Source organism: Myotis nattereri, assembly GCF_964212035.1.
Source record: "Myotis nattereri genome assembly, chromosome: 3".
In the NCBI taxonomy this organism is placed as follows: Eukaryota; Metazoa; Chordata; class Mammalia; order Chiroptera; family Vespertilionidae; genus Myotis; species Myotis nattereri.
Window position 1 is genome coordinate 134,271,840 of NC_138077.1, and position 72,089 is coordinate 134,343,928.

The 72,089-nt window shown below is 42.7% G+C and overlaps 1 protein-coding gene across 1 annotated transcript; it reads left to right on the forward strand.

The window, feature by feature from the left end:
• Positions 1-5,230: 5,230 nt before the first annotated feature.
• On the forward strand, positions 5,231-23,551 carry CD83 (CD83 molecule). The gene is made up of 5 exons (XM_081085251.1): positions 5,231-5,318; positions 5,409-5,524; positions 18,323-18,527; positions 21,009-21,115; positions 22,415-23,551. The coding sequence occupies exons 1-5, from the start codon at positions 5,282-5,284 to the stop codon at positions 22,541-22,543; spliced, it is 594 nt and encodes a 197-aa protein (XP_080941377.1). The 5' UTR covers positions 5,231-5,281; the 3' UTR covers positions 22,544-23,551.
• Positions 23,552-72,089: the final 48,538 nt, after the last annotated feature.

Genomic DNA, 72,089 nt, shown 5'->3' on the forward strand with positions numbered 1-72,089 from the left:
CATACAAGTACATGATAAATTGTCGATACCTGATAAGTTGCAGTTGCTCAATAAGCTAAACTAGTACTTGTTATTCGAATCTTTATGCAGTGATACTTGTTCTAATAAGTTGTTTATTTTATTTCTTTTGCGCCCTAAATTCATGAAAGAAATGTCGAATAGAAGTGAGTTATTGGAAAAGCTAAGGAACACAAGTGAAGAGTGCTCCGATATTATTCTTTCACAATGCAGTCATTTTGATTGCTTTTGGGCAATATAGATATATACTAAATTTCAGTCTTTCTAGTGTTAAGAATATGGGGAAAAAATTCCCAAAATATTTTCAGACAAATGAAAACGAGGAGCGTTTACCACTTACAGATCTCTGTTGAAAGAATTAATCAAGAATATGCTTTGGGAGAAACTGACCCTAAAAAGAAGCAGTGAAATGTATTATATTAGGTAGACTTGACCAAATATTTAATTTTGGGATGTCTCCCCAAAATGAAAACACACACTTTGAATAATTATAAAGGCAGTATTTATTAAAATGCATTTCATTTTCAAAATTGAGCTATCAGCTGTTAAAGTGTATATACCTTTTGGGGGGACATCCTGTATATAAAAAAACTAATTGGGAGTAGAAAAACAAGGTGGAATGAAGGCACTGGTCACAAGTATGTAAGAAGGGCAGGAGATGAGCAGAGATCAGGCATTCAGACATCGTGGGGAGAAAGGTGGCAATATTGGTTAACTTTAGACTATTAAATCAATTATGCTTACTAAAAGTTTTGTAAAGGTAATCACTTAAGATGAAAAATTGTATGCATAATTTTCAAACCAGTAGAGAGAACACCATTGAGTATAAACATTTTAGTCAATATTAACTAAATGCAAGAAAGGACAAAAAGAATCAGAAAAATTCAAGTTAAGTATAAAGCAGGAAACAAGATGAACCAAAGAAATTCAAATATAGTAGGAGTCAGAAAAGGGGCAAATTTAAACCCTTAATTAGAAAGACACTGGTCAGTTATATTGGATTAGAAAAATCCAACTACAGCTTTAAAAAAGATGTAGTTAGAATTTAAGGACAAAAACAAAATTGAATGTAAAAGTATAGAAAATAGCCCCAATAAAATGGTGTGGTTATAATCAGAGTGGATAAGGTTGCCTTTGAAGAAAAAAAAGAGTAGGGAATATTAAGGGGAAGAAGGTCACTAAATAAAGACCAAAAGTAGCAATTCTCTGGGATCAGTGAAGATAATTATAACTTGAAGGCACCAAAAACATAGCATCAAGTTATACAAGGCAAAAAGTTGATAATATTTCAAAGGTAAATAGACAATTACATAGTCATAGGGGGGTTTTAACACATCTCTTTCAGTAATTGATAGTTTGAAATGATCCGAAGTTAGTAAAGCTGTAGACCTGAATGACACGATGTGCAAGCTTGGTCAAAGGGACCCATGCGGAGAATGCACATTCTTTCCAAGAACATGACACATTTACCAAAAGATCACATATGAGGCCACAGAGCATTTCTTCAATAGCAGCGAATTATACAGACCACATTTTTGAGAACAGTCAATTGCTAGACAACAGAAGTAACAATGAAAACTAAACCATATATGTGGATTTTTTAAGGGAAAAGCCCTCTAAATAATTTATGACTATAAAAGTGTCTTAATGGAAGGCCTAAGAATAAATTGTTAACATTAATAAGAAAGGTCAGTGAGATTAGATTGCTGGCTATACAAAAGTAAACTTTTATTTACCAGCAATAAGCAACTAGAAAAATTTAGTTTGGAAAATATACAGTATATGTGAAAATAGCAATAAAAATATAAAGGTAGGAGAAATAAATCTACCAAAAGATGTCGAAAATGTTTTTTTTGTGTGTGTGTGTGTGTGTGAAATTTTAAAATTTCTTGAAGGTCTAAGTAAATGGAAAGATACCCAATACTGATGGATTTGTGGAATCAATTTCCAAAATGTTAAATTTCTGCAATTTACACATTGAAAGTGTTCCTAGTAAAATTTAAACGAGGTTTTTGAGATTCACAAACATGTATGAGGTTCAAATATGTATAAGGTAGAGAAAAGAACCAAGAATGCCAGGACAATTTTGAAGAGGACGATCAACCTATGAGGGCTCACTCACTCACCGATGCAAGACTTAATTATAGTTCAATTAAGTAACAATAAAGTGTGATATTAGCGCAGGGAGAGACAAAATAGAGTCTAGAAATAGGCCACATACACATGGAAATTTGTATATAGCAGAGATGCTATTTCAGATCAATGGGGAAGTAAGAACTTTAAACAAACAGCATTGGGAGAATTGGTTATCCATATGGAAGAAATAAGTTAAAGTCCTTACATCAAACCATATTTAAATAGATTAGACTTAACATACGACAAAGCAGGACTTTGAAGTTTTGGACGAAAATTAAGCAGGATGTTTTTATGTTTTCAGGGTAGGGAAATGTTTCTTAAACACAACACCAGAAGCACAAACCATAAATAAAAATGATCAATAAATTTGACTACATCATAATATTAAAAAATCCCTTTATACATTAGAGATATCATAAACAAAGTGAAAAATACAAACCTTAGACATGGAGAAGATATTTGCCACGCACACAATCAAGAGAGGATTTGGCCCAGAATTTATAAACAGCTCCAAAGGAAAAGGCCAAATGGTATGAATGGGCAATCCTCAAAAGGGCACCAATGACCTCAAAACACGAGAAATAACATGTTCCTCTCTCCTGGTAGTCAACGTCATGTAAATTAAACAAAGAGGAACTGATATTTCGCACTCATCATATTGGGAAGAAAATCTGACGATGCCAAACCCTCTGCGGGGAGTGTCAATAGACATGAGTTTGGAGGACAGGATGGTAGTATCTAATAATGCACCCAGATTGCTGGGCCAGCAGATTTTGAACATCCCCAGCTTCATACAACAATAAAAAATCAGAAGAAAGCTTAAATGCCCAGGTATGGGATCTAGCAAGGAACGGTGGTTTTATTAAATATACTAGAGGCCTGGTGCACGGGACTTGTGCACTGGTGGGGTGTGTGACCTGTGGGGATTGGCCTGCTGTGGGAGCACCACTCATCCCGGTTAGCTGAGCAGCTGTGGACCCGCCCTCTGAGCGGCTGCTCCCACTGTGGGAGCGCATTGACCACCAGGGGGCAGCTCCTGCATTGAGCATCTGCCCCCTGGTGGTCAGCGTGCATCATTGCAACTGGTCAACCGGTCGTTCTGGTCATTCCACCATTCGGTCGCTGGGCTTTTATATATATAGATTGCATTCAGATGCATTTGATTCTTTTATTTTCTATACTTATTTTTGTATGCCTAAAAGTATCCTAATTTAAAACATTAGCCTTGTAAGGATTATGGAGAAAAGACTTAACACATAGCTGTTGTGACTGTCAATAGGTATAACTATTTTCAAGGGTAAGTTAAAACTTTACTGTGGTGTCATTCTTTTTAACCACTTGAATGGACAAAGGTGGAAGTTTAGTAACAATTTGTGTTGGCAAGAGTGTTAGGAAACAGACACTCTCATACATAGCAGGTGGGAATTATAGGGTGTCACAAAAAATATATACACACACTTTGAATCATTATAAGTATTTATTAAAATACATTTCATTTTCAAAATTGAGCTGTCAGCAGTTAAAGTGTTTATACATTTTTGGGGGACACTCTGTAGTTGGAGCACACCTCAGTGGAGGTAATTCTGGCATTGTTTAACAAAATTGTAAAGTTCCTTTGACCTAGCATAATTTCCTCTAAGACTCAGGGGTGGGGAACTTCCAGCCCTGGCTCATGAAATCTTTTGGTCTGGCCCTGCCAAGGCATTAGGGGTGAGTTAAATGTTTGACCAAATATAGCAGGCTAATTTTTAACTGGATACTTTTGTATGGCCCTCAAATGATGTTGTAAGTATCCACATGGCCCTTGGCAGAAAGACGGTTCCCACCCCTGGTAGGTACTTATTGAGAAAATAGCCACTATTACAGCCAAGGTTTATTTACACAAAAGTTCATGTTAGTAACCAGAGCATTGTCTGTAATGTTGATAATTAAAGAAGCAACCTAACACTATCTAGACTAGTAACACTAGATTAATAATGTCTAACACCAATCAGTTCTAATTTATGGTACAACTGTAGGATGGAATATTATGGAGCCACCAAAATGATACTGTTTAATGAAACTTCAATGATGTAGAAACACTTGACAAATATTAAGCTAAAATCAAGTAAAATAGTAGGTAGAGTAGACCATTAAAAATATATTTTATTCACCGAAACCGGTTTGGCTCAGTGGATAGAGCGTCGGCCTGTGGACTGAAAGGTCCCAGGTTCGATTCCGGTCAAGGGCATGTACCTGGGTTGCAGGCACATCCCGGGTGGGGGATGTGCAGGAGGCGGCTGATCGATGTTTCTCTCTCATCGATGTTTCTGACTCTCTATCTCTCTCCCTTCCTCTCTGTAAAAAATCAATAAAAATATATTTAAATATATATATATATTTTATTCATTGAAGCAAAGACACCAAATGTTACCAATAGTTACTTCTGGATAGATTATAGGTGATTTCTAACTTCGTCTAGATTTTTTTTTGGGGGGGTTCCCCAAGATTATCTGCATAATTTTTATTTTAATAGTAGTCTCCTTTGTTGGAACAATTTAAAGAGGCTGAATGATACCGACTGATAACCCTCACCAGAAGGCATGGCCAGGAGCTACAGTCTTGCTGCGTTCCTTGGAGTCTGAGTTTTTGAATCTCACAGAATCTGGACTGAGGACCTGGTTCACCTGTGACGTCGCCGCGGACAGGCTGGGGCTTGGGGAGCGACTGGACCTCTCTCAATCTGGTTTCACCTTCGTAAAAAGAACATAGCAGCCTGGACTGGCCCGGCTGCAGGCTTTGCTGTGCGGGTCAGCGGCTGGTGTCACGCCTGCGAGCGCGGTTTGCAAAGCCAAAGCGCGGGGCGTTCCGCGGGGAGAGTTGTCACTGCGGCCCGGCGGCAGCAGCAGCAGCAGCAGCAGCGGCGGCGGCGACGCGAGCTTGGGGGCGCCGGGGGGCGGGGACGCGCGCGGGCCGCGGGCGCCGGGGGCGGGCAAGGGGACGCCCCGGTGGCCGCGGGGCGGGGAGGGCGCGCCTGCTGCTTCCGCCCCCCGCTGGGGATTCCCCTGGGCCGGCGCCGGGGGAAGTTCCCGAGCGCGCGGGTACAAGAGCGCGGCGCCAGCGCGCCACAGGCCGGCATTCCCCAGCCATGTCGCGCAGCCTCCAGCTCCTGCTCCTGAGCTGCGGTAGGGCCCGAGACCTCCTGTCGCCCCCCGTTTCCCCACGACACCCCCTTTCCTCGCTTGCTCACGCCTCCGTCTCTCTCCCTCTTGCAGCCTGCAGCCTGGCGCCAGCAGCGCGGGAAGTGAAGGCGGCTTGTTCCGAGGATGTGGACTTGCCCTGCACCGCCCCCCGGGACCCGCAGGTGCCCTACAGCGTTTCCTGGGCCAAGGTAAGCTCCCAGATGCCCGCAGGAAGGGGTTTGGTCGGCTCAATTGGAGGCTGCCGACCCACCTCCCTGAGGCTGGCGACCTTATGCGGCTGGGGGTCGGGGAGTCTCCCGCAGCTGGACTCCAAGCACCCTGTCTTCCCATACACCTCCCGGCCCTCGCCCCAACTCTGCGCGCACCCAGGTACTCGGCAGACTTAGATTTTGTTCCCGAGGACCTCCGTTCTTTCCTGCCCCTAGAAGTGGCCCTAATGAATGACTCACATTAGACGTACTGTTCAGCGTTCGGGTTGATTTGGAGGCCACCTGTGGTTGGGCCGGGGAGAAAGCAGCCAGGGCCTATTGAGACACTGGGCAAGAGGATTTCTGATTTTTGGTGTTTTGTGACTGTGATGCCCATCGGTGTGGAGGTGGAGGGGGGGGGGGGGGGGAAGGGCGTTTGGAAAGGAAGGACTGAGAGATGGGCGTGGCCTAGGTTGTTTCATAGGTGGTGGTTACCTGTCAGTCATCCCCTTTCCTTGGCTTTCTCCCTTACCCTAGCTTCTCCGCCCTCTGGCCATCCTGAGAGGTCCAGCAAGGAGGGTGTCAGTGAGGGTGTATGAGCAGTGTCCACGCGTGTAAGAACAGGCGTCATTGCCTCTGCTATGAGAGGACTGAGTCGCGTTGAGGCTATTTTTAAAGTTTTCTCTGAACTGGAACATTTTCACATTCTAAGATTGAGGTTCTGGTGGCGTTGCAAAGCCAAGCCGCCGCTGCTGGCCATCACTGGTCCTTGGTTCACCTTCCCTAATGAGATTACTGCCTCTAGGTTAAGCAGAATGAGTACGCTCTCCCAGCCTTATTCTGCAGCTGTCACTCATTGACCTCTTACCTGGGAGCAAATCTCCATGTATTGGCCCTTTCCACCGAAGCAGGGTTCTCTTCTGCCCAGCATAACAGATGCGGTGAGAACCTGAACACACATCTGGCCATTTAACAAGGAGCAGCGGACAGTTACCTCTCTCAGCCTACCCAGGTTGACTGTTCCCTGGAGACAGTGCTGCACAACTGCTTTTGTGTGTTCTGAATGCACCCACTGTTTGCCCTGCTAGGGCGAAGGTAGGTGCCCCGTGAGTCCAGGCTGGCCCTTGGTGAGTTATGTGCAGTGGAAGTGGTGCTGCAGCCTTGGGGCACAGTGTTGTGTATGAAAGTAGGTTTGTTGTTATTCCCACTTCATTTCCACCGTATTCACCATGGGATCGAAGAACACATTTCCAATTTCTAAATTATTCTCATTGTAAAAAACAATACTGTTTAGCTCTGGCCAGGTGGCTCTGATGGTTGGAGTGTCCTCCCGTGCACCAAACTGTTTCTGGCTTAATACCTAGATTTCGGGTTCAATCCCCAGTCAGAGGCTCATATGGGAGGCAACCAATTGATGTTTCACTCTCACTTCAATGTTTCTCTTTCTCTCTCCCCCTTACTCTCTCTCTAAAATCAATAAAAACGTATCCGCAGGTGAGGATTAAAAAAAAGAATACTATTTAAACAAAAATAATGTAAAACCCATATTATTTGAGTGCTCACCATCTGTTAGGCTCTGAGATAACTATTTACCTGTATTAGCTGTTTCAGTCCTTCCAATAGATCTTCTAAGAGATCAGTACCATCACCTCTGCCGTAGAGATGAGGAAACTGAGCCTTAGGGAGTGAAATAACCTGCTCACTGTTACATAACTGGCTAAATGGTGCAGTTGGGATCTCAATCAAGTAGTCTGACTCCACAGCCTGAGTTCTTAAAAGTCTATCTTGTTGTTTCCTCTCTTAAGTACTTAAGGCAACGATTTTCAACCAGTGTGCCACAAGAATTTTTAAAACATGCAATATCTGACTATTTAGTTAGGGGCACAAACCTCTTTTTCTTTAAATATCAAATAAAAAAATGACAACAACAACACAACAATAATCGTCCAGTGTGATTGAATCAAAATTATACCAATATTTTTGTCAGATTGGCAAAAATATATATTTTTTTGGTGTGCTGCAGAATTTTAGTAGTTTATGTGTGCCATGAGATGAAAAAGGTTGAAAACCACTGATTTAAGGTAAAGAAAATGAAAGTGTCGCCAGGCTAGCCAGGTAGGGACTTAGTTTTAAAGAAGAGGGAAACCGTGAAACCACTGTTCTTTCCAGAGAGTAATTAAAAAAAGAAAACAATATTAATATCCCCAGGGCAGTAATGAAAAAGTACTCCTGAAACAAGCAGATGAAATTTCATTCTGTAAAATTCAAACAGTTGTCAAGTTAAATCTTCTTGCACGAGGTCACTTGGAATGATATAGTAAACCATAGCAATTAACCTTTGGCTTCTTGGTTGTCAGCTGATGATGTAACTCTATAATGTATGTGCTTGTTTATTGAACATGACTTTTGCATGATTTACCCTGCAGGTCTCTCAAAACTGTGATAAAAAAAGACAACAGTCTCTTGGCATTCTCTTTTTTTTTCTGTCGTTTCATGGAATAGAGTCTTTGAAAATTCATACCATAGTTATTTATTTATTTTTTAAGAAAGTGAACTGTGATTGAGTAGTGTGGATAGGAGAGCCATGCTATGCCAATGCACTAATCAGATATCTCAAAGTGTTATACATTGTTCCTTCAAGGACTTTTTAATAGATCTCAGCCTATTCTGTAGATATTTGTTATTTTCCAGCCCAGTAATGATACTTTTGCATCAATTGTTCTTGTGCAAGAAAAATGGATAGAGTGTTCTGGAAATAAGGTGAAATACTGAAATACTTCATCTTACAGAGGATTAAGTGACTTGTCATCACCCGCCTCCCCCCCCCCCCCCGCTCCCAAGTTTCTTATAAAACGTTTTAGTCAAGCAGAGAGGTAGCTATAAAGTGAGGAATTTAAATCTGGTGACTATGGCCAGCCTGGCTCACATCACCTTCTCAGCATCACTAGTGTGGTTTATAAAACCTCTTGCATAGTCGTGGGTTGCCTGCTGGAGAAGTAAAGCAGAGAGTGGGTTTTCACTGTCTGCCGATTGAATCACATTCTTGCAGGCCTTCTACATGTCACAATTACAGTTACAATGACTCACAATCCAAAATTCCATTTACCACTCAGTTCTCAGGCACCACAGAGCATCCTGCCACCATCCAGTTGGCACTGATCACTTGTGATTAACAAAAGAACCTGTGTAAACCATGTGTTTCTTATCATGTGCCTTTTATCAAAAGACTCAAAGCAGATGGTGTCCAATCAGTGTTTATAATGTTAGGGCGAATGGGGAAGGAACAGTGTCCATTTCATTCTCTTTATTAAGAAGACTTAATGAGAGGGACCCAGAAAGGGCTTAGTATAGACATGCACAGGGAGGAATAAAAAGTGGAGCCAAGAGTAGGTAGAGATAGCCCAATTCTTGTTAACCCAACTTTACTTTCCTCCTCTCTGGAATCCAGCAGTGGATCCTCCTCGCATCCCTTCCTATATTGTACCTTTTAAGGCAGAATGAGTGATTGAGAAGAAAAAGAAAAGTGAATACAGTACACCCATTAAATTTAGATTTTAAAGTTGTGAATAGATTGTGGTTGTTTGAGGAGGTATTTAGAGAAATTTTGCAAATAGACTTTTCTCCAGCACTCTTCTTCCACAGGCTGTGACCTTGAGCTGGATTCTAGCATAAGAGGCCATAGCACAATCCCATGTCTGCCAGGAGTAAGACCACCCATTAAAGGGCCACATCTGTGCTTCAGACTGAGCACCATGGGTTTGCACTCTCTTTAATGAGGCTGCACTAGGTTTGGAGGGAGAGGATGACACTGGGTGGAATGTTTGGGGATGGTTGATATTTGCTACTACTACTAATGAATGGCTATTAATCAAGAAGATGTAGTACCATCTTTTATCATGCTAGGAGCCCTGACAACCTATGTTGATGCATAACGAAAGAGGATATATAGTTCATCTCTGGGTGACACTGCGGGGGTGAGGACAGATGCGTCACAAGACAAGTGTCTTTTTTAGATGATTTCCAAAGGAAGGGAGAAAGGGGAAGTAAGACTATGGTTTCAGAGAATAGATCAGACTTGACATTTATTATATTTAGAAGAGTCCTAGCTGTTGGAGATCATGGGATATCCTGGAGACTAAGGGGTCTGTGGGAGAGCAGGTTAACGGCTTGGACGAGGCTACTTCACCACTCAGATATTTCTTGTTCTTCATTCATTAAGAAGCTGCCTCCCATGCACATTGCTAAACTCCTATTCAGTGGAATTATATTATCTGTCTCTACCATTTTATGTAATAATGAGCTACATAGCAAGGGGGCACTAAGCAGAGCAGAGTGCCTTCAGAGGGGCTTGCGTTGATGAGTGGTCTGGGTAGATGTACTCTGTACAGCCATAGACCCTGAAGGACCCATGAAGGAGCCAATGCATGCCACTCACTGTACTTCCTTGATTTTAGAATGCCACCCATTGTAAGAGAGATTTAAGAACATGTTTTTAAGAGGAAAAAGAAACATTTGTACATTAAATATAGAAGCACTAAAACACTGAAAAGTGAAAACAATGTGTGGTTTAGCATCATAGAAAAATCATACTGTCCCCATTGGCACCTCTACTACTTGACCTGGTTGAATCATTTTTATGGGTTCCACTTTAGGTCAAACTATGAACGACCTAAAGTTGGTTTTCAGATGTCTGTCATATTTACACCTTCATTATTTAGTAAATATTTCTAAGTCCCAAATATGTGCTAAGTTCTGGGCTTGGCATTGGCCATTCCAAGATCAATACAGATGTTTTGGCAGAGGACTGTCTATTTTTATTTTATGAAATACATTTTTATTAATTTTCAGAGAGGAAGGGAGAGAGATATAGATATACCAATGATGAGAGAGTATGATTGATTGGCTGCCTGCTGCACACCCCACACTGGGGATCGAGCCTGCAACCAGGGCATGTGCCCTGACTGGGAATTGAACTGTGACCTCCTGGTTCATAGGTCGACACTCAACCACTGAGCCATGCCAGCTGGGCAAGAGGACCATCTTGAGCACAGGCATGGACATAGGGATCCACAAGTATTTGGGGGAAGCTATGGGTAACTAGTGATTTAGAGAGGACAGTTGTAAAGCAAAAAGCTGAGAGGAGATGTTAGAAGTAGGCTGGGAACAGATTGTGAAGAACCTCAAATGCCAAACTAAGGGTTTGAACTTTATCCTTTAGATAGCAGGGGTCCATTTAAAGTTTTTAAGCAAAGAAGATGACATAATGAAAAATGTCATATTTCTTGTTGTGAAGGGCAGAATATGATTCATCCTGAAAGATGAATCTCAGAGTGAGGCTTTATTCTTTAATTACAGTGAAACTTCCATCAGGTTAACTCAATAAGACTTGAACACATGCATAGAATATTCCTCCCCTTTCCTCTTGGTCCCCAGTCCTGTCCACGTGGTTCTATGGAAGAGTGGGCAAGGCAGAATGTGACTGCTTGAGACAGAGCAATAGAAGTCTCAGCCAGAGCAGAATACTGGATCACTGAGATTTTTGAATAATGACAAGACAGAGCCATGTTGCTAAAATCTTTTAGCTTGGAAGAGGGTAGAGAGGAAGAAGACAGCTGAGAGTTAAATAGAAAAAAAAAAATACCAAACACTTGTTTTCCATTAAACAAGTGTTGATTAAAAGGGGGAAGCTGAATCACATGAGGACTGTATTGTCTTAGTTCTGTATGTGGTTATGTCACTACACAAAGAAGAGGAAGTTAAAAGAAGGTCTCAATGATGTAAGGGAAGGTTTTATGAAGGGCAGGACTAAAAAGAGATTCACTTACCTAAGAAAAGTGCTCCTCCATCTAAAACTGTTTCCATGATCTCATCCTGGTTACTCCTGTGATGACCCCAAATTTTCTACTCACAATCCTTAGCTCAGACCTGACCTAGGCTAAAGTACTTCCCTAAAATTTACAAAATTCAGCATTGTGGATATTTTAGAGACCCTTTGAGTAGAAAAATAATTTCTTCCTAAAGCAGAGATTGGGACTTTTAGGAAATGTTGCCAGAGAGGAGACTGGAAGTATCAACAGTAAGGCATGACTGAATGAAGAGAACGGAGTGGAAAGCTATCAGAGATCATTTCTATTACCAATGTTATCTAATCTAATAAAAGAAACACATGCAAATTGATCGCACCTCTGCTCTGCCCCAAGCCATGCCCACCAGCCAATCAGAGCGACTATATGCAAATTAACCCAACCAAGATGGCTGCCGGCAGCCATGGAGCTGGAGCAAGCAGGAGGCTTGGTTGCCCTGGTGATGGAGGAAGCCAAGCTTCCTGACTGCCCTAGCTGGCTGTGGCCTCTGCTCAAGGTAACAAAGTTTCAATTATAGAAGATAAATAAATCCCAGATACCTGCTTCCAGCCAGCCTCCACTGGGAGCTTGGATGGCTGGGGACCATGGCCAGCCTGAAAACAGCCATCAGCCCCTCACCCAGGCTGGCCAGGCATCCCAGCGAGGACCCCCATCCTGATCCGGGACACCCTTCAGGGCAAACCAGCTGGCCCCCACCCATGCACCAGGCCTCTATCCTATATAATAAAGGGGTAATATGCAAATTGACCCTAACATCAGAACAACTGGGAATGACTGGTCACTATGACACACACTGACCACCAAGGGGCAGACGCTCAATGCAGGAGCTGCCCCCTGGTGGTCAGTGTGCTCCCACATGGGGAGCTCTGCTCAGCCACAAGCCAGGCTGATGGCTGCCAGTACAGCGGTGGTGGTGGAAGCCTCTCCCGCCTCCTCAGCAGTGCTAAGAATGTCCGACTGCAGCTTAGGCCTGCTCCCCGCTGGCAAGTGGACATCCCCCGAGGGCTCCCGGGCTGCCAGAGGGATGTCGAACTGCCAGCTTAGGCCCAATCCCCCCGGGAGTGGGCCTAAGCCAGCAGGTGGTCATCCCTCGAGGGTTCCCAGACTGCGAGAGGGCACAGGCTGGGCTGAAAGACTCCCCCGAGTGCACAAATTTTTTGTGCACTGGGCCTCTAGTCAATTATAAAGCACTTTATGTGTTTGCTAACTTGATTTTTAAAATAACCCCATGAGATATGAGGTAAGTAAAATGAGGAAATCGCTCAGAGTTGAAGTGATTTACCAAAGATGACCCAGCTAACTGATGGAAAAGCTGGGACTTGACTTCAGGCCTTTTGATTCCAAGGCCAGTGCACTTGTAACATTCTCTTGTATCTAAAATTCACTCATTCATTCAGCAAATACTTTTTGAATATTTCCCATGTGCAGGGACGTATTTAGAATGCTGAATGAAACCTTGGCTATGAAAAGAGAGTAGTAACATTTTTAGGGCTTTCTATATGATTGACACTATGCTGTATGTACACCTCCATCATCACAGGTATCTTTACGCCAATGTTGTGAGGTTTAATTACCACCTAACCCCCCATCTCTGTGAGCAAAAGAAGCCCAAGAGCTGTTCAGTCAGTTGGCCCAGAGCAGGACTTGTGGTGGAGCTGGGGTTTGGTTCCAGGTCCGAAGTCTGTGTTGTTCATTATGTTGCCTCTGCCATAGTCATGACTCTTTTAACCACCATAAATTCAACTCTGTCTGTTAGATCCACTAAATTTCAAAGTGGAAAATCATTTTTCCAATAAAACTACACTTAGAAAAAACGATGTTAATGTGCATACATTCTACCCTCATTATGACATCAACCTCCAAGCCAAACTATTTTGCACGTTATAAAGAGCTGTTTTTATGATGAATGGTGATTATATTGGCACTTTAATTGAGTCAGAAACCAAGGTACATGAATGTTAGCGCACGAGAAATGTGATTTTAAAAAAAGCTGTTCAGTGTGATCAGAATATATTAGATTAATTTAATACTATCTTTAAATACAAGTTATGCTTTTAAATATGTTTAATCAAATTATTGAATTACATTTATATACATACCGTATATACATTGCCCCTCAAATAACCTCTTTCTTGTAGTTAGTTTCCTATCATGTTCTTAATAGATCTCATGAATGATAAATTTGGATTTTAGGTTTGTGGTCAAAATTCTTTCTTTGTGATAAGAATAGAAGTGTTGCCCTCTTATTTCAAATATAGTAATCCAGGAGGTTAGCATATATTTGGATAAAATGATGTAAATTTAAATAAGCACTTTATACAATAGAGATTTTGACTAAAATATTGTTTCATTTTCAGCCATATTCAACTATTTATTTGATTTATTTTATTCTAGTTCAAATTTGTCCATCATTTCTAAAAGAACTTGATTCATATGCCCTTAAAATTAATACTTGTATTTGATTGATTTAGTATTCAGCAAATTAAAGAGTGTTGATTTAATTTAGGGCTCGTGGTTTTCTTAAGGTCAAATTGCAATTTTAGAGAAAGAATATGGTATGTAAATAATTTAGTCAATTTGGAAGCCTTGAGACAAGTCAAAAGTCCGGAGGCTTTCTGAAAGTGAGATCCTGTATTTTTTCCTTTTCTAATTCAGTCAAAAAGGTAGACTGGCCAGCAAAAGAGTTAATGTAGAGAATGAAGATTTTAAAAATATAATTGTGATGAGTGTTTGGAGGAGTTAATTTGCCCAGATCGTGTTGTGGTCTAGAGCACAACAATATCAGCATTGTCCTAGTAAAGGGTGTGTTAAATCATTCCTGTCAATTACGCTCGGCTGTGACTGCATCGGAGGGCTCCTTTTGTAATAAATTACTGTTTCCAATAATGTGTCTGCAGAGAGGCAGTGAAACACGTTTAGATTTGGAATGTTTAAAGAGCCCTTCTTGCCAGTGGTTGAGTTTGAGCCAGCTCGAATGTTTATAAGAACTCATAAAACAAAGCAAAGTTGAGGATGGCCCGTTTGCTGTTACTCTATCATCGTCCGGTTCTTAAACACCGATGCTGCCGCCACCATGAACTCTGCTGACCCCACAGTGTGATGGCTGCTCGGGCACAGGGCTGCAGGCAATGATTTGAACTTTTACATATGGAGTGTCTTTGTACTGCTAGTGGGCACTCCCACTTTCAGCATGCAGCATTAACATCAACACTACAGCTGTGTCTGTGGCTGTAGACAAGGCCCAGGTTCCCCAGATGGAGTCACATGAGAAGGTGTTGACACAAGACACGTCCAAACCTGTAGAGAATTTTTGAGTTTATTTGAGCCAAACTGACGACAGTTGCCGGGAAGCAAAATCTACCAGATTGAGAAAATGCTCCAGAGAAATGCAGTTTTGCAGCTTATTTTATATATTAGAATCAAAGGAGGAGATGTAAGGAGAGTTACATGCAATCCACTGGTGATCGGTCACGGGGGGCGGGAGAAAGCAAAGCATGGAAATCTCTGGGACTGGCTAAAAAGGCAAAATGGAGAAACACGTATTTCTTTTACACTGGTGGGCACCAGTAGTAACTAACATTTGCAGCACATAGAGATGATGTGTGGGGAGCAAGATAACAATGAGGGGTCTGTGGTCTCCTGTTCTGGTGGGGGTTGTGCCCTGAGGGATCTGGAAAAGGAGATTAGTCTGACATTTCAAAGGTATGCTCTATTAGATGCAAAAGCACAACAGACAGGCTCAGTTAAGGTAAAGATTGGCCTTGGTCAAGGAAGCTATAAGCTTAGGACATGACTACCTGCTGGGACTTGCTCTTAGTTAGGAATTTTTATGTTCAGACCACCCTATGTAGTTACTTTCATTCTCTGAGTTTGTAAGGCCCGCCATGCAGGCCTCTCCTGAGCTTGCAAGGTTTGGTATGTGGCCCCTTGTTCACCCACAAAGGCATATCTTACAATAACAAAAAGAAGGGGAATAGGCATTGTCTACAGTCTACACCCACAGCTTGATGCCAGAGGAGGGTTATGAACTATTTCCAGGCACATCGTGTGAATGTACAGGTTCCTTTTGCTGGAGCGAGTTACCAGGCAAAGAGAGCTGTTTGTTACTGTGGCAAGAGTTCCCAGGTGAAGCCAGTAGTGTTCCTTGTTCTCTGGGTTTTTAGGAAGACCCAGGAAGGGGCCATTGGAAGATGACCCCGTGGGAGTTGAGATACTTTGCCGTGATCCCATGGCTGGCTGTGTGGCTCAGGACATCACACTTCTGCAGGTCGCTTTGGGGTTCTTTGTTCTGCCTTTTCCTACTCCTCCTGTTTGTTCTTCTCACCCTGCCTTGGCTTTGCTATTGAAAATAACTAGAGGCCCGCTGGAGGGTTTTGCTAGAAGCCCATGAAAATCTGGCCATCAAGTAAATTACTTTTTGCTCTTGTTACTGGTGATGTTTGAAATGAATTCTCCTCTGCATATGGGCAGAAGGCCACTGCCAGCAGTTCTGATCAGCTGGGCACACAGTACTTGCCTGGGAGGCTCCCAGCAGCCAGCATGGCAGTGGGGTCCTATTTAAGTAAATAAGCACAATAGTTTATTTTCCACCTGCTCCAGGGGGTTGGAAGTTTTGATCTTGACTTTTAGGGCCTTTCTGAGCTGAGGGTGGGGGTCACTGGATGGGAGAGGAGGCTCCAGGAGAGGAGAAAACCAGAGGCAGATCACCTCAAAATGATTGTTGCAGCCAGTGTCTGTCTCTTCAGATGCAGAGATTTCTAGCAAAACAGTTCCAGTGAAATCTGTTAGCAAGTTGAACGGATTTGGAGGTTAAGTTTGAAAAGACATCACCGTGCAAATTGCAGAGACCTAGCTGACTTGATTAGTTCAAACTACAGATGGGGAGTCTCGGAACAGGCGGCCCCTGATGGTCTTGGACACATGTCCCATCTAAAGCTCTGGTGGGAAGGGGCACCTCTTCAGGTGGGGGGTGGAGGGGACAGGTGTGAGCACATGATGAGGCCTTAGTGCAGTGATGGCGAACCTATGACATGCGTGTCAGAGGTGACACGAGAACTCATTTTTTTGGTTGATTTTTCTTTGTTAAATGGCATTTAAATATATAAAATAAACATCAAAAACATAAGTCTTTGTTTTACTATGGTTGCAAATATCAAAAAATTTCTATATGTGACACGGCACCAGAGTTAAGTTAGGGTTTTTCAAAATGCTGACACGTCGAGCTCAAAAGGTTCGCCTTCGCTGCCTTTGTGTGTCGTTTAATTAGTCCTGAAAAGGGAAACATTGAGCTATGTTATATGTGTTTTAGAGTCCGTTGGACGCCTTAACTTTTTCTAAGGTTCCTTGGCCACACCTCCTCTTTTCCCTTTATTTTTGATCACCTAAAGGCCCCAGTCTGTAGATCCTTGATTATTCAGGAAGGAACCTTTCAACACAAGAAGAACCGTCAAGTAATAGGATTTACATTCATAGACTGGGCCTGAGAAAAGCCATTAGTCTTAGCAGCCCCGTGCCAGTGAGTGGAGCAGAGCTCCGTGCAGGAGCGATAAATCTGCCACCAGATGTCTCTGCAGCCCACTCCACAGGAATGCTAACTACACCCGAGGCCGTGGAAGCTGGAACTGGAGCTTTCTTGTGACTTCATAGCATGTTCCCCTAACTTAATAAATTAAGCAGGAACCAACCACTGAGGGTGTGTGTGTGTTTTCTCTCCTTAGGTGCCTTGGCATCACTGGGTGTCCCCCTGACCCCTTGGTTATATATTTCCCTGGACGATTCCCTTCTGAGAAGGAGGAGAGGAGTTGAAGGTGCCCCAGAATGAGGGAGGAAGCAGTGGCAGGTGCAGGCAAAGACAGTGACAGTGAAGCCTGCTAATGCTGTGTCTTACCCTGGGGTGGCTCTGTGGTGCCGTTATACTGCTGGGGACAGGAAAGGAATGCCACTGAACCCAGGCTCCTGCTGGTCTCCAGCCACTCAGCACAGGGCTAGGGGCTGAGCACCGAACACAGTGATTCACCTCCCTGCTTGTTTAAGTCTGTTTTAGAAGCTTTGAAATATTTCATTGGAAGGTGGACGGGCAAGTTAATTAGGCAAATTAAGTATATACCTGGGGAAAAGAGAATTGATGGTGAGTGCAGCGGGTGCCTAATCTTTGAAGTAGGAGATGACGAAGAGACCCCAGGAATTAATCATAAAGATAGTTCAGGGAAAGAAATCCCACCCAATTAGTTTGGCTAAATTTGACATCTACAGGCTGATCTGTCCTGGGTACAGTAATTTAAGCTGTAACTATCCTTTCACGTGTGTCTCGATATGACCAAATGATCTGACACAGAATCTCCGCATGGCACTACTGTCACCTGTCTTCCTACTTTAGTAGAGTAAGTGTGGTACCTCCTGTAATGTCTCAGATGACCACACAGATATGCGGTCTTTTGAGAACAGCCTAAGTCAGATCATTGTCTGGCAATGGTCTTAACAGATTTAGGAATGTTTCCAAATCGAAGGCTGGGATACAAAAATAAGAGTCAGTCGGTGGGTGAGTTGGTAGCTGAAGAACACAAGAGGACATTTAATATAGAACAGCCAGAAACAAAATTTGATTCAAAGTGATTTACCCATTTCATCAGATCATCATTGTCAACACATCATCAGCGTCAATAGCAACACTCTCTCCTTCATGTAGGGTAGAGGATGGGATATGAAGGATCATAAAATACAGTCCTGATGTAATTCCAAAACAAACAGAGCCTTAAAGAATTGTCATCGATTCTCTCCCCCCACCCCCCAAAGGTCACACATCCATACAATAAACTGTTTCCAGACATCTGTGGAGGGTGGGTTTTGTGAAAACAAGAGGCAGCACACTGGTGTGGAGGCTCAGTGCTTGCGGATCTGTCAGTAGAGCATGATTCAATGATTCTTTTTTTAACAGCTTACAGAGAACGGTGAAGAGAGGATAGAGGTGCAGAACCATCACCAGATGGAGCAGGAGGGCCCTTTCGAGGGCCCCAGTGAAGGACTGTATTCCCTGAAGATCCAAAACACTACCACCTGCAGCTCGGGCACATACAGATGCACTCTGGAGGGGCCGGGAGGGCAGAGAAACCAAAGTGGCACAGTGACCTTGAAAGTGACAGGTGAGGTGGTCTGCTGTACTTGTTTTCTTCTTGCAAAATGCCTGTGCACTTTCTGTAGGTGTTAAAATTGACCCTCTCCGCCGGAGCCTAAGTCAGAAGCTTTGGAGCACATCTGTGGCTGAAAGCTAAATTCTACTGCAAGAAGGCCATCACTTGTCCTTTTTTCTGTAAATGAGGACAGATCCACCCAGCCTGACTGGGGAAGATGCCTCATGTAATTAACTTGACTGTCGTTTAGTCATGGAAGAATGCTGTGGAGCAAATAGGAAGTATATAAGTCTGATTTTTGGAAGATAGAGAAATTGTGTGGTCCCAAACACCAGATAACTGTGTACTATTCTGCTCATTTGGGGCCTTGAAACATAGTTGCTTCATGTTTCTACCTTTTTAACATGAGAACAGCACTTCTCTCTCCCTTTATAGAGGTTAACTTTCCCAATATCTCAACTCAGGCCAAAGGAAAAGAGCACAGCAAGAAAATCATGTTGCAGTGACTGACACACATTTTTGCTGCATGAATCAAGTGTCAAGACAAGGATCATCTCCTTCTTGGATTTTTTTTATAACATCTTTATGTAGCTTAAAATATGCTTTGCATTTGACTTCTGCCCAATTCTTGTTAGTGTCTGAGACTTGAAATGACAAACATGTTGTTGTCACATAATCCCTGATTTTTTTTTTACAATAGCTACTTTTTCCCATCCAGTATTTCAAAGGAATCTGACTCAAGATAATATTCTGATTCTCCCAAGAACACAATAAGTGTTTATTGGTCAGTGTTTGATTTGGTTCACTATTACACACACACACACACACACACACACACGCACACACACACACGCATGCACGCACACACACGCACACACCCATCACAGCATAACCCTTGTCTGTCTCTAGCCCTTTACACTGCTTTGTTTGTCTTTGTAGAATTTCCTACACCTGACATGCTTCATTCTCTGCTTTCATCTCTGCTGTCTCTGGCACAAGTAGGCACTCAATGAATATTATGATAGAAACGGGAGAAACCCAGCAGGGAAAAGCAGAGATGAAGTGAAAGCAAAGCTGATTTTCTTTCTTTTCCTCTTCGAAGGCCTGCAAGTTGCTAGGTGGTTAGACTCTAGAGCACTGATGGTGAACCTTTTGAGCTCGGCGTGTCAGCATTTTGAAAAACCCTAACTTAACTCTGGTGCCGTGTCACATATAGAAATTTTTTGATATTTGCAGCCATAGTAAAACAAAGACTTATGTTTTTGATATTTATTTTATATATTTAAATGCCATTTAACAAAGAAAAATCAACCAAAAAATGAGTTCTCATGTCACCTCTGACACGCGTGTCATAGATTTGCCATCACTGCTCTAGAGTCACTTAGATCTGGTTCAGATGTTAGCTATGCTGTTCCTTAGCATGTGATCTTGGATAAATCTCTGATCGATTCTAAGCCTCAGTTCTTTCATCTCTAAAATGGAATAATAATTTCTATGACCGGCTTGCTATGACAGTTTAACGAGATATTGCATTAAAATGCTAAGTACAGTGCCTGGGGTAGACTGTGTGCCCAATACACTGTAGGAAGCATTAGGCCAGTGATTGTAAACCTTGAGTCACAGGTTCCTGTGACAATTCATCCCTAGACTATTGCACTAACTTTTAAGTCCAGTTTTAGGGGTTGACAGTTTTCTTGAGGTTGTCCCTGGGAAGAACCCCCCAATCATCTGCACTCCATCTGCTCCTGCCTGGCCTTCAGGGAGACTCAGTTAGCAACCTTGCTTCCCCAAGCAGCACATAGGATGTCATGTCTGAGTGGGGAGAGGCTGTCTCCGCCATGTCCCCTCCTGGGCTGAATGCCTCACTCGGCCTCCCAGAGGGTTGCGACCACAGCCTTTAACCCCTCTGGGGAGCTTGTTCTGTAGGCCACCCTTACCATCAGTCTTGGTGGAGAAGCTGTAATAATTGTACAAAAGTGTGTCTACTTACCCAGCAACAGTCCTGCAATCCTCCTGATGTCAGGACACCCAGCATTCTACACAACACAATGAAGATAGATAGATCAACAACTGGTGGTTCATCTGATATAAATGCAAATTAAAAGCCAGGAAACCCCAGACATTTGAAATGGAGACTGATGGGCAGCAGGATAAGTCTGGACCTGACTGCTGACTCTGCCATCTGCCGTAGTCCCTCAGCCTCTCTGAGCCTTGATTCCTTCATTTGTAAAATGGGATGCTCAGACCTGTCCCAGAAGATTCAGTGAGATGCTACGTGTCAATCCCACTGCACACAGCTGGATAGAGTGAGAGTGAGCGCTGGCTGCCCCCATCACCACCACTGCTGTCGTTACTGTTGTTCTTCCGATGGCACAGATGTGAGGACAGTAATGGGAGACAGGGACTTAACGAGCAGGAACAAAGCATCTTAGCTTTTTATTATGATAGAAAAGTCCTGTTAAATGGCTTCATATTTCACCTATTTTTTTAAAGGATGCCATAAGGGGCGCAGAGAAGCAACTTTTAAGAAATACAGAGCTGAGATTGTACTGCTGTTGGCTTTGGTGGTTTTCTACTTAACACTCATCATTTTTACTTGTGTAAGTATCTTCTTAAGACATCTGTTATTACTAAAAGATCACCCGGGGCACCAATCTGAATGTTTTGTAGACAGTGTAAGTCATTTAATAACAGAGAGCTAGTCTCTGTGCCTTGAACTGATTGAGCCCCCGGACTGTGAGAATCATTACAACAAGCTCCCAGCTTGTTTTTTGTCCTGTGGCTCTGCACAGAGCGCTGGGATGAGACATGAAGTAAGATATTGAAGGAAATCTGAGAAATGCCTCCTGGTTACAGTGGTGGAAAGGGCAACACCTTCTGCCCCCCAGCCGGGACAGAGGCACGTTCTTGTAGGCCAGTGAGCATCACAGCCACACAGGGAAAGATCAGTGTCGTTCACCTGCCCTCCAACTGTTTCCTCTTAGGGCTTCTCTCCTTATATTTTGTTACTTCCACTCACTTCTTTAGAATTAACCCTGCGAAGCCAGAGCAGTAGGGAACACAGAGAGTGTCCTGTGGTAGGGGGTGGCTGGCCACTTCTTAGGCATCGTTGACATGCCCGTGAGCTATTGGCAGCAGGCTCCAGCTTAGAGACTCTGAGCCTCTTCTGCATAGCTGCTCACCACGGTTGACTGAGGTTGTGGGGGAGCAGGGTCTTCTCTGGGCCTGACCCAGGAGGAAATGATCTTCCCCATCTGCCTCAGTGCCATCAGGAGGGGCTGGCTACGTAGGGACCAGGACAGATCTCACCCAGGAGCTATGCCAGGGCTCCTTTTTTTGGCCGCTGATTGGATCTCTATATTTACTATCTTGCCCCTCTGGTCATGTACTCCTCTCTCTGGTTGTTATTCTAGACATTAGTTAAGCAAAAGACTCTGGTGAGCACCTACTGTATAGAAGGCATGGAGCTAGGCACTGTAGGGGTGTAAGACATAGTTCCTGCTCTCAAAGAGCTTGTAATTTTGTCTTTAAAGTTATTTGCATATAAGATAGTTAGAATTACTGGGCAGTAAATTTTAAAAGTGAGTGACTTTAGTTTTTTTTTTTTTTTTTTTTTGCAAATGCCTGTTTCTATGGGCACTGATTTTTCCATATAGATAACTAACAGTAGAGGCCTGAAATGACCCCAGTCTGTAACCAGTGCATCTCCTGGTTAGAGTTTAGAAGTAGCAGTGAAATAGGCCAAGCCCAGTGTAGAGTGAGTGAGTAGCCAGCGTAATGAGGGCTTTCAAACCAAATGTCCAGGCAGCCCTTAGTGAATGGAGTCTAAACTTGAGTGACAACTGGTGCATTTCTCCAAATATTCACTTCTCACTTATCTCTTTTAATGTGTTTTTCAGAAGTTTGCACGACAACAGAGTATTTTTCCAGATTTTTCTAAACCTGTAATGGAACGAGCATTTCTCCCAGTCACCTCCCCAAACAAGCCTGTGGAGCTAGTGACTCTTCCCAAGACAGAGCTGGTATGAGCAACTTTCTGCAGGATGTTTCTCCTGAAGTCGAAGGCTCCGTGGTGTGCCTGTGTGTCACCCAGGACAAAGAAGAACGCGCCCTACACCGAAGGTGGCAGCCTTCCTGGGAATTCCTTCACCCGACCGAAACATCTGAAAGGGAATCCCACCGCACTTGCTGTGAATAGAATTTTGAAAACCATCACATGACCACATAGCATGGGCCACCGGCTGGGTGCTCTCTTGTGCTGCTTCCTCACAGCTACCTTCTCAGTGCTCTATTCAGCTATCTGGTCAACCTCTTTGAACTTTTTTTCAGTCACATAAAAGCTATGGTGAGATGCAGTGGAAAAGGGTCTTGGGAAATGTGAATCTCCAGAGCTGGCCCTGGGACAGACTCTTGAGGACAGCTGCACATCTGGGAAACATCTCTTTGAATTTGCTATGTTCCTTGTACTAGCCCAGATGTTTTATGTCTGGAAGAAATGGACAGGCCATGCTGTGAGACAGTGGGGAATATTTAGCAAATGGTTTCCTGGTGTGAAGGCTCTGCTATTACTAAGGGGTATTATGTGTACATAGAAATATCAGGTTGATGAACTGTTCCCCAACAGGGCCTTTGCATCTGGGAAAGACATGTGTAAAGAAGCAATAAAAAAGAATGCCACCTTTATTTTTATATCTCTATAATGCTTGTCAAAGAAGGACTTGTATTTTTTCTCCATTTGAAATTTATATCTACAGCTATCATTTCTAACTGACAAGCAGCCTGACTGTAGAGAGTGAGAGGATATCAGCTGGGGTGACAACACTGGGACAGAGACCCGTTTACTGGCTAGTGACCCGGTGGAAATGTTGGACCAATCATGCAATCTGGGTTTAGTCCCAGTTGTCCCCACTACCTGTATCATCTTGGGCAAGATCCTATAGTTTCTACTGTCTCGGTTTATAAGCCAAAAGCTGTTGTATGAGTTGATTGAAATAATGTGTGTGAAAATGCTCTAAAAAGTATAAAGCACTCACTGTACACATTTGAAGTTTCATTGCGTTATTATCCTTATTGCAGTGGTGTTCTGGGCAGGGGAGAATGACTTCTACTTTTTACGTTTTGCATTGTCCCAAACAAAAAACCCTACAAGGGAGGCTTTCCTGTAGTCTTCTGTATAAGGTGCTTTTGGGGAGTGAGGAGGTCAGTTCACGCGCCTGTTCCTGAAGCACCAGCCAGAAGTCCTCCACAAGCCGCTGGGTCGGGCCGCTGGGACGCAGGGAGAAGGAAATTCACAAATGTTACGTAGATGTTTGGGCAAGTGTTGTGTTTTTTCTTGTCAAATTTGGCCCTTTCCCTACTTGTTTTCCAAAGAGACTTTACCCCTTTAGTAGAGTGTGCATTACCTACACTAATGTTAGAGAGTAAAAGGGATGCCAAGTTGATTTAGGGTTTTTGCCTCTTTGTCACAGATTTCATGTTATTAAATGTATCCATGTGAATAGGGAATGTTTTTCCTTTTCTTTTTTCTTAAGATTTTTAAATTGAATTTTAGAGAGAGAGGAAGGGAGAAGGAGAAGAAACATCAATGTGAGAACATAACATCAATTGGCTGCCTCTTGCACGCCCTCTACCAGGGATCAAGCCAGCAACCCAGGCTTATGTCCTGACCTGGAATCAAACAGGTGACCTTTTGGTGCATGTGACCACACTCAACCAACTGAGCCAAAAAATTTATTTTTTTTCTAAGACCTTGGAATGAGTTTGGGATGTCTGTAAATTAGTCTGAGAACCTGAACCGAGGTTGAAATTCTAGAAATGAAAGACTGGCTGAGTCTCTCCTCTGAGAGAGAGGACATTTATGACAGGTAGACCTCTGTTAAATGGCACCCACCCCTGAATCCCAAAGGTGCCCCTGAATCCATCCTAGCATTGTGTTGCCACCTGGTAGTGCATGATCAGCTTGACGACATGCCTGACCATAGGTAGGAGGGAGGGTTTCTACTTCAGAAGGGTATGTAAAGTCATGAGCTCTGTATCTGGGATTCATGGGGCTTCACTCAAGATTCTCAGATAGGTCCATTACTCCCCCAATGGTAAGGACAACTAGTGCAAGTGGCTGTAATAGTTATAAAAGCATCATAGGTGAATCCACTTTGGAAAATGGCTCTTTGTAAAGATGAATGCCCATAAAATGGCAGTAAAAGTTATAGATTCCTTTTCAGTGGAATCTATTTACCAAAAGTGCTGGGGAGACTTGCTGAATGAGTCATGTTGTCTTTGGAGGATTAATTCACAATGAAACTAAATGCTTCACAGCCCTTAGAATTACAGGACCTGGAAAACTAGGGCGGGGCAGCCCTTTATCAGTCTGGACTGACTTATGCTGAAAATTTGATGGAAATGTTGTAGACTCAACATTTCATACCTAATATTTGGTAGGTATGTGTGTGTGGGAGAGAGAGAGAGAGAGAGAGAGAGAGAGAGAGAGAGAGAGAGAGAGAAAGAAAAAGAGAAAGAGAGAGAGAGAGAGAGAGAGAGAGAGAGGTGAGGAGGGCAGAATTTATCAAGGAGACTGAGTGTTTTCCACTGCCTCAATTAAGGCCTATCAAGGTAGTTCATAGGAAGGTAGATAATCATGGACCATATTTTTTGTCTCCACTGCTGGGGAAATCTTTGTTCTCAAGGCTTCCTTTTGTCTATGGAATTAGAAATACAGTTATAATAATTTAACCTGGTGATGTTGCAAGACAGATACATGAATATCAATTTCACAGTCTTCCAAAAGAAGGCCTATGGTTTTTGTTCTCATAATAATTCTTAACCTGGTTCACCACAGAAAATACTGGGCTGCACCTGGGGAACCCACAGAGCCCGATTATTCGCTAGGCTGGCAGAGGAAAAGATGTGACAGCAGCCTGTGGGTAGAGAAAGCACATGAGACTCATGTGTTTGACCCCATGGCACAGCCAGAGCTGGGAATCTCAGAATAATTCTGTCGGATTCTCCAGCTCTTTCCTCATTGGCAACTTTATTTGGCTGTATTATGTAGCTGATTGTTTAGTACTCCATCTTTCCCATGTAAAAGTAGCCAAAGACCTAAGAATCTTAGATGGAAGCTGTTTGCTTAATTCAATAATTGTCCCTCATAATTTTGCAACCATTTGTTTACATAGCCAGGTTTTAGCCAATTGGTTGGTAAGATACAATAAATCAGTTCTTTGGTCAGGGTCTATTATTGCTATTCATTGTCTCCTTGAGATTAGATATTCTCTAAATTTCACCTTTAAATTGCATAAGAAATGACAATTCGACCACCTGTCTTTTTGTTGTGTGTGTGTGCGTGCGTGCATGTGTGTGTGTGTTGAGTGAGTGAAATTAAACATAAGCATATTTGCTGAACATACACCCTGGACAAAAGACTATTGTAGGCACTTTATGTAGAACTCAGAAAACACAAGACAATCATTCCTTTCAAGGAGCTTACAATCTAGTGGAAAGACAAATGAGCTTCGAGTTGTATGTGCAGCTACTTGTTTTACTTAACATTAGGGAAGTATACAAAGAATGGTACAGGAAAATTCATGTGGGGTCCATAGGAACTTGAACTTGAAAGATAAGCAGGATTTTGAATGGTAGTAATGGGAAAAGGTGGTGGTAATGGCAAAGGCACAGTCTTTAAGGCAAAAAGGTAGAGAACACACATGAACAGGAAATGATATGAGAGCTTGGCAGGCACAGGGCACCCACAGTCCAGGCCAAGTAGGGAGGAGGCAATAATGGAAGACAGACAAGTTAGAGAGAATTTGCACAGTGGGACAGTTTTGAAGGGGCCTGGGTTGGAGAGCCATATAATTAGATTCATTTCTAGGACAATAACCAGAAAAACGAAGTGAAAGATGAGATGGAAGGGCTGTAGGGGATAGGAAGCAGGAAGACTATGCAGGAAGCAGATGGAAGCCCAAAGAAGCATAGCATCAGTGGAAGGGAAGAGGAGATGGAAGCATGCTGGCTCTTACACGTTGATCTTTGCAATTTTTAGTGCTGGGTTTTCCTATGCTCTTAGCTGCTGTACATATTTTTTATTTTTTGCTAAGGTCTCCTTTCCTTTTATAAAGATAACAGAATGGAAAGAAAAACTATTTCTTCTATCTTAACCTCGGCATCACAGGCAGAACTTAATCATCTTAGAAGTCCCCATGTGTCACGGCTGCTGTGAAAACATACAGCTCTGGTGCTGCTGCAGTCACAGATATTATGTGGTGAGAGCTGCGGTCACAGACGGCACGTGGTGAGAGCTGGTTTTATCCATCTTTCCTCCCTCTCCTGCCTCAACTTTGCTGTCCCAGCAGAATACTCCTGGCTTCCCCTATAATTTGATATTATATTTGATCAGTGAGGTTGATTTAGGAAACATGGAGGGCATCACCCCAGCTCTGTGGGTTTGTTGTTCTGTGTCTACAGTCACGTAGCTCATGTTTGCTTCTTTCACTGGTTCTGTACCTTTTTATACTTTTGTTCAACTGATCACACGTTAACATAATTGCTCCTTAGATATTTTTAAAAATAAAATCTTCCAGCAGTTGGCTGACTAACAGACTAACAAAGCATTAAGATAAACCAAAAGACACCTTCAGGGAGCCTAACGGGCGGTGCGTGGTGTGAATACGTTTTAGAGGAGAGGAAGATGGTGGCATATAACACTGCTTGTTGCCCCAGAGATTGAGAAATTGTACACGAGCCCCATCCCCTCCTTCAGAGACAAGCCATTTCACTTGCAGATAGCTCTCTTTTCTTTTCCACTTCTGTATTTCACTCTCCCTGTGGGATTCCCGGCAAGGGCACAGTGAGGTAACGAAGAGCTATCAGGGAAGCATCATCCAGGCGGGTGTTTCCATGGTTCCTGAGAAGTTAGGGTGAAGGGAGGTGGCACAGGTTGGGCCTGGAAAGCAAACCTTCTATTCTTTCCTCCTTTTGATGCATCAACACGTACAGCATCCCTCTGGGCAAGGGAGACAGCTCTCACTTAGTGGTTCATTCAGATTCTGCATGAGAAGGAGAGGTTGTTTTATTTTTCATTACAAGAGGGACGATTTCTTCAAATTGACCATTTTCCCCCTCACTCCCTTTCAAAGTAGCCTGTTTACAATCTACTCTTGTAGATTACAGTACTGAGACAAGTGGAGAGAAATTCAGACATTGAAAAGCTTCGAGACATCCCACAGGGTTGGAACGCTTTTTTCAAAGGGAAGGAAATCTGCAAATGTGTATGTACTTGCCTTGGTCCAGAAAGAGCCAGCTGGACAGCCCGTAAGTGGCTCCCGTTCAGCAACAACAAAAGCCATGTCAGAAGCCAGGGGGCAGGAGGCTGGGAGCTAATAATAATTTTGCACTTACACAGCAGTTTTCATCCGTAGACCTCAGAGTGCGTTCTAAACATTAATTAAATTGCCCCACAGCTCTGTGAGACGGCTGTGTATCACTATTTCCAGTGTGCAGGAGGCGGAGGGAGGAGAAATGTTACGATGCATGGGTGTGCACTCAGAGAGAGCAGAGGGCCCTTCTTCCCTGTGACCCAAGGCCATGTTCATAGAAAACCCCAGGACCTGTTATTGAGGCCTGCCCTGCATGTGGAAAAAGGCAGTTTGGGTGAGACTGTGTCCTCCAAAAAGACATGTTGAAGCTCTAATACCCAGTACCTGTGACCTTATTTGCAAATAGATTCTTTGTAGATTCAGTCAAGTTAACATGAGGTCGTAGTGAAATAGAGTGGGCCTATCTCCTATGGCTGGTGCCCTTAAAAGAAAAAAAAAAACATCTGGACACAGACACAGAGAACAGAATGCCACGTGAGGATGGAGGCAGAGATCGGGGTAAGGTGTCTCCAAGCCAAGGAATCGAGAAGGGGCAATGAAAAAAATCTTTGGAGAGAGTGTGGCCCTGCTGACACGTCCATCCTACATAACTCAGTCTGCCATTAGACTGTGGTTTGCGGAGAAGCTGCTTCCTCCTCTGCTTTGCCTCAGGTCAGCCCTGTCCCAAGATGATCCTCGCCTCCTTTTCTAGGGCCCCGAGGGCTGCTGGGAGCGGTCCAGCCGGCAGGGGAGCTGCAGCCTCTCTCCCTGCAGGCTCTGACGTGGGTGCACATCCAGGGAACTGGAGAAGGGGAGCTACACAGGCATCTCAGCTGTCAATGGAATCCTTTCCGCAGCCTGGGGGCCACGCAGTGCAAAGAAAGGAGGTAGAAGTTGCTCCTGCCAGACCAGGCCAACGAAGAATCAGCAACCTAACCTTCTTTGAAAGTGAATTCTGATCTCAGTTAAATGGGAACTCTAATTTACCTTAACAGAAACAATCTTTGCCAAATGGCTCATAGTCTTTTCATTTTTTAATAAATGCAAACAAGTTTTTAGTATAACTTCTTATTTCCCCAGGCTCTACATAACCCAGGGTATATGTAAAGCCTTGATAAAAATAAAAAGTATCTTTAATGTTGAGTTCCTCCACCAAATTCGGCTGGTATCCCGAACACAGGCCCAATTCCTTGTGGGTCCCAGTGACTCACCATTGGCCTTGGCCAGCCATCATGCTTTCCTTTGGGAGGGCCATACCGCAGTTACTCTGCCACCTGCTGGAATGATTTAGCAACTGCATCCTACATTCCTGTGGCTTAGGTCTCCTGAGGCTGACTTGCAATTTGTTGCTATTTCTGTAGCAGCTGCTGGGCCCTTAAAAGCTGGAAAGGCCTCTCTTACCAATAAAAGCTTCCTAAATAAAAAGCTAACTTCTTGAAATTTCTCTCAGTTCCTGGAATGGGGGCATTTTCTACCACCCCAGTGCTGCATTCAGAATCATCTGTTCCTCTACAATCAGCCAAGACCCACAGTAGGGCCCAGGCACTGGACAAAGACTTCTTTGATAGTGCTTTAATTGGGCTCCTTAGCGCCCTCTGCTGACTAGGCCCGACCATGGCTTCCTCTCTGTCCCTGTAGAATCCACTTGAGCGAACAAATTCTAGGGAAAATTTCCCACCCTCAGTACCTGGCCACCCTTGCTACCTTATCCTGGCCTGCCTCAAGCAAGACTTCTGTTGAGTCAGTCTAGCAAGAATCCCTCTTACCGCTCCTCTCTCTGTTAGTAATTTCCATCCACTGACCTTCACTTGCTCCTTCACTACAGTTGACCTTTCTTTGTTGTTGATAATCCTCACCCAAGGATATTTTTTCCATTGATTTTTAGAGAGAGGAGAAGGGAGGGGGAGAGACAGAGAGAGAGAAACATCGGTGTGAGATGTTTCTCTTATATCGATTGGTTGCACGTGCCTTTGACTAGAATCAAACCCGGGATCCTTCAGTCTGCGGGCTGATGCTCTATCCACTGAGCAAACTGGCTAGGGCTATAGTTGACCCTTGAATAGCAGGGTTTGAACTGCACAGATCCACTTATACTCACATTTTTTTTTAATAAATACATTTTTCTCTTCCTTATGATTAATACCATGTTGATTTCTTTAACTTACTTTATTGTAAGAATACAGGATATAATATACAGTATATATAACATACAAAATATTAGTAGTTTAGTTTTGGGGGAGTCAGGAGTTACACATGGATTTTCGACTGCTTGGGAGTTGGCCCTCCTAACCCTTGCATTGTTTAAGGGTCAAATATGTAAATCCCCACTGTTCTTGCGATCTGAGTTGAGCTCAGTCTCTCTCCTACTACAGAACCCCACTGTAGTGGCCCCCACTGAATAAAGTCTATCTTATTATCTTTAGTCTTTAACAAGTGTGATGAATAATTTTTTCTTTAACCCATTTCAGCTGTCACTGTGGCTGCCCTGCCCACACAGGGCATCACCGGTTGGGACAGACATTCTCCCTCATCTTTTTTTTGGGGGGGGGGGGATTTTTATTTATTCATTTATTGTCTAAAGTTTTACATATGTCTCCTTCCCCCCCCCCCTGATTGACCCGCCCCCCCCCCCCCCCCCCCCCGCCCCAGCCATTTCCACCCCAGGCACTAGGACTATATCTCTCTCATCTTTGAGACTCTTAACCCCAGGAAGGCCCAGACCCTTTAGATTTAAAGTCTTTCAATAATCTCTCTATTGAGGTTGGCAGCCATATATTTTAGATTTGGGAGGGGATTTGTAATTTCAAATCATCGCTCTCATTGCCAGCAAATGAGTCCTGAAATTTTTGTTAAAAAGAAGTCTCCATATTTTCTGCTCAGGTAGACCAGAGCTCCCGCCCACCCGCTGGGTGATGTTCACCTTCCCTCAGGGTCCTACACCCTGCCTTTCCAGGGAGATCCCAGACCAAGCATCCGGAGTCTGCTCTCCTTTGTGACCCTCTGCGTAATTTAGCTCAGAGTCACAGCTGACTGGCTGGGAGGTGGCCAGCTAGGCCTGCTTTCCTGGTGTCCCAGGTCCTGGGGAGTAGACAGGAAGGAGCACAGGAGGAGGAGGGGGCGGAAGAGGAGCTCTTTTGTTCTTTCTCCTCACTGCCTCTCTGCCTAACATCATCTCTGCTGGTGGGGAACCCGACGTGTTAATATGACTGCATTTTCTCTCATGAAAATCCAATCTCGTGTCCCCAGTGCCAATGCTTGGTAAAGAGAGGGCCAGACCTACCCTTGACCATGGTAACAGGCAGCAAAGGTGGCCTGGAGACTTTGGGCACATGCACAGACCAATTTAGAGATGGTGAGAAAGAGGACCCATGGGGCATTTCATTGCTGGGACCGGGGGCTGGAGTAGGCACATGAGGAGCACAGGTTTTGTGGCAGGTACTTTACATCTATTTGCTTTTCTCACTTTTTAGACTAGGTAAGCAAACCTCAGAAAGGTTAAACAATGACCCAGGTCCTGTAGCTCATGAGTGGAGCCAGGATTCAGACTTAGGTCTGCAGATCCATTTGACTTCTTTGTCCTGGCTCTTTCCACTCAACACTATTCCTCCCACCAGGGGAATGTGTGTGCTCCTGGGATCAGCTATGCAGTCCTCACACGTCTTCTGTAGAAGGAGTCTGGCTGTCTTTGGTTTACTGCCCCTCTGGGCCTCAGACCTTGCTACCATTCCTGTGGTTTCCAATAAAATGTTCATAATAACCTCCAAGGTGACAGAAATGGCACCCGCCTGCTGACATCTGGAAGGGCTCAGGGCTGCATTGGTGCAGGCTCCAGGCTCAGCCCATACATCCCCTATAAACCTCAGATAGTCCAAATCAGATACCCAGGCAGGGAAGGGCATGAACAAAATGGCAACCTGGCCTGGAGGTTCCCCTGAGACAGTTGTGAGCCATGTCTCTTGGTAAGGCCCATCTGTGCAGCAAGCCCTCGGGGAGCAGTGGCCCAGTCTGACAAGTGACCTTGATTGAATTACAGTCATGTTTTCAGTTCGTTGAGCCAGTCTTGGCCAATTTCTCTAGAGTGTTAGGTGCAAACACAAGTCTGCGACTCCACATTGCACATGCACTTGTCTGCCTCTTCCCCTTCACTATTTAAAGTACTTGTCCTGTGGCTTGTACAACCGACATCTTTCTCTTCCCTGGTGCAAGTGAGAGTCTCCAGGCCTCCCTCCCCCTGCCGCCAAATGTGCAGCGAAGCAGTGAGGACAAGGATCTTGTTCCAAGCCCACTGAACAGTGCTAGCATTTAGTGACCTCTGCACCAGTAATTCCATCCTTAGGGGATTGAAATTGATTTCCCTCCTTTCTGTGTGTGAGCACAACCCGAGGGTACAGCTCTGTTACAAACGCTGTTCTCAGGTGTGTATTTAAAGGTGAGCAGCAGCATTCTTGGGAAGATAAATGAGAAAAGTTGTTTTAAGAATGCCCTCTATAACCTCTACAAATGAACAGGATGTGTGCTTCCATTTCCAAAGAGTAGCTTTCCATTACTCCATGCTGGTGTGTGTGTGTGTGTGTGTGTGTGTGTGTGCACGGTGGGGTGGCGATGGGTGTGTCTGAAGCTGTAAGAGACTGTGTATATCTGTCCAAGTTCATGTCCAAATGGCCAGATCAAGAGCAAGGCAAGCAAAGCGCTTACTTCTGATAGCAAGCTTTAGGAAGATTTCAGAAAAGCCAGCAACCAAGACAAAATGTTGAATGTCATATGTTTTAAAAAATCTAAATTAATGCAAAAAATCCACAATGAGAAAAATATCAACATTTTAAAGACACCATTGACATGACTGTTTTTTCCTCTTGCCTCAGACACCAACATGACTTGATGTGGCACTTCCTAATAAACTTTCTATACTTGTTCAAGATAGATTAGTTACTTTTAAAATATTGCATAAAATATTATTTATTTTGATGCCTGAGTTTTCTGGTGTTCCCTTAAGGTTAGCACACCAGGTAAATGGACACCTCCTGGCCTCAACCCCTGTTTGCATGGCCTGAATCAGTGGCAGGGCTGTTTGGAGAATGGTTCAAGAGTCTACCTGGCATTTCTTTTCAGCCTGAAAATGAATTGTTGAATATTTCTTTAGATGACAACTATTTAAGCCAGAATGGCATTCAGATTTTATCATTTTCTTGGCCATAGCTAACGTTATCTTCAGTACCAAGTGGACGTTAAGTAGAATTGCTTAGTGTCAATTCTGTATATCCTACGGGTGGTGCAAACAATCCATGGGAGGACCCCGTGAGGATCTTGGGAGATGCTCACGTAGAATGTGGGCGCCCAGTCCTTGCTGACGATGTCTGTAGAGCAGCCTCAGTCTCCTTGCCTAAGCTGCCTGGCTGGTTGCACGGACTCAGCTATGAGCCCGGAAGCACTTCTTGCTCACGTGTCATTGTCACTGGTGTGCTCACAGCAGCGGGCTGTGCGGGTGCCATTTCAGTAGCTGCTCTTTGGGAATTTGGCCTGATGGCTTCTGTTGCTTCTGGAAGAGCGAACTATTTCATAATTATAAACTTGACCTCCGCACACACTGGACTGTTTCCTGGCAAATCCATCGAACCTGAAATTAAACAACATTTCCTGGTGAGAGATGGGAAAGTGTTTGAAAATATCATAGCAACCATGTTGCCCAAATTATAATAGTCCTTCACATCCAATATCCCAAATCTTTCATGGGTCTATTAACCAGCAAGGTGAAAAGGGCAACATGGTGAGTTTGGAGGCCAGCCATTTAAAATAAGAGGTCAGCGAGAGGCTGTCTGGCTCTGGTTTTTAGTTGAACGTTTCCAGTGTATTCTTTATGACCTCAAATCTGCTCTTTCTCTTCTTGTGTGTGCTCTTTGAAGAGTTGACATTATCACTTATATCCAACCAAATGTTTCCAATTTTATCTCCTTAACGATTTGACCCCCCTCTGCTGCCAGAGGGATTTTTTTAAAAAATATATATATTTTATTGATTTTTTACAGAGAGAAAGGGAGAGGGATAGAGAGTTAGAAACATCGATGAGAGAGAAACATCGATCAGCTGCCTCCTGCACACTCCCTACTGGGTATGTCCCAGCAACCAAGGTACATGCCTTTGACCGGAATCGAACCTGGGATGCTGAGTCCGCGGGCCAACGCTCTATCCATTGAGCCAAACCGGTTTGGGGTGCCAGAGGGATTTTGTTAGAATGCTGAAGTGATCATGTCACTATACCTTTCCAAATCCTCTGCAAGCCCTTCTAGTCTAGAAGCTGAGGGTGAAGATCCCTAGTTTTTGTTCTTCCCATCTCACCTTGCTCATGGCTCACTGTCCTCCCCACCTGACCACTTGCAGAACTGTCTCAACCCCTGGGCCTTTGCACACACCCTTCCCTCTGTCACACTCCAGGTTCATGTGTTAGGGTAAATGCCTCGTTGCTACCCTTCTTAGTGCTGAGCAGCTGGTGAGGCCAGGTGGCAATGGGGTCTTAGGTCAAGCATCTGAACTTGATTTATTGCCCTGATGTCAGTGGCACGCCACTCCCCTGCCCTCCAACATACCTGGTGGTTTCACTCCCCAAATAAAACCCCTGCATCTTGTGGTAAGTGGAGATGGAGACCAATTGCCAGTATGGACAAGCCCATGAGCAGCCTGGAGATCTTGATGGTTTCCAATCAATTCTCCTGTTCTTAGTCTCTTGCCTCCCTCTGGTCTTCAGTGACACCAGGGCCTCTAATTCCTGAATCTTTCTAGGGTTCTAGAGAGCAGATCGTTATTTATCACTGATACCCCTCTTTTCAGAGGCACTTAAGATATAGCTTTCCCAGATTTGCTAACGTTCTTGGACTGACTTCATTGTACTTATCTGTAAAATGATAAAAATTCCACATCATTTTCAATTCCATTAAAGGAGTTGAATGTGCTAACTCCTCAGGCAACTGCTAAGCCAAGGCTATCTCATGATTAGTGAGGAAACATAGGTCTGGAGAAATGTGTAAGATTTCCCTTTTTATTTTCGTAGTTGACTGTGGTCAGAAGGCAAGCATGCATGCTGACTCAAGGATGAACACACACATTAATATTTCCTTTTAGGTTAGAGTAAAAGGTTGATTAGTATGTATCCATGTTTTTTTAGAACTCCCCATTTTAGTAGACTTTTTGATTAAATGACTGATAATGATAGTGTGGGCCATGTGTTGGATAAGAGAGTTTGTGAAGGGAAGCAACTAGGGGTTGATGCTGGGGAAAAGCTGAAGGACCTAGTTAGAGAGGAGCCAGCTATGTCACCCTCTGGCTGAAGGAGTAAGGGCACTACCTTTGTCCCCTCTGTGACTTGGTGGGTGATGGTGTTAGATTCAGGGACAGATGTTATTGGAGCAATTAAATAGTTCAGAGCCCTTAAAAAAGACCAAGTTTTCATTATGCTTTCCAAGAGTGGGCCATAATTTTTATTTAAGTACACACAAGCCACAGGAATCTGAAATGCGTTACAACTCAATGTATGTAACTGTTGTTTAGTGTATGGGCGATCACCCCGAATTGCTGCTTGGGGAGCCATGTGCGGTCACTGCTGGCAGCAGCTGGTCACCGGGCAGCATTTTCTTGGCAAGTGAGGACAGGACCTTATAGAGCTATGATTTTTGGGGAAGGGAACGAGTAGATGTGCTCAGAGCCTGCCTCTGAGGTGTGCCTTGGGACTCATTTGCACATTCTATGGGGGCTCTGATACCCTAAGGCATGCAGTTGCCTTTGGTTAATTGTTATTACCTTGTGTAAGAACTCCGGGTGAAATTGCCAAGTCTTTCACTAGAGCCAAAAATGGAAAAATCTTTCAAATACTAAATGAAGTTTAGTTTGGCATTCTAATAGGCCATTAGCCTGAAAATGTACACTTGGCCTTGCTGGTAGGTTTGAGGAAAACAACTATGCAGAGTTTATACAGCCTGCCCAACGAGGCCAGCCTCTTGTCCCACAGGCCCCTGAGAGCCTGAGATTTGCCAGGATCTCTGCTGCAGACCAGGTGCTCCTGCCCTGTGTTCTTGCTATAGGGGAAAGGCTGGTCCACCCAGAATCTTACCTGGCATGAGCATTTGGCTCTGTTGGATATTACACTTGGTCTTTTCAAATCTCACTGTTTCCCATAGCTTTGCCAGGTCCGTCTTACTGCCCTCCACCCCTCACCCCGTGACTTGGCCTCACTTCTGTCTCCTACTCCACAGTCTACACAAGGAAGTTCAAATGGACACTGCTGTCCTTTCTCCTGTGACTGACAAGCCTGTCTCCCTTCTTGACAAGCCTGTGACCCTGGAGGATTTGCTTGGTTTTGTTCGATTTGTTGCATGGCTCACATATATGCAATTTACCACAATTTCCAAAGTGGCTAAATTTCATCCCATGTGGAAAGAAATGTACCGATCTTTGGACATTCACAGCTGAGTTTGGAAGCAAACTGATGTCACTGATGATGTGTGGGTTGAGCAGATTTACGTTACAACTGTGTCTGGTAAGCCACACCATCAGGGCCACCAGCTCCTGTCCTTTCCAAACTGCAACCAAAACTTATCTGCATCTTGAAGTGACTCAGATGAGGCTGGTGCCAAAATGAAAACAGAAACCTTCCTTCTCGAGTTGGCTCTGTATGTTGAGGAGGGGGAGGGAGAGCAGGAAGGGTAGCGTGTGAGAGGCTGAGGTCTTGTGAATAGAGCAGACTGGGGCTGACAACTTGAGTAATAAAAAGGGAAGAATTCCAAGGAGACAAAATAGGTTATTCTAAAATTGATTTCAGGGAATTGGTACTAGTTAGCTCAGAGAGGAACTGAAGAAGCTAGATTGGGGCTGGGTACACTGTTAGGGTCAAGTGTGTAGAGTCTGACCCTGGATTGTGATGTGATGGCCATTTACTTTGAGACTCGATTTTGTGCCTCAGTTTCTTCAGTTGTCAGCACCATGAAGACTGAGTCCGTTTCAAAGTGTGGACCGAGGCGTCACTGCATGATCACAAAGACCAGAGTTGTGTCCTGGATGTAGTGAGCTCATCAAGGTAACTGGAGGTCAGAGCTAGAATTGGCCAGTTGTGGGATGAAGGGGATCATTTTTTCATGGACCAGAATGAATAGAGCACGGGAGAGAAATATCAAAGATGATACCTTGGGAAGAAATTCAAATCAAAGCCAGGAAGGCCACCCTAAGGGGCAGAGTATGTTGTGCTTACTGTACCTTTCAAAATGTAGCCCAGAAACCCAGTGAATAGACAACACCTAGAGTAAACCCTAATGTTAACCGTGGACTATGATGATACTGGTAACGGTGTAGGTTCATTGATAGTAACAAATGTACTACTTTGGTAGGGGATTTGGTAATGGGGGAGGCTGTGTGGGTTGAGCAGGAGTCTATGGGAAATCTCTGTACTTTTCCTCAATTTTGCTGCAAAACTAAAACTGCTCTAAAAAAGTAAAACCTTAATGAAAATTAAAAATATACATTTACAGCCCCAGTAAGAGGGTACTACATGTAGATACTGCCTGAGCAATGAGGAATGGGCCATCACACTTGGATCTGGGCATTTAGCCTTTATTAATACAGAGTGCTGGTTTTCTTCTTTTTTGTAATTGTCTTATGCTGGTGGCTCAGACTGGTTAGAGATTATTTGAGGCTCTATGTGAACATATAGCTAGGCCTCTTGTTCCTGATGTTGCAGTTATGTGTTTGACTTTAATAATTCCAAATATAATATTTGTTATTCATCCCCACCAAGTTTAATTATCTTTGATTTGGATTATTATTCCAATTTCCCAAGATCTTCTTGAGACTGAGGTCTGTCTTCTAATATATTATATATTTCCCTCAGCTTTCTGATAAATGCAAACATGTTTGATGTGCTTTTATTGACAAAAATGTTGAAAAGATAAAGTGAGAAACAATTTCTGCAGAATTCCATTAGCATTTTCTTTCCAGCTTAATATCAGTCCATTAACTCAATCTCTGTGTAATTTCAATCACCCAGCTATTGATCATTCAAGCCAATATGCCCAATGTAATCTACTCCTCCTAGTGGCTAATGGCCATGCTGTCCAGTCCATGCCCTTACCTCCCATCCTGTTTACACTACATCCCTTCTAAGGGAAACTCCTTAACCTAACCTCCTGCCTACATAGGTAGCCTGGCTTTATATACTGTCATCATTGCTTGTGCTAGTTCATCCTGACTCAAGATCAGCAATCTTATCTATCACCATTGGCCAGGTCCACTCCCCAAAAAACAACAAAAAAACAACAACCAATCAACCAACAACCCACCCCCCACCCCCACCCCCCCAAAAAAAACTGCACCAATCATGTTCTCTAATTTTGAAATCTGAACTAGCAAAAATGAAAGACTCTGTATAATTTGCAATAGATCTGAATGTAAAAGGATTTCACAAGGTGAGTTGGGGCTGAGGCAAGCCAAAATTTTCCTCCCTCTAAAGAGAGAGAGAATTGATGATGAAGCTTGAAAGGTTTTTTAGATCTTAGATTACTCTGAGAAAATTATGAAGACTATGGACTCTCTCCCTAGAGCAGTGATGGCGAACCTATGACACACGAATTCATTTTTTTTGGTTGATTTTTCTTTGTTAAATGGCATTTAAATATATAAAATAAATATCAAAAATGTAAATCTTTGTTTTACTATGGTTGCAAATATCAAAAAATTTCTATATGTGACATGGCACCAGAGTTAAGTTAGGGTTTTTCAAAATGCTGACACGCTGAGCACAAAAGGTTCGCCATCACTGCCCTAGCGAAATGTACAAATGAACATATACATATGTAACATTTTGCTTGCAGTTTCCGAATATTTATAATCCTTCTGCATCTTGGGGTAGTTAATCCTAGAAAAGAGGTGATAAATCTTGGCTGTACTAAGACAATGAAGAGGGTGTGTAGAGAAAAATAGGGGTGGAGAGAGACAGAGACCCTCACTTACTGAGGTCTCTAGGTCTGGTTCCTGTTCACCTGACCTTTCTAATAAACTCCACTTTTATTAAAAAAAAAAAAATGAGCGAGTCTCTGTTCCTGAAACTAAAGAAGCCTGACTGAAATAGTCATCAGCCACCCAGTCATGGAAGCCATAAACCCTAGAGCCACATCTTTAGTTCCAGACATCATTTTCTAAGGGCTTCATGCTTGATCCATTGTCTTACTGGGCTGATATTACAGAGGCAAACACATCTCTTATCTCCCTTATTTGCTTATAACCTAGTGATTTCTACGCCTCTAGTCCAGATTGTTTTCCAAACTGTAGATCAGGTATCCAACTATCTGCTCAACATCTCTACTTGGTTGTCCTATAAGTTTTATATATGCATGAATATTGCATCTTCAAACTGAATTCATAGTTTTCTTATCACACACACACACAAAAACACACACTCAGAAAGCAAAAATAAAACAAGCATGCAAAATTGCTCTTTTCTAAATATTTTTTGTCTTTTTTTTGTCGACCGTATTCATGCTAAGAAGCCTAGGAAGCATCTCAACACCCTTCTCTCACCTGACCTCACTGACACAACCCCTGTCTTGCTGATTCTGCTCTCTGAAGAGTTTGCATAGCTGTTATGTTTCTTTTGCCTGACCACCAGTCCTTAATCTGCCATCCTCATCCATCACCTGTATGAGGTTTGTTGTAAAATAAAACTCATCTGTCTCCCTGTCTCTAGTCTTGACAGCTCCAATCTACCCTCTAGTCGCAGCCACATAATCAGCCTAAGATACAAATCTAAGACATTCTCGGTTAAAACTCTTCGGTGGTTTCACATAATGTATGAGATTAAGTCCACAGGTCCTACAAGGCAGAGGGGCCTCCATGATGTATCCTGTTTATTGCCTTCTAGCCCGTCTCCTGCCCCTCCCTGCCCATGCTCCAGCCAACTGACCATCTTGCACTTCTGGTCTCGACCCTCCTATGTCCTGCCCTGTCTTCTCCAGCTGGAGGGTTTTCACAGGTTCCTCTTCAGCTAAATTCATTTGGAGGAGGGGGGAGGGTGGTCTGAAAAATACTGTGTATATATATAAAAAATTACTGATGTTTTCACAAAGAAATCGAGACACACCATGTGGTCAAACATCATAGAATTCTATTTAAAGACTAGTGGCCTGTTGCACAAAGATTCGTGCAATAGGCCTTCCTTCCCCTGGCTGCCGGCACTGGTTTTCTTCCGGCACCCGGGACCCAGGACTTTGGTCTGACCACAGCAGCGAGGCTTGGCTTCTCCGTTCTGGCTGCTCTCAGCCCCTCCTTTTTTTTATTTTCAAGCTCCTCCAGCAGAGCCCAGGGTGGACTGGAAGCCTGGGTTGTCCCCAGCGACCCAGGCCCCCAGCCCCTCCTTGAGAGGAGTACAGGGCGGGCGGGAAGCTTGGCTTCCTCTGTTGCCGGGAGCAACCCAAGCCTCCTGCTTGCTCCAGCTCCGTGGCTGTCCCCATCTTCAGTTGTCCTCAGTCTTCACTCTGTGCCTGCGTATGCAAATTAACCACCATGTTTGTTGGGTTAATTTGCATAGTCGCTCTGATTGGCTGGTGGGTGTAGTGGAGTGGCAGAGTGACAAAGTGATGGTTAATTTGCATGTTTCTCTTTTAAGAGTGTAGATATCTAATGTATTGAATATATCTAATGTTACCACCCAAGGTCTTTATTGTTCCACTTTTGACAATCTTGTCAAGGCTCCTTTCTGCCCCAGTGACATTTACCTCTCCAGCCATGCTTGCATCAGCCATTGCCTTCTCTTGTATTTCTGCACATCCACTCTTGTTTGTTTTCTTTCTTTCTTTCTTTCTTTCTTTCTTTCTTTCTTTCTTTCTTTCTTTCTTTCTTTCTTTCTTCCTTTCTTCCTTCCTTCCTTCCTTCCTTCCTTCCTTTCTTTCTTTCTTTCTTTCTTTCTTTCTTTCTTTCTTTCTTTCTTTCATGGAGGTGACTATGGTTCTCATTTAGATTTTCCAACTGGTGCCTTCAGGTTAGCACTCCATTAGCAGGTGCAACAGTTTCCTAAAGCTTGGCCTTCATTAGAAGGCAGGGGAATCAGCAATATGTGAATTGTAACTAATATGTAAATATTAAAGGACATGTAAGTTTTAAAATAACACAGTTTTTCTGGTTACAAAAGTAATCTCTGCTTATCAAGGAAATATTAAAAATTACAAAGAAATATAAAGAGGGCCATAACAACACCACATCGCTAACTACCACAGATGCAACATACTTCTCTTTCTTTGCTCTCTCTTTGGTTTGGCTGGGATCCCCACCAGAAACTAGAAAGAATCTTTCTTAGTACTTCTTGGAAGGCTAAAATCAAGCCTAATTTGCAAAAAATTCTGGAGATAGTTGAATTTTTCTTTTCTGTTAATAAAAGCAAACTGCTACAACCTGGAAACCCATAGATATTCATTGTCTTTAAAATTGATTAATTTACTTAATATTTGAGTAGGGTATACATTCATATGGTTCAGAATTCTAGGAAAGTAAAAACAGTGTGATTTTAAAAAACTTAATGTGATATGTTTTCAAATTCTTTGCCACTCCTGCCATCAAAATATAGAGTCTAATTCTTCTCCCCTTGAATATTAACTGCTCTCAGTGAGCCAATATCCTGGGTATCCATCCAGAGATTTTTATGCATTAAAAAATAAATGTATATATTTTCCCACCTTTTTGCACATTGTTTCATACTTTTCTTTTTTACCAACCAGTAGGAGATTGTTCATTTCTTTTCTAATAATGATTGAATAATATTGCCTTGTCTGGGTCCCTTTTTAATGGGCATTTATGTAGTTTTCAATCTTTTGCTTTTACAATGTTGCAACAAATAATTTTGTACATACATCACTTTGCATATATGTGGGCATGACTGTAGAATAAAGGCCTTGAAATAGAATTGCTGGGTCAAAGGGCAGGAACATTTGTAATTTTAATAAATATTGCCATATTGACCTTCATAACCCTCAATTTATCCCCCTTCAAGTGATAAATGATAAATGTGTTTCCTTTACTTCAAGCCTCACCAACCCAATATATTATTGGACTTTTGGATCTTTGCCAATTGAGTGGTAAGAAAATAGTGTCTCATTGAAGTTTTAATTTGTTTTTTTTCATTGAGTGATGGTGAACATATTTCATATTTTAAGAGCCTTTTTACATCTACTCTTCTATGAACTGTTTATATTTTTTGTCCATTTTTAAATGGTTGATGATTTTTTAAAAAATTAATTTGAACTTACATATTAGGGAAATTAAGCCTTTGTTTGTGATGGAATAAGTTTTTTCCTGATTCGTTGTTTGTCATTTTGACTTTGGTTATAATATTTCTTGCATGAAGAACTTTTATTTTAATTTCCCGTGGTAGAATTTATTCAATTTTTTCTTTGATGGCTTCTGACTCTTATGTCCATTGGATAAGTCTTTTCCATTATAAAGTTACTAATTCCCTTATGCTTTCTTTTACAACTTTTTTTTGTTGTTGTTTACATTTGAAATTTATCCAGGTATAAGGTTGGATCCAACATTATTTTTAAAAGATGGTTTCTGTGTTGATCCAACACTACTGATCAAAAATCCACTTTCTCCTCATTCATTTAAGATGTCATCTATACATGTTTTTTTAAAAATATTTTTAGGCTCTTGGTTTTGTTTCATTGTCTATTCTGAGGCAGTATCACACTTCCTAGTTTTAGGATATGTTTTGATATTTGGTATAAATATTCCCCATTCATTGCTCCTTTTATTCATAATTTTCCAAATAAATATGTTTATTTGTCCATATGAAATTTTGAATCACCGTGTTTGCATTTTTATAAGTGCATATCTGAAGAAAATATCTACAATATCTTTAAAACTTTGATGATATACCGTAGTCACTCTCTTTCCAGGCTCTTATCTTTTCCACTGTCATTTCAAATGATTCTCACATTTTGGTCAGAGGCAATTCTAAGGGACACAACTTCTACTACCTTCTGAAAATAAAATTATTAGCAAGGTAAGTCAAAGAAACCATGCAGTTAGTGTACTCAGTCTTTAGCACATATCTGGAGAACTTCCATCCATCGCTAGTAGGGGGAAGATCTTTAAAAAACATCGGTAATATCCTCTATCTGGCAGGACAGTCTGGAGCATATGCCCAGAGTCTCCATTCACACTCTCCACTGATTTTCCCCTTTAATATGCAAGGATTTCCATACTCATTTATTCATCAGCTATTTGGGGGGGAACTCATTATGTTTCAGGCACTGTTCTAGATCATGGTAATGCAGTAGTGTATAAGACAGATTTTTAAAAATCTCTGCCTTTGTGGATTGTAGAAAATCCTTTATAGAAGCCTGATGGGGACACACACACACACACACACACACACACGCACTACAACTTCTCTTCTGTTGCCACATCCAGTCAAGAGCCCCTGACCAGTGTGTGGACATCTGTGTTCTTGGTTACTCACTGACTGACCACTTCTTCAACAGCAGCGCTCTGACTTTCCTTTAGGGAAACCATTCTTCCCGCTTCTAACAGGAGCACTTCTAACACCTACCTTTTGTGATTGGTTCGGGGATATATAACATAGGAAACCAAAAGAATGAGAGCCCAGGGCAGTTTCTGAAACAGCTGGAGAATGGGAGTTCTTTACGTTGGGTTTACTAATAGAAAGTAAACTCCTTTCTATGGCTGTATCAATCATCCTTCAATGAGAACACAGAAGAAAACACGAGCAAAACATTTTATTTCTATTTTACTGACATTATTTGAGCTTTTTGATCCACCCACATTTAAAACTACAACTACCCTTAAACTTTTTTACCCATTAGCCGCCAATTCTCATCTGAGCCCATGAGATCACATTTATTTTCTATTCTTAGACTTCAACTTCATCACTTATGCCCCGAGAACTTGCCTATGAACGGTGTAACTATAAACGTTGTTTTAAAGCCTTCTCCATTGTTCTTTCCTGAGAGAGACTGGGTACCCACCTTACTGCTGTTGGTTTATTCTCTGTCATATCTGGTTTTCTCCTGACACTGAAACTGAGCCAAGGTTGTGAAAGAGCTGGAAGGACTCTGCCTTAGTGTGGATGTTCCAGGGATAAGTTGGGCAAAACGGTCATAACAAAATGATCTATCTCAGTAGCCATGAGGAAGGGAGAACACAAAATAGTAGCCAAGAAACCAAGCCATGTTGGGAGCTGGAAGTTAGCTGCTCAGTGGGTGAAAGTAGAAGAGCCATCCAGAGGGTGAAATGAAGAACAGGCATAGCAGAAAACAAGTCATATCATTGTTATTTACTTTTTTAAAAAAAGTCCTCACTCTGTGGATGGCCCTGTCCTCAAGTATTCCCCTCAGTTCATTGGGCTTCTCTTATGAGGACTATGTCCAATCTCAAAGGCATGTGGCTTTAGGACTTCTAAATATTTTTAATTTCTAGGATTGATTAAAAATCTTCTCATCAAAATAGTTTAATAATCATTGTTGGGAGAAACTTTAATGTTTCCGGTTATTCAGCTCTACCTAGTCCTGAGCCTTGTTGCACATGTTCACATCTTATGTTCTGCACAAAGGTTTGAGACTGAGTCAGGCTGTTGGCTTTTATGAATGGCAGAGTGAATTCAATTCTACAGTGGAACTCCAGCAATTCTGCCTCTGTAGCAAGAAAGTGTTCTGGTACCTGGGGGCCACAGAGATCCAATGCCAATAACAAGCAATCACACTGTTCAGAAACATGAAATGGAGCAATAAGGACACAAGATTGCATCTTTGTTTATTTTTTAAAAATCTGATTTATCCCAAACATACAGCTCTTGTGAGGCAAGATAGTTATTAAAGTTAGTGGCTGAGATCTGACCTGCTGCAATCTAGCCTTCAGTGTGCTCATAAAATTGGGCTCTGCTCTGAGATGAAAGAATTTTGCCTTCTTCAAAGAGAATACCCAATGCTCCCGCTCCATGTTTAGGAGGAGCTTTATGATCAAGACTCCCAGACCGAGGCTATACACAGTGCTCTTGGTTCTCACCTGAAGTGTTGACATGTGGAAAGAAGTGACTCCCTAAAGACAAGTTTAAAACACTGACCCAGGATATTTGGAAGGAGTCTGTCTCTCAAGGAGTCAGTTGGGAAAGGTGGATGGAGACATGAAGGAGAAGAGGAAGAATTACAAGCAGGGGAACAAGAACTAAAAGCAAGGGCTGTTGGGTGAGGGGCGAAACGAAAGGAAAGGGACATAAAACCTGTAAAAAGAAAAGAGAAGAGGAGAGAAAACTGCTGAAAGTTGTAATACTTTAAGAAAATGACAAAAACAAAAAACAAAGAAAAGCTCACTCCAAACACTAACCAGTAAAAAGGAGCAGGAACAAGAGCCTTTTCTGGTGCCCACTGACGTGTGAATCTTTGCTGTAAGTAATTGTGTAGTTGGTAAGTACAAACTGATTCTAAGGAATGACACCATTCATTTATTTACTGCTTACTTATATTTTTTTAAACATCTGAATTTTCAAAATTGTCTTCTAGTGTGAGTGTGAGTGTCCTGAAATTCATAAAACAAAGTAGAGACATTTTGGTGGCTTTGAAAGTTTCTAACTTGAGACCTTGAAAATGTCTAGTCATCATTAATTGTGCTCTTGATAAATGAACTAGGAAAGTGAGGTCAGTGTCATTTCCAGTGGGGATGAGAATATACCCTGCAATAATATAGCTGGTTTATGGTGTGTTGGTGGTGTTTCTCACAAATATTAATGGACTTGGACAGAATAGACCCACCATATCTTAAAATAGTTTTAGAACTTGAAAACTGTCTGTATCTATGCACAAGACCGGACATAATTTCAATGGTTGCTATTAAACCTGTGTTCCTGTTGAGCCCCTAAATGAACCGTGGACACTTTCTTCCTTTGGACAACCCAACAGGAGAGCTGAGCTCAAGTTGAGTGCCTGCTACTTGCAGGGGAAAGCATTTCCACTCATGCTATGGACTGAACGATGTCCCTTCCCAAATTCATTTGTTGAAGCCCTAACCCCCCAATGTAGCTATATTTGGAAACAGGGACTTGAAGAAGAGGATTAAGGTTAAATGAGGTCATAAGGATGGTTGCCTGATCCAATAGGATTGGTGTCCTTATAAGAAAAGGAAAAGAACCTAGGGCTAGTGCACTGAGAAAAAAAATCATGTGAGGACACAGGGAGAAGGTGGCTGTCTGCAAGCCAAGGAGAGAGGCCTCAGAAGAAACCAATTCTGTCAGGAACTTAGTCTTTGACTTCCAGCCTTCAGAACTGTGAGAAAACAAATTCCTGTTCTTTAAGACCACAGTCAGGGGTTGTTGCATTAGAGCAGTCCTTGCTGACTAATATAACCCATAGCCCCACGTTTATGGCTTTTTTGCCTTTGTTGTAGCCATGAGGGCTTGAGCTGCATCTTAGGCCATGGTCTTAGAGCTTCAGAGCATTAATATGCTGAAAAACATGCCATAGGAAAGAAACCAGAGCCTGGCTCCTGGCTAAAGACCTAACATACTGTAATGCTTAATAGAAGCTTGTGGATTGAATGAAGAAAAAGCCAGTCAGAGTGACATTTTGTAAAGGGCAACTGAAGTGTCTGAAGAAGAAACCACATGCCTGGACCTAAAGGATAATGAAGAGATTCAGGGAGTCCATCTGGGAAAAGAAGCAGCAAAGACAAGACCAGAGAGGCTTCAGCAAGGAAGCCTCTGAATGAGAGAGAGTCTCCCTGAGGGAGGAGCAGAGGTGTGTGAGAAGTAATGAAAAAAGTCAGTAGAAAACTTCAGAGAGTTTTCCCATGGGTGGATGAGCCGGTTAGAGCCCAGAAAGAGAAGAGGACTTGGGGACACAGAATTCAAGTGGCTAGTTTACACAGACTACAGAGAAAAAAATCATTGTCATTGTGAAACTACAGACTTTCTGGGAGAGTTGAGTGTGGCTCCGGGAAGCAAGGATTATACCCACCTTAGCCAGCATAGAGCTTCAACTTGATCTATACAAGATTCTACTAAAAATTGCCATTCTTGCCTGGCCAGTGTGCATCAGCGGTTGAGTTTCGATCTATGAACCAAGATGTCACTGGTTCAATTCCCAGTCAAGGCACATGCCCGGGTTGTGGGCTCAGTCCCCAGTAGGGGAAGTGCAGGAGGCAGCTGATCAGTGATTTTCTCTCATCATTGATCTTTATCTCTCTCTCTCCTCCCTTCTTCTCTCTGAAAAAAAATTGCCATTCTCTGTTCTTTCTTGTGGCCTCCTATTTTCCCAGGGTCCTTTTTGGCAGTGATACTGATAGACAGCCAGAGGGTCAGCCGAAGGCATCAAGTGAAAGAGGGAAGTTGGGCAGCTCAGAGGAGGCAAAACACTGATGCAAACAGTGCATTCCATGGCATTAGAGCTGTCTGCTCCTGGATCCCAGGAATGGAGAGGGCGGGGAACATTCACATCTTAGGTAGACAGAGGCTTCAGTCACTAGAGCTGTTTTCTTTCCTCTTTCTTTCCCTGGCCCACCCTAACTCATTTAATGTAAAATGCCAGCCCAGGAGTTCACATTAATTTTTTTATATATATAAAATGTAACCTATCTTTATCCCCTGAAGAATTCTCCACAATGCTTACCTACCCTTTCACCTTCTATCCTTGCTCGATTCCCTATTTTTTCTTTTTCAGAATGCTTCCGATTGCCCCAGCCATTACGTCTGACCGCCTGTATGCCACTCGAGCCTTCAGGGACAGCCTGCGCTGCTCGGCTACTTGAAGAAGGTCCTGGGTGGAAGGCCACCCAGTTGCCTCCTCTGTGCCAGGTGATATTCCCGCTCTGGAGGCAGTGTCCTCTCACCACCGACATTCTGGGCTGGCTTTGCAAACACTGACTGCTGCAGCCTGGAGATGCCACGTGCCTCATCGCGTGCCCTTCAATGTTGGCCTTCGATGCTCTGCATATTTGACCCATTATCTATAGAAACTTCCCATGCCCTTGGCATTGCCGTTCCATGGCTGGAAGCCATGTCTTGGCATTCCAGAATATTTCAGGACCCAACACATATGAGAAGGTCTAATTCCAGCATTACGAGGAATGATGAAAGAGTGTTATTTTCTGAAATATGGATTTGTAAGAAATAAAAGCCTGTTAACGCAAGAAGTATAGTAAGAAATAAAAGCCTGTTAACGCAAGAAAGATAATCTCAAAATGAAGAAAGAGAGCATGAGAAGGCTTCTTGGAACCAAAGACCTTGCTGTAGTTTTTAAGATCTGAGATAATAACCTCAAAGAAAAATAAAAATTACCACACTAGGGGGAAAACTCTATGAACATAGCAGTTTTAAAATATGCATTTGTTCACACACACACACAAGCATGAAACCTCTTGGGTTCTTCCTCCTACAATTGCTTTCTATTTCACGCTAACACAACAGCTGTAAATGGCTTTGGTAAATCACGCAAGTACATTTCCATTAACATTAGCAAAATGTATGTCAACTGCACTGACAACTGTCAGCCTTGAAAGACCCTAATCTTCTCTTGCACAGAGAACACACATCTGTGTCACACCTACAGTTTCTCATACATCCTGCTGCCATTTGTCTATCTCTTTTCCATTTTCTCCTCTGGACTCAGAAGTCTCCTTGCTCATCAATCAGCTTTAGTGTCAATGAGGTGTATTCTGACTCAGTACAGGCTCCACCTATTGTTCCCTCCCCTGGCTCAGCTGCCTTTTAATCCCAGCGAATGAGGTTTTCCTCGCAGAGCAGCTACATTTGTGTGCTGCAAAGAAAGAAGCTAAATTAGTTTTGAAACTGCACCATACTGCATAACTTATGGGTAATGTTCATTATTTCATAAACAGAATTTTTTTTTTCCCATGGAAACATATACCCATTCATTGGGAATCATCACCTCTGACTTACTGTTTTTCTGAAAAGTCATGTGATGTGGACTGACCTCAAGCTCACTGACTCTTCTGTAGGCACAATGAGCTACTTCTACATTGGATCCAGCTGAGAACTCAACTGAGGCTTCTTTCACTCTTTGTGGTGAAGAGCCAGAGCTTTTTATTTGCAGTAAATCACAGACTGATGCTTTTATAAAACACGAAGTCAATTCTCGAATGCTGTGGCCATGTCAAATTGCACATAAAAGTTTCTAAGTGCTTGTTCTCACTTTCTAGACTTATTGCAGATGGGCGACACTTAGCTTATGGAGCATCTCAGATCTGTGGACACCACTGTGGGAAGCATTCAGCCTTGGCCTATTGGTCACACTATTCCAAGACTCATCCTGCAAAAACTACCGTGTGAGTAGGATGTGCTCTCCTCTGTTTCCTAGATCTGGAGAATTTTAGACTTATGAGGAGGGAAATCATTTAAACTGCTTTTAAAGGAGTAAGTACTGAAAGCATCTGTCTGTGTTGGAACGTGAAGTCACTGTGATCAAAGCATGATATAGTGTTCAGGTGTGAAAGAGAAAACAAACCAGCCTACAAAAGAGCAAACAAATCCACCAAATGGCTCCTCAGAATTGGAAAAGGGAATCACAACCAAAATACAAATGAGTTTGGAAAATGGAAAAAAAATCATTTATTAAAAGTTTGTTCATTCGTTTTCTCATCAGTAACTACTTAAGTACCTACAACAACACATGAAACAGAAAAAGGTGCTGCTATCATTGGAGCTTACATAGAAAGCCCAAAGATTATGTGTTAGATGGTCAAACAAAACAAAAAAGATGCTGCCCTGGCCGGTGTGCTAAATGGTTAGAGCATTGGCCTGCGCCCTGAAGGGTCTCAGGTTTGATTCCTAGTGAAGGGCCCATACCTGGGTTGCAGATACAATCCCTGGCCTGGTTGGGGTGCATGTGGGAGGCAACCAGTTGATGTGTCTACTCACATTGATGTTTCTCCCCACTCTTCTTCTCCCCCTCCCTCCCACCCTCTTTCCCACCCTCCATCCCACTCTCTCTAAAAGCAATGGAAAAAAATGTCCTCTGGTGAGGATAAACCAAAAAAGAAAAAAAAAAGATAAAAAAAAAGAGGTGAGCATTTTAAATGCCCTAATTTTCTTCAGAAAAACCTCCCATATAGCTACCTGGCAGAATGAAAGAAGTCACTTGTTTAAAAAAATGAAAATATTGCTTGATAATAGAGATCCAGAAATGCACAAAACTAATCTTGTTAATTAAAATATGTACTTACTAGGAAAAAAATTAAGGAATCGCATCACTTCAATGGACTCAAAAGCCGATAGTAAAGTTTATACATGTAAAAAAGGAAGTCGGTGACAGAACCATAGGAGCCACTTAATAATCATGTAGCAGAAGGTGGTCTGGGGCCAGAGGGAAACATAGACAGGCTTAATGAGGTCTCTTTTAGGTTTCTATGTTGGAGCAATTAACAATTCCATATTATCTTTTGAAGCTAACTGGTCGGATGTATTTAAAAAATAGTTATAAGATCGCAGGTTGTTCTAGAACAAAATAACTGGCTAAAAAACAAAACCCTTGGGTCTCCAAGTTACCCATCCAAGAGTTTAGATGTAACTGAAATACAAAATTATAAGTTTTGGGCATTGTGTACGATAGGCAGGAATAAATGGCCTCTGGGCACTGACTGATTAGCAGAGAAGAAAAGATTGTCAAAAGACTCCCATCCGTGATCCATAGAAAAATCTCCAAATTATGCCCAAGAAATGCAGTGGGACAGTTTCCTTCCATAGCTGGGGGCAAGGGAGTGGGGAAAGTAACACAGGGAAAAACAGAACACTCAAGGAATCACTGCCTCTCAGGGAGAAGAGTGTTAGAATCCACTGGGGTTTAAAGTTCTATCTTCCTCAAGGTTCACAGAGGATCTGCTAGCACTTGATGAACACAGACTGACCCTGGCTGATCTCTTTTTGAAATCGGGCAGTGAACTCTTCGTTATGCCTGCATCTTAGGGGTGAGCTAGAGTGTAACTCCCCCGGGACAGAGCCTTGCAGGCACTAGGTGCTCAATAACTCTTTGCCGAGTGAAGTGAACAGGACTAGGGAACATGAAGATTCACACCTGAGCCAAAGCAGGGAGGCCCACCGGAATCGGTAAGAACAAGAGGCAGAAGCTTGTCCAGGGAAAGCGGGCGGGCAGGCAGGAAGGAGTAGGCAGGTGCATGGACGTGAGTTGGCAGGACTCAGAGTCCAGGAGGGGAGAGAGTAGGCAAGGATTTCAGCCCTCTCACATAGGACATGCATCTTTTGCCTCGTATCATTCGATCATGTCTGTAGGGATGGGCAGTTTGGGGCTTGCAGTAATGAACCTCCTTGGAGAAGGTTGCGTATCTGCCAGTGAGGTCTGCAGGAGGCAGGGCCAAAAATGTTTGCCTTATACCCATGGAATTAGTAATCCTTGAAGAGGCAGAGCTGAAATATAACACAAAAATAAAACACAAAAATGTGACTACAAAACCAAACCAAGCCATAGTTGAAGGCAGTTTGTTACCACAATGTGTTGTTTAGGGAATGCTAGGGGTACCAGTTGTATCTCAGGGAGGGCCACAAGGTGACAACATTATCTTTTCTATTGAGCATCGCAAAATGATACCCTAAGAGGAATATTACTGGTTTGGGTAGACCACTGAAACAGCCTAAATTATACATGAGTAGCGTTTTTAAATTGCAGATGTAAGTAATCCCTTGTGGAGAAAAAAAATGGTACAGGATGAATAAAATGGTGGTAATGCCAACCAGTCAACAATGAAAGAGAAGCCTACTCTGGGCTGAGCCAGGCCCTGGATCTATGTGAATTGAACAATGATTTACGCTTGCCTTCTATGCCCTATTTACATTTTCATTTTATTTTCACAATAATCCTAATAGTAGATTTTATTATATTCCTACCAAACATAAGAAAACCAACTAGAAAGTGACACAGCTGGGATTAAAACCCAGGCTTGTCTCCCACGGAAGCCACTGCATTTTCCACCCTACTAAACCATCATCTCTAATCACACAGTTGAAAGCCAAAACCAAAGAGTCTTGGAAACAACACAAGAGAAGCAACTAATCATGTATTAGGATCTTTAATGAGATTTACATAAGACTTATCATAAGAAAGCATGAAAGCCAGAAGGCAGTGGGGCAACATATTCAGAGTGCTGAGGGAAAAGAGTTGCCAATTTAGAAATCTATCTGGAAAAATTATTTTTTTAAATGATAAAAAATTTAAGACATCCCCAAAGAAATAAAATGTGAGAGAGTCTATTTCTGCTAGATGTGCCCTACAATAAATGCTGAGAGAGATCTTCAGGATGAAATGAAAGGACACTAGATAGTTATTTAAACACACATGAAGAAATAAGAACACCAGGGAAGATAACTACATAAGTAATTATAAAAGACTAGAGGCTCGGTGCATGAAATTCATGCTTGGGGGGGGGGAGGGTCCCCTCAGCCCAGCCTGCACCCTCTCCAATCCTCCAATCCGGGACTCCTTGGGGGATGTCCGACTGCCAGTTTAGACATCTGGCAGTGGGACATTCCTCTTACAACCCAGGACCACTGGCTCCTAACTGGTCACCTGCCTGCCTGCCTGATCACCCCTAACTGCCCCGCTCACCAGCCTGTTCGTCCCTCACTGACCCCCCCTGCCAGTCTGGTTACCTCCAACTGCCCCCCCCCCCCCGACGGGCCTGGTTGCCCCATGCAGCCTGCTGCTCGGTTATTTGGTCACCCTTCACTAACCCCCCTGCTGACCTGGTCGCCCCACGTAGCCTGTTCAGTCGTTTGTTCGGTTGCTATGGTCGCTTAGGCTTTTATATATATAGATAATATTAATGTAATTTTTTTGCAACTCGTCTTTGTTTTTGTTTTTTTAAATCTGATTTAGATGACAACTACATAAAGCAATGAATAGAAGTTGATAGGGACACAATTTATAAAGATGCAATGTGTTACAATAACAATATAAAGTGAGGGTATAGAGTGGTATAGGAGCAATATTTTAGTATACTATTAAAATTAAGTTGGTATTAATCTGAACTGCATTGTTATAAATTAAGATGTTAATTGTAACTACCTAGCAACTACTACAAAATACAGTTAGGCATCAATTAAAAATGAGGATATGTTTGGAGAAATGCATCATCAGGTGATTTTGTCATTGTGAGAAAATCATAGAGTATACTTACACAACACTAGGTGTAGCCTACTACTGTAATCATATGTGCTATACTTTTTTAGAACTGGTCGTTCAGTAGGTTTGTTTAAACCAGCATCACCACAAACACACAGATAATGAAAAATGCACTGTCCTATGATGTTACAATGGCTACACCACCAGTAGGAGATAGAAAAATTTCAGCTCCATTATAATTTTATAGGACCACTTTCATATATATGAACTACTATTAACTGAAACATCACATGGGATGCAAGCAAATTTGAATATTTAGGTCCTCTGGCTGCAGCTGGAGAATGAATTGCTAAGAGTAGTTATGCAGAGACCAGGTGACTGACAATCTGAGCAGCCCAGGTGAGGGTCAGGGCCATTAGCAGTTCCAACAGAGCCATTTGGCACAGAAAACACAGTGCCCAGGCCCACAGCACATTTTAGTGGCTGGTAAAAAAGTTTAATTCTAGTTTTACTTAGAACCAGAATTTTAAAATAATATAATAATGATGAACATATAATAATGAATCAAGCTTGGATTACATTTGTCTTTATACCAACAAAGCCATAAATCATAATTTTAAATATTTTTTATGGCATAAGTGGCCCATGAAGGCAAAAGTGCCTAAGGCCCACTGAAGTCATATAAGGCTCTGGCCATGAGAGCAGAGGTAGAGTGACCCGGATGAATTCAAGAGATATTTAGAAGATAAAAACTGACAAGGTTGGTGATTGGCTATGGTGGTTGGATAAGGGGATCACACAGCTGGTTGAATGGTGGTTATGTGCTGAGATGGGAAATGAAGAAAAGATTGAAGTTGGGTGAATGATGTTGAGTTCAGGTTTTGTCTGAGGGCTCCATGGGACCTGAAAAATACAAATGGACAGTGTATCTGTAAACCATGCTGTGCTCAGATTAACAGTTTCATTTGTTTGATCTCTGAAACTGGAACAAAAAATTATTTTACCTAATAGAAGCTTCTTTTGAAATGGCATTCATATGCTATTTTACTTATCTTATTTTAATTATAATCTGAGGTCTGGGAACTGTTTGGAGAGATTTGAAGAAGTAGCATTTTTCTGCTAAAATGCATAAACACTATTGACACTGATTACACTTTGCAAGGTGCAGAAAACCCGTGTTGGTTTAAAAATTAAAAACAAAAAACAGAAACAGTTATCTATCCAGGCCCTCTTTGCACATCAAGGCAGATAATACCATGAATGCTGAAGCATAGCAATAAATTATATTAAAGAAGCCATGCCATGTACACATCCATCGGAATCAGGTTAGCAAATGAAACTCAACAGCTGCAAATGTTCTCAAAGATCAGACTAGAAGGACATAAATGTCTTTTTTAAGCTCTCCAAAAGGATTTACAACTGAAGCGTTAAAAAAAATTAGGGAGATAATATGCCTTTGATAGTGACTTTAGAAACATCTTAAATATCTGCTGATATCTTTAATTCAGGTTTCACAAAAACCTTTGTTTCTTCAATTATATCTGATAATATGAAGCATTTTGTACATTAGAGAGACATGGATGTCTTTTGCTCACATAAAAATGCTCATATTTAAAAAAGATATGGCTTTCAACTTAGTCTTTTTGCAATAAAGTAAAACCTGACCCAACACATCGTAATAAAAGAGCAGTTGAGCCAGATCAGATGATCTACCTCTGAGAAACCCACAAGTCATCATTTTAATAATTTCTTCTTCCCGAAACACCAGCAGAAGTGGGTCTTTCGGAAAATTAACTATATGCTAAGATCCTTTTTTCTTTAAACTCCTTCCTGACAATTATTCGTTTTCAGGATCAACCAGCGCCATAAAATGCATATACATTGTGATCTCACCATCTCTTTTCTTCTCTTTGACTCTGATGCCTGGGGTAATGGTCAGGCCAAAAACAATTAAGCCAAATGTAGGTCAGTTCACTAGGTGATAAATTTACCCATTCCTTTGGGCCCTCACTCTGAAATTTCTGAGGCTAACACCATGGCAGGTGCTATTTTAAGCAGACATAAAAGAAAAGAATCTTCAAAGAATATGACTGCACAGTGCACAGCGCTTGTAGAGCACATGACAGGAAGGCCGGCAGGAAGGTCCTCAGCTTCAAGAGAAGCCTGTTGTCCTAGAAGCAGCCAGGACACCGAGAGGCTCCATCAGGCAGCGTGTTTCTTTTAAGAAGCGGGAGGAGCAAATGTGGACTGGAAGGGTGCAAATGCTCTGTGGAGAGCACTGGTCTGGGAGTTAAGGGCTGGATTCCAGGCCCTGGGAGGTCACTCAGCAGCTGTGCCAATGCGACAAGTATTTCACTTCTCTGGGCCTCAATTTCCTCTTCTTTAAATGAGGGTGTTAGTTGATAGTTCTTGGCTTCCATGTAAGGGTGTTAGTTGATAGTTCATGGGCTTCCTGGATGGCCTACGAATGTGCTGTTAAGTAATCTATTAAGTGTTTACTCTTTCAGTTAGTTCATCTTGTCTTCTTCCTTCCCTAGTGTGGCAGGCAGAGTAATGCCCCTCCCCCCAACCCCCAACATGTCCACACCCTCATCCCTGGAACCTGTGAACACGTTTCCTTAGATGGCAAACGGACTTTGTGAAGGTAATTAAGCTAAGGATCTTGACGTGAGGAGATAGTCTTGGCTTATCCTGGTGGGCTCAATGTAATCGCAAGGGTCCTTATAAAAGGAGGTCATGAGTGTCAGGGCGAGAGAGAAAAATCTGAAGATGCCACCCTGCTGGCTTGTAGGTGGTGAAGGGGGTCCATGAGCCACGGAATGCAGGTGGCTTCTAAAGGCTAGAAAAGGCAAGAAAACAGTCTCAGCAGAGCTCAGAGAAGGAGGCTTTGCTGGCCCATTTTACATTTCTGACCTACCGAACTGTAAAATAACACATTTATGTGATTTTTTCAGCCACTGACTTAGCAGTTAATTTGTTATAGCAGCAATAGGAAACGGATACACCTACACTATAATAACTTTGGTGCCTATATCTTCCCTCTGGTTGTGTGGTCAAGTAGCTCTGTAGCAGCTCAGTCAGAGTCAACCCATCCCTAAGGAAAGATTTTTGTTTACAAGAGAGAACCACTGCAGAGGATGTGCACTGGGCAGTGGAGGAGAAGAAAACTTTCAGGCAGAGCTCAGCCAGAGGAGACATCCTTCTGTTCGCCAAAAGCCATAGGAGTCTATACACAGAAGCAGTAGAGCTGCAGTGGAGGGTTCGCATCTGGAAGCTGACCCAGGGGCGGCAGCGCCATCTTTAGATGGAACCTTGCTTGGATTTGCACAGTATCAGTTAGAACACAGAGAACAAGAGTGATGGAAACACAGACTTGGTGAAGCTGCAGCAGGAAACATCGCCTTGAAGAGGTGAATTTCAGAAACTGTAGACAGAGATTGATTTAGTCTGTCAAATGGAAAAAGTCTCCAGTAATTACCTGTTGATTGGTGACACTCCTGGGAAGCAGAAAGGAAGGTTGGGTGTGTCTATGTTTATCTGAGCTGGTTTGAGCCACCCAGAGCAGAGGCCCAAGGGAAATGCTAGCCAAGGTGCTCTTCAGGCCCACATGACATAATGCATTAAATGATTCAACAGCATGTCCATAGGCTATGGCTGTTGAAGGGACATTTAATGGTGCCACACGGGAACTGCCATTGCTGTGGCATTCACAGATCTCCCTCGGAGAGGACGCTTGAGGTTCCAGCTCCCACAAGGAAGCCTGCAGGCCCGCCATGCCCTGCATTGCCACAATATCCCGGAGAACATACCCAGAGGTGACGACCAACCCAGAGAGCTCAGACTTCCCAGACGGGGGCTGCCAGAGGTTGAAGGTGGCACTTGGCAATGCATATGGGAAGAAAGCAAAGATACCTGCAGAAATCAATTGACATTGAGTCAAGGCTGGAAATGCTTAGTAAAATCTGTAAGCAATGATTAGACTTGTTAGGATGAGACTTAAGGAGACATTACAGAGCAGGCACCATTACAAGAGATGGGACTGCATGTGACACTTTGGATTTTCACATCTCTAAGATGACCAGAGGAAGAATGTCAGACTCTATTCTAAATTGCGTAGATTCCATTGGATGTAAATAGGCACAGTAAATTCTATTGTTCTTACCATTATGCCTTTGTTAATTGAGTCCTATTGTTGGCTTCATTAGTACTGAGTAAAAACACTCTCTACTGTCATAATTAATTAATATTTGCAGAGTTGTGGATGCTGCTGACCCTCAGATTCAATATCTTATGCTCCAACTGGATGTATGCAACTTCCTCAGGGAGGTAGGATCACATGGTGATGAAGGGCTAAAGCTTGGAACCCAGAGAACTTGGACGCCTACATGGTGTCTGCCACGCCTAGCTCTGCAATGCCAGGCAGTTACTTCACCTCTTCAGGGTTCTGTGTCCTCATTCTAAAATGGAGGTTAAAATAGTACCTCCCTTGAGGATGCTTACGAAGAAACAAGCAGTTAATGCATATAAAATGCTGAGCAAAGTAAGTGCCTAGCATCAGCATTCAACATACCCTCATTATTATTAACTAGAGCAGTGGTTCTCAACCTTCCTAATGCCGCGACCCTTTAATACAGTTCCTCATGTTGTGGTGACCCCCAACCATAAAATTATTTTCATTGCTACTTCATAACTGTAATTTTGCTACTGTTATGAATCGTAATGTAAATATCTGATATGCAGGATGCATTTTCATTGTTACAAATTGAACATAATTAAAGCATAGTGATTAATCACAAAAACAATATGTAATTATATATGTGTTTTCTGATGGTCTTAGGCGACCCCTGTGAAAGGGTCATTTGACCCCCAAAAGGGTCTTGACCCACAGGTTGAGAACTGCTGAACTAGAGGCTCAGTGCATGAAATTCGTGCATGGGTAGGGTCCCTAGAGGCTGCTGGCTGCTGGCCGGGGCCTTCCTTCATTCCCTGCCACTCCATGGTGGTCAGCACATGTCATAGCAAGCAATCAAACTCCTGGTTGGTCGAATCCCCGAGGGGACACTTTGCATATTAGGCTTTTATAAATATAGATAATTAGTCTTTACATGAGTTATTCTGCCTGTGAGTGCTACACATGATAATCAGGTAGCCAGGAGAAGTTGTGAATCCCAAATCATATCCAAGAAGAGCTGCTTTGTGGAGAAGTTGAGCATGATAATGAAGCCCTAACTACAGAAGATTCAGGAGGTCTTGAGCACCTGATCTTCTGCTTTTATGGCTTGGAAGCTTCCAGCAAGTTCTCTGGCAAGAGCTGCTCCCATTCTGTAGTAAACCACCTCCTCATCCTCTGCAAGGCCAGAGCAGGACTGGGGTCTGCGGGCTGATTAAATGGGGGGAAATCTAGGACAGGAGAGAAATATTTCTTTTTTTCCTTCTCATAGCAGATGCCTTCCAAATGCAAAAGGAACCAGCTGCCCACCTAGTCCCTGCTGACAGATGTGTAGTATTTGGGCAGCCTGAGGCACCTTGCTCACCTCCTAAGGCAAATGTTGCTATTCTCCAGGATGTCAGGGCAGAACGTTCCGCAGGCTGGGGGACAGGTCCTGCTCCCCAGGGGATAGAACACTTGGCTTTCCATCTCCCATACCGTCCTGGTCTGGCAGAGTGAGCCCTAAATTTTTCTTCAGTAGTCCCCCAGGAAAGCTGCTTATGGCCCTGCCCCCCTGGTTGCGGAGCCCTCCCCACCAGATGAGGTCCACCCAAGAGAAAACAGCCACAACTCTGCAGCACGGGCTGCTCTGCTTCCTGGAGACTTCATTTCTTCTTTGACAACTTCCCTGAAGATGATGCCTTCCGTCTACTGGAAAGCCATTGAGTTTGGCCAAGGCATGAGAGCTGTGCATTTCTAATTTTATCTCTGTGGGGCTAATGTGCTTGACTGGGATGGGGTAGGTGTGGTGGAACCCAGCATCCACCCAGATGACACAGTGGGGTGCTGGCTGCCCCAAGTGCCTGCTCCGTCATTTTCCCCTCTCTTTGCCATAGTCAGAATAACTCCTTTCAATTCAATAACTTCTTAGAACTCACCAAGCAGATTCACAATTCACACCTTGTTTAGTTTGCATTCAATTCTTGTGACATGAGAAAGGGAAACTCATTGTTATTGATCATCTATTACATCTCACATTCATGTTAGCTACCTATACATAAATATAGGAATGACTTATATTTATTAAGTACATAACATATGCCAAGCACTGTTTTAAATGCTTCACAAGATTGTTTTTACTTGGACCTCACAACAGCCCTAGGAAATAGTGTAAATATAATTATTCTCCTTTTACAGACAAAAAACATGAGGTGTTTAGAGGTTGAATCATTCAAAATCACCCCTCTAGTAGGTGTTCAAGTTCCATTTAAATATGACAGCAAAGCTCTTTCTCTTCATTCTGAAAATAATCATCCTTTGCAGGATTTCAAAAAAATCTCTTCACAAACTTGCAACATAGGAATAATTATTCACATTTTACAGATGAAAGTATGTCTTAGGGAGGATAATGAAATTTTCAAGGCTATATTTCTGTGGTTGTTGAGAATATGGGTGAATCTAGCCCAAGACCTCCATTCTCTCTTAGGTTGGGAACCCAGTCATTTCTCCCCTCCATCAGCTCACTCTGAAGACTATGGTCTTAGAGAAATGAATCTCCTTTTTTCAAATGTGGTTTCAGGCCATGGAATAGTGGTGGTGCCATGGCTTCTGGAAGAGACAATGAACCCTGGAATTATTTAGATCCAGATCTATTTATTGTGAACATGTGGCAGACACAGGGTCACCCAGTTTCAGCCTCCACTTGCTGCTGCTACCCTAGCAGCTGCAGAAATGAAATGTCTGTACTTTGTTTCCCAGCTTCTTGTTATCTAGAGACTAGAGGCCCAATGCATGAAATTCATGCAAGGGCCTTGCCACCTGCCACCACCTTGGCCAGAGGCCTCAGCCACCTCTGCCTTGGCCCCTGCCCGCTACAGCTTTGTCCAGAAGGAAGGACATCTGGAAAGACATCTGGTCTAATTAACATATTACACTTTTGTTATTAGACTAGAGGCCTGGTGCACAAAATTCGTGCATGGGGGGTGGTGTCCCTTAGCCCAGCCCACACCCTCTCCAATCTGGGACCCCTCGGGGGATGTTCAACTGCTGGTTTAGGCCCAATCCCACAGGGACTGCTGGCTCCCAACCGCTTGCCTGCCTGCCAGCCTGATCACCCCCTAACCACTCACCTACCAGCCTGATTGATGCCTAACTGCTCCCTTGTCAGCCTGGCCGCCCCTAACTGCCCTCCCTGCAGGCTGGGTCCCCCCCAACTGCCCTCCCTCCCCTGCCAGCCCAATCACCCCCAACTTCCCTCCCCTGCTGGCCTGTTCACCCCCAACTGCCCTCCCCTGCCTGCTATCTTGTGGTGGCCATCTTGTGATGACATGGGGGCAGCCATCTTGTGTGAGGTTGTGATGGTCAATTCGCATATTACCTATTTATTATATAGGATGGTCATGTGATGCAGTTTGAGCCACTAAGACAAACCAAATTCTGTCTATTGGGGAGTTTCTAGGAAAGCATTTCTAAGAGTAACTTACACAACTGGCACCACCACTTTCTCATTCTTTCTCTTTAAACCCAGCTGTGCTGCCTGGAGTATCAGCAGCCGTGTTGTGACTGTGAGGTTGTAAGCCAACATTCTAGACATGGCAAAGAGGAAAGATAAAAAGAGCAAGATTGATCTTCTACACCAGCTTTGACTGCCTGTCTTCAGACTTACTGCATGAGGCAAACTCCCCTCCTCCCTCTTTTTACTTTTTGAGCCACTATTTGTTGCAGTTTCTGTTACACTGTTAATGATACAGGACTAAACACCTAGACTAGTTGCAGAAGCCCTGTGGCCTTAGTGTATTGGAGTGGGCTTAGTTTCTCACATTTCTTCTCTTCCCTTCCCCCCTCTCTCATGCCCAACGCAGCCTTACATTCAGGTTAACTGACCTCTTCTTCATCCCTCAGGGTCTTCTGTTCAATGTGAATACTTTGTCTCCTGCTAAAAATATGGGGAGCATGCATGGAGGTCAGCCTCAACCTTACATTTTAATCTCTGATCACTAGAACTAAAAACAAACAGAAAGACCCTTTAAATTGAAGATTTAAATTGAGCATTCTGCTTTCATGCAGCAATGTCAAGACAGGCTAAATTCCTACTGGAGTTGTGTAGATTGCCTGGAAATAAGGGGATTTTACCTAAACATGTTATACATTTGGCTATTAAATATACTGTATACCAAGCTGGCTAGGGACATGGATAGTCTATGGTTCATTCCCCCTGCCAAGGATGGCCAAAACTGCCCAGGAGGTCAATATGCAAATTTAAGTGAAGTAGTGTAATACAAAGAGTTTTTGTACCAAAACCACACACACTCATACACTCACACTGTGTTCTCTCTCTCTCTCTCTCTCTCTCTCTCTCTCTCTCTCTCTCTCTCTCCAAGTGTTCAGACTAGAATAATGATTGGAACTAATTTAAGTGTGCATGGGGTTCATGAGGCACATTCAGGAGATATTTGATGACAGGCTTTAGAGGAGGCATTGCGGGTCAGGGGAGAGAGTGCTGGGGTTCAGGCAGCCCAATTTTATTTCTGATTCTGCCCCTACCCAATTGGGTGGCTGTGGGTGGGCCCCTGAATATTCTGGACCCCACCTTCCTTACCTGAAGCACTGGGAATAGAACAGGATGTTCTTTCGGGTCTCTGTAGGTCTGGCATTCTGCGACTCCAAGTGTCCTGCAAGGATTACACATTTCCACATATTTTTAAAGAAATAGTAACAAAAACACTGGCTTTTCATTTAATAAAAATTAACCTCCTTAATTCATACCAGTTACAAAGATAAATTCATAATGTACTATTGGGAAGAATTTAAAATATATGAAGAAATAGAAGAGACTTTGTTTATAACTTTGTGGGCTGGGGAGGCCTCCTGAAAGAGATACAGAAAACCAAACCACAAAAGTCAACATACACAAATTTAACAATATCAAAGTAAAAACTTCAGTGTTACAAGACATAGCCTGTAGACTGAAGGACTATATTTGCATATGTGAAACAGACAACAGATTGGCATCCAGAGGATATGTGGGTGTTGATATCTACAAATCAATTTCTGTTGCAGGGCTCATCTCATTGATCTTTCTCTCAGGGATCACAATTTTTCACTGCTTATTTACAATTTCTGAAAGAGGTTTTAATTATATCAATACTGGAAGTTGAAGTCTTCTTGAGTTAATGAAACTTCAGTTTCCCCAAGTGCAGAAAAGTGGGTCAAATATGTGTCAATTCACAGAAGAGGAAATAAAAATAACCGTAAGCATATAAAAACATTCTCCAGTCATTCTTTTTTTTAAAAAAATATGTTTTTATTGATTTCAGAGAGGAAGGGAGAGGTAGCAAGAGATGGAAACATCAATGATGAGAGAAAATCATTGGTTGGCTGCCTCCTGCACACTCCACACTGGGGATCGAGCCTGCAACCCGGGCATGTGCCCTGGACTGGAATCAAACTTGGGACCTTTCAGTCTGCAGGCCAACACTCTACCACTGAGTCAAACCAGCCAGCGCCCAATCATTCTTAATCAGGGACACTGAGATCAAAACTAGAGGATAACACATTTCATACTGTAGTGACTTTAAAGGCAAGTGGTGAATGAACACCATGTAGGTTGTATAATTGTACTACTGTTTTGGAGCATAATTTGTTAGTATCTACAAATTAAAATCTTAGCTATGTATTTCTTTTTCTTCACTTTGCTTTCTTATGGCCTCAAATGCACAGATCTGAATTAATCATAATCTTTGTTTATGACACTTTCAATATCGGTTCCATGTATGTCCTCATTCATTCATTCATTCATTCATTCATTCATATTTACTTAATAAGCACCCTGAACTCATCAGCCAATGTAAAACTAGGACCTTGACAATGACTTTTACTCTGTTAGCATTCCAGGATGGTACATCTTCTCTTCTTCTATCTATAATCTTGTGCTCCTAATCTTGTTCTTTTAATGTTTATATATTTTATCTAATCTATAAGAACTTCTAAATTTTTTAATTTATAAATTTTAGTGTTTTTACTATTTAAAAAATATATATTTTGATTGATTTCAGAGAAGAAGGGAGAGAGAGAGAGAGAGAGAGAGAGAGAGAGAGAGAGAGAGAGAGGAAGAGAGAGAGAAAGAGAGAGAGAGAGAGAGAGAGAGAGAGAGAGAGAGAGAAACATCAATGATGAGAGAGAATCATTAATGGGCTGCCTCCTGTAAGTCCCCTACTGGGGATCAAGCCTGCAACTCGGGCATGTGCCCTTGACCAGAATCAAACCCGGGACCCTTCAGTTTATAGGCTGATGCTCAATCCACCAAGCGAAACAAGCTAGGGCAAAATTTCAGTGTTTTTAAAAACTAATAATAAAAGATACAAAGCTGTATAAAAAGGGGGGGGGGAGGCCTTTCCAAGATGTATTAACTTATAACCACTACCAGGTTAAGCCCAAAGAGAATCCACTTTCATGGCTATGTATTTATAGAATTATTTTCATTTAAAATTGTTTCCCAAATAGTTTAAGAAGCCACTGTGGGAGGCTTTTAAATTAGTGGAAAGAAAAGAACTCGCGCCCCAGTGAAATTTTTATTAATCAGGAGTTACTGTTGAGAATTTGGAAGAGCTTATATGAGATTTACAATGGAAGAAAATTTTGAAATATTCACATGAGGGCTCCATTAGAACATTTGAAAAGGCTTGAAAAGACAAGTTAAAAATAATTCCAAAAGAAGAAGAAGAGAAAGAGTGAGAAAGAGAGAAAGTAATTACCAGATAGAGAGACTTTTTATATGGTGGGGATAGAACAGGCAGGCATTAACCTGGCAGGTGAGAAACCCCATTGATGCTAATTGGGGAAATGAAGGCTCAGGATGGTAATTATTCCACTCTCCCATTCTTCTATGGAAATAAATGCTTTATTGAACTGGTTCCATGAGAATCTATAAAATTTCTTGGAAGAGTTGATGATTCAAGAGGGTTTTGTGACTACAAAACAATTATGAACAATTTCCTGAGGAAAGTGATTTGGAAGATGTCTTAAAAAATTAATGCCAGTTTAGCTACAAGTGTGGGAAGTGATCAGGACTTAAATGGGTATTGCCAACGGCACTGTGCTTTCTTCCGTCACATCTTGGCAGGCTTGAGAGCTGACTTCCACCATGGGAAACTAGAAACCACCCCCCTAAAAGGTTGAATACCACAATATAATTCTAGGAATGTTGCAAACAATATAATATTATGTCAGGGTTTACAGAAGGAAGCAGACACACACACACACACACACACACACACACACGGAGAATCAAGTTCAGTGACCTACATTTCCTTTCCTAATGGATTTATATTTGAAGAAAGACAAGCTTGTGTTATTAATGGTTCATTGGTAAATGCTGCAAGTTTAACAACTTTGTGCTTTGGCGACCTACATCAGAAGATAGTTAGAACTCATGTGATAGAGAGGAACATAAAGTCCTTTTAGTACAGAGCTTAGTACAGTGAATACAGTCAGCCTTCTGTTTCTGCAGGTTTCACATCTGCAGACTCACCCAACCTTGGACAGAAAATATTTTTTGGGGAAAAAGTTATGTTTTTGCTGATGTGGACTATGTAATTAGGCCTATCGTGGTTGCATCTGTGCTAAACATATACACACTTTTTTTCTTATTCTTGTTCCATAAACAATACAGTATAACAACCATTTACATAGAATTTATATTGTATTAGGTATTATAAGTAATCCAGAGATGACTTAAAGTACTGTGTATGGGAGGATGCAAATATTACACCATCCTATATAATAAAAGCCCAGCGACCAAAACAGCAGAATGATCAGAATGACCAGAGACCCGAATAATCATGGCCCTTTGCCCAGGCCAGCCCCACCCCCAAGTGGGGACCCCCACCCTGGTCCAGGGTGTGGCCAGCCTGCAAACCACCCATGGCCCCTCGCCTTGGCCAGCCCCTCTCCCCAGCGGGAACCCCCACCCTGATCCGGGGCCCCCATCAGGGCAGGCCGGTTGGCCCCACCCGTGTACCAGGCCTCTATCCTATATAATAATCCTATGTAATAAAAGGGTAATATGCAAATTGACCCTAATGGCAGAACAACCAGAACGACTGCTTGACCAGTCACTATGAGGTGCACTGGCCACTTTTTGGTTCCATTCCCCGATGACAAATGGGAACTGGGATAGGTGGCAGCAGAAGGCAGGGCCAGCTGCAGGCAGCTGGGGAAAATGGCCCTGATTGTAGGCCAGGCCTAGGGACTGTACCTGCATATGAATTTCATGTGCTGGGCCTCTAGTTTTATATAAGGGACTTGAGCATCTTTGAATTTTGGTACAGGAAGGGGTGTCCCTGGAACTAATACCTCATGAATATTGGGGAACAACTGTATACCACCTGTATAGAATGGACCAAACAGTTTTAGGAAAGAGTAACATTAATCATTGCTGGATTAGATTTATCTGATTTTTTTTTTAATTTTTAATATATTTTTATTGATTTCAGAGAGGAAGGGAGAGGGAGAGAGAGATAGAAACATCAATGATGAGAGAGAATCATTGGTTGGCTGCCTCCTACATGCCCCACACTGGGGATTGAGCCTGCAACCTGGGCATGTGCCCTGACCAGGAATTGAACCATGACCTCCTGGTTCATAGGTTGATGCTCAACCACTGAGCCACATTGGCAGGACTGATTTCTTAAATATGTTAAATAAATCATTGCGATGCCACAAATTCATTGGGCTAGGTCACGATATTTTCATTCTGGAGGCAGAACATAGATTATCATCAATATTTGACAATGCTGCCTGAATTATGAGCAGCTGTAATTTGGCCTAATTTTTTAAAAGTCTATTCCTAATTTCCTTTATCAAGAAAACAGCTATATGCATATTCATCCCTTCTTTCAGTATTAGTGCACAATGCCAGAATCATTTAGTATTAGGTATATATGTATATGCTTTTCCTTTTTATATCAGCCTTCTTTTGCCTAGTTCTTTCAGTGGTATAATATTCTTGTCTGTGTGTGTGTGTGTGTGTGTGTGTGTATGACATCATGCCCACTTGGAGAGTGATGAATTGGGTGTCAATTTGAAGCAGTCACAGTGTATCATGTTCATAGTTTGCATTAAGTGGCCAGTTAATTAAATAACCTCTGTCTTTTACTGCAAAAAATCTTGAGCTTTATTAAGTTAGAAAATTTACAACCAATAGCATAATCAATAAAGCATTAACAAACATGTCACCCTCGACAAACCTTTTGTATTGATTTTCACATTCTTACAAAGCCTGCCTGTAGCCTGAAATAAAAACACCACCACTGTCACTGATGTGACCACATTAGCCAGCTAGGCACAGGACAGTTGTGAAGCTTGCAGCTACTGCTGGCTCTAATTATTTGGAAGTGTCTACTTATAGATGTTTTTGAAATGGTTTCAGTGTGAACGAGTTTAACTCCAGAGTCCAGACAGAACTAATAGCCAGTGTGTCATTTGAAACTTCATTCAGAGGTGACTAAGATTGAAGGAAGAATTGAAGCTTTTTATTTTCTTGCTCATCTAAATAACAACTTTGATTTCAGCCTTAGTTGTCTGAATTTTTCAAGAGGCTATAATTATTTCAGCCTGAAATCAGCAAATGACAGCTTTATGTCTCTACGTATGCAGAGATGACCATTTTATGGGTTAAGTATTAGGGAGTCGGTTTGAAGAGATATTAAAAAGGGGTGGTCTCTATGCCAGCCAGTGAGAGCCACAAATGCATTCCTGAATATGCACCAAGGAAAGTCTACAGTGTTCTATGAAAAGAGAATTTGTAGCTTGGATTTACAATTCTGAGTTTGGAAGTTGCCTGGGAAGATTTAGGAAAGCATTTTGTCTGTGACTCTCCTATATCATTATTCAAATATAGGGCGTGCCCTTTGGAGGTTATGCTGACCTCCTTGGTAGGAGGAGGACCCACAGGAGGGGAGGCAGCTGTGTTTGGGCACCTCACATTCAACACACTCAAGGGTCCTCTCCTTAGTCCTGACTCTGCAAATGCATCTCGGGCAGATAGAGGAAAGGCTGCCTCATCCCCACCGCTCAGTTTCCCATTTAGGGAAACCCTTACTGGTGGAGGACGGGGATCATTTACTTGAAGAATGAACATAATTTGTCTAATGACAAATTACTTTTTTTTTTAAATATATTTTTATTGATTTTTTACAGAGAGGAAGAGAGAGAGATAGAGAGTCAGAAACATCGATGAGAGAGAAACATCGACCAGCCGCCTCCCGCACATCCCCCACCAGGGATGTGCCCGCAACCCAGGCACATGCCCTTGACCAGAATCGAACCTGGGACCCCTCAGTCCGCAGGCCGACGCTCTATCCACTGAGCCAAACTGGCTTCGGCGACAAATTACTTCTTGAATTCCAAAGTTGAAGCCTCCTGAAGTCAGAACCACATTCATTCATTCATTCATTCATTCATTCATCAAAACGTGCTGTGCTCCTACCACAGGTCAAACATTATGCTTACATCTTGATGAATGACCTTATAAAATTTTTACCTCATTTGAGAACTTAAAACAGTTAGAAGGAACTTTTGTTATTTCAGCTTTCTGAAGCCAAGGTGGGGTGTTTGGTGGAGGTGACAGCAATCTGCTTGGGTGAGTCTGGAGAACTGCTGCTAGAAGGTCGTGACAGGCCCAGATGACCACTCCAGGAAAGGTGGCCTCTTCCTTCCCAAAGCCCTCTCCCTGTGCCTTTGGAGGCCCCCGTATAGAAGGCTGCTCTGCATGACAAATGTCCTATCCCTGAGGTCCAGTCTCTCCTGTGTCCTTTTGAGAATAGTTATTTGTTAGAAGAATGTAGGATCACTGCTGGGAGAAAGGAACAAAAAATGGAATTTTGTAGATTACAATGACTCTGTGGGCTCCCTTCACTTAATCTTGAATCTAGAGAGAATTCCTGTTAAGACTTAATGCTGTTTTCCTCAACTCTCCCATTTTCAGTGGTAATCACAGTCAACAGAAATGTGGAGCCCTTTAATGACAATGGTTTTTGAGAGGGAAATACTTAGTAATACTCATAATTCACTTAGGTTGGAAATTGGAAAGCAAGGGGCTTCTCCCAAGCAAGAGCCTTTAGAGAAAAACCTGAAACAAAAGCTTCCCAGAGATCTGAAATGAGATAAAACTATATTATATTTGTTACATGTCACATGTTGTTTTAAGTTGATTCTATATGCTGTAGTGGGCTGAATGGTGGCCCAAGATATCTCCATGTCCTAGACCTAAATGTGACCTGTTTTGGAAAGTTGGTTTTTGCAGATGTACTTAAGGATCTCAAGATGGGATGCGCCTGGATTACCCAGGGACACCTAAATCCAATTACAGGTGTATTTATTGGAGACAGAAGACGCAGGGAGAGAAGATAAGGCCAGGTGAAGACAAAGGCAGAGACTGAAGTGATGCAGCCGCAAGCCAAGGAACGCCTGCAGCCGCAAGAAGCTGAAGAGGTGAGGACGAATTCTCCTCTGGACACTTCAGAGGGAGCAGGACATTCTGACACTTTGATGTTGGACTTGTGGCATCTAGAAGTGTGAAAGAATCCATTCTTATTGCTTTGAATCAAGCAGTTTGTGGTAATTTGTTTCAGCAGCCCTGGCAAAATAAGACATGTACTAAATTCACTCCTCAGAACCATCCTAGAATGAGGTACTATAATTATCATAACCCACCGTATAGATGAGGAACATGAGACACAAGGACAGCAAGTGGCCTGGGCAAGGTTTCTCTGCTCAAAAGTGGTGGCGCTGGGATTAGAACCCAGGCTGACTGGGTCCACAGTCCATGCGCAATATCATTGCATCAGGCTTCCTAAGCTACCCAGATGAAACATCTGCCTTCCGTAGCTCCTCCCGCTTCCACATAGACCTATATTTTTAATGTTAAATTCAGAGAACATAGACATCTCAGAAAAGAAGAAAATGCTGAAAGTGTACATCGTCCCACCTCCCATTATTTATGTGTAATTTACATTCCCCCAAACTGCCAACACATAATATGTTACTTGAAAGTAGTGTGTTTTCGCATTCCCAGATTTCCTAGTAAAATTTTCAAAACAATACATAGGATGGCCATACCAAGTGTTTATTTTGCCAACTAAGACCACTGAAACACCAGCAAAATAACCAACTAAACCCACCATCCCAAAGTCACTGTCATTATATAAAAGAAAGTTTGACCCCTTAAAAGCAAGGTTATAGTCTCAGCATAAAGAACAGTGCTATAAATTAAATACATTTAACGTTGTGATAAACTCAATACCTTGCCCCTTCCCCCCTCACAATGCCATGGACCGTGGGAACTTCACTGTGGACCAGTAGCAGACTGCAGTCCAGACCGGTGCTTCTCACGTGACAATGCGCATTTGGGGCACATAAGGCTCTTGTCAAAATGCAGATATTGATTCCGTAGGTCTGGGTGGGGCTGAGATTCGGCATTCTCACACGTTGCCGGGTGGCGGCTGGTCCAGGGACCATCTTTTTTTTTGTTTGTTTAAATATATATTTTATTGATTTTTTACAGAGAGGAAGGAGAGGGATAGAGAGTTAGAAACATCGATGAGAGAGAAACATTGATCAGCTGCCTCTTGCACACCCCCTACTGGAGATGTGCCCGCAACCAAGAAACATGCCCTTGACCGGAATTGAACCTGGGACCTTTCAGTCCGCAGGCTGACGCTCTATCCACTGAGCCAAACCGGTTACGGCAGGGACCATCTTTTGATCCATGGTTTGCAAGCTCCTAAACAGTGGCACATCCTTCTGAAAGCCTGACTTTTTTTCCTTTCCGGAACCTATTGAAAACATTTTCACATATCAAAAACCAGTTCTAAAAAGTGACTTTTAATGGCTGCATTTATACCTCGTCATCTGAATGCACCTTGATTTGGCTGCCCATTCTCTTATTGTTGATGATCTACGTTGTTTTTTTCTTTCTTCTCTCTCCTTCTCCCGCTCTCTCCTATTATAGATGCTGAACATTCTTGTACCTATATATCTATGCAGTTGTCTGATTAGTTCTTTAGGGAATATTCTAGAAATGGAACTGTTGGTTCAAAGGAGAAGCACATTTGAAAACATTTTAAGGCATTTAGCATAGTTTTCTTTTATCCTAAGCCAGCCCTGAAGGTCAGGAATTGTTCTTCAAGCATGAATGTCAATATTGCATCTTCTAAGAAGCCTTTCTCTCTCTTTTTTTGAAATTTTTAAAATATATTTTTATTTGATTCAGAATGGAGGAGAGAGAGAGAGAGAGAGAGAGAGAGAGAGAGAGAGAGAGAGAGAGAATATCAATGATGAGAGAGAATCATTGATTGGCTCCTCCTGAAGGCCCCCTGTTGGGGATCAAGCCTGCAATCTGGGCATGTACCCTTGACTGGAATTGAACCCAGGACCCTTCAGTCTGCAGGCTGACAATCTATCCACTGAGCCAAACCAGCCAGGGCATCTAAGAAGCCCTTCTTGACACTCCCTCTTGCCTGCCCAGCACTCTAGCTTCTCCTTCCCAGCAGTTACCACATATTCCTGTGATTGCCTTGAAATAGTAGGGAGCATCGAGCTTCCTGAGCATGTGCTTGAGTCTGTCTGTCCATGGTTCTCAAAAATGTATGTTAAATGAATGAATAAAAAAGAATCCTAACAGGCTTTATAGCTCATTGTTTGTTGCATGACTAAGCAGCATCAACTAAAATAGTCATGTAAACAAAAAAGAGGGAGAGAATTTCTAATAACTTTTTAGGCTTCTTCATATGTAGTTTTTAAGTAGGCCTAGGAATAAACAGGAAATGATAGTGTCTGTGGCAATTAATGGGCTCAAGTTATGAGCCCTGTTATCAAGTTTAGTTCATGTATTCTCTTCCTTAAAGCAAGTATTGTCTTGCTTTACTCCTCAATGAACCTCTAGAATGTTTGGGAGAAGGATGGAATATTTTAACATGCATGGTGTTCATTCTCAGAGCCCAGCGACCACCTCTGGAGGCCCTTCTCTCAATAATGTAGAGAGGCCTGAAGCCTGCAGGCTGGCTGTGGGCTCTGCACCTGGGAATCCGTTTGGGGTAAAACAGACCCTGTGCTCTCTGGGATGTGCTTCCGCCAAAGGCAGCAGAACGACCCACAGAAAGCATTGAGGCCCCTTCCTCTCTGGTGTTCAAGGGTGTCAGTGAACACTCTGCAAGAATAGCTAAAAGGATAAACCAGAGAATAGGGACTTGGGAATAGAAGGAAAAAACTGAATTTCAAAGTACAAGGAATTTCATATGCCCTGGTGTTTGATGAAAATGATGGAGCACCAAGATGGCCCTTTTTTGTGCCACTGTATTAAATATGGCAGTTCTTTTATTTTATTTTATTACCACCTTTTGCATTGCTCTGTCCCAACTGTGAACACTATGCTGTTCAGATGCATGAAGCATGTTAGTTGGTAATGTGGAAAGGTGAATATATATATATATATATATATATATATATATATATAGTGAATATATATATATATAGTCACCTGTGGATATTTTTCCCATTGACTTGAGAGAGAGAGAGAGAGAGAGAGAGAGAGAGAGAAAGAGAGAGAGAGAGAGAGAGAGAGACATCGACATGAGAGAGAAACATTTATTGATTGCCTTCCAAACAGGCCCCGACCTTGAGGGAGGAGATCAAACCTGCAACTGAGGTGCATACCCTTGACCAAGAATCGAACCCTTGACCCTTGGGTCAGAGGGCTGCCTCTCTAACCACTAAGAAAAACTAGCCAGGACAGGTGAGTATTTTTTTATGGTTTTTCACCAGGGATAACAAATACATGACACACACATTGCCATCCCCCATGCTGTGTCACTATACTTTTTGTCACTATTCTCTCTCTAAATCTGCCCCAGCTCCCAGGGCCTCACACCGAGGGCTGTTGGGATGCACCACTCCA

Coding starts and splice junctions, on each gene's coding strand:
- CD83 (XM_081085251.1), top strand. CDS start 5,282: ATGTCGCGCAGCCTCCAGCTCCTGCTCCTGAGCTGCG. Junction 18,528..21,008: donor AGTGACCTTGAAAGTGACAG/GTGAGGTGGTCT, acceptor ATTTTTTTAAAG/GATGCCATAAGGGGCGCAGA. Junction 21,116..22,414: donor CACTCATCATTTTTACTTGT/GTAAGTATCTTC, acceptor TGTGTTTTTCAG/AAGTTTGCACGACAACAGAG.